The 72,089-nt window shown below is 39.5% G+C and overlaps 3 protein-coding genes, 4 long non-coding RNA genes and 1 pseudogene across 8 annotated transcripts; 5 read left to right on the top strand and 3 right to left on the bottom strand.

The window, feature by feature from the left end:
* Window positions 1–4,229: 4,229 nt before the first annotated feature.
* Window positions 4,230–6,597, top strand: LOC121797987 (putative nuclease HARBI1). 2 transcript variants are annotated; one of them, XM_042196802.1, is made up of 5 exons: window positions 4,230–4,394; window positions 4,481–4,554; window positions 5,077–5,606; window positions 5,696–5,921; window positions 6,002–6,597. In XM_042196802.1, the coding sequence occupies exons 3-5, from the start codon at window positions 5,319–5,321 to the stop codon at window positions 6,460–6,462; spliced, it is 975 nt and encodes a 324-aa protein (XP_042052736.1). In that variant the 5' UTR covers window positions 4,230–4,394; window positions 4,481–4,554; window positions 5,077–5,318; the 3' UTR covers window positions 6,463–6,597. The 2 variants fall into 2 exon arrangements, with proteins under 2 accessions (XP_042052736.1, XP_042052727.1); XM_042196793.1 differs by having other exon boundaries at window positions 4,230–4,554.
* A 15,228-nt stretch (window positions 6,598–21,825) lies between these two features.
* LOC121803224 lies at window positions 21,826–23,366 on the bottom strand. Its single transcript, XR_006050935.1, has 3 exons — window positions 23,144–23,366; window positions 23,016–23,075; window positions 21,826–21,885 (listed from the first exon to the last, which is right to left on the bottom strand). It is a non-coding gene; the product is annotated as an uncharacterized LOC121803224 (long non-coding RNA).
* On the top strand, window positions 22,012–23,613 carry LOC121803230. The gene is made up of 2 exons (XR_006050940.1): window positions 22,012–22,848; window positions 23,396–23,613. It is a non-coding gene; the product is annotated as an uncharacterized LOC121803230 (long non-coding RNA).
* A 3,945-nt stretch (window positions 23,614–27,558) lies between these two features.
* On the bottom strand, window positions 27,559–28,080 carry LOC121767712. The gene has a single exon (XM_042164072.1). The coding sequence runs from the start codon at window positions 28,078–28,080 to the stop codon at window positions 27,559–27,561; it is 522 nt and encodes a 173-aa protein (XP_042020006.1).
* Window positions 28,081–31,106: 3,026 nt separating this feature from the next.
* Window positions 31,107–32,624, bottom strand: LOC121802840. Its single transcript, XR_006050859.1, has 3 exons — window positions 32,402–32,624; window positions 32,274–32,333; window positions 31,107–31,166 (listed from the first exon to the last, which is right to left on the bottom strand). It is a non-coding gene; the product is annotated as an uncharacterized LOC121802840 (long non-coding RNA).
* On the top strand, window positions 31,293–32,865 carry LOC121802832. The gene is made up of 2 exons (XR_006050853.1): window positions 31,293–32,106; window positions 32,654–32,865. It is a non-coding gene; the product is annotated as an uncharacterized LOC121802832 (long non-coding RNA).
* An 11,807-nt stretch (window positions 32,866–44,672) lies between these two features.
* LOC121767617 lies at window positions 44,673–45,653 on the top strand. Its single transcript, XM_042163974.1, has one exon. The coding sequence runs from the start codon at window positions 44,673–44,675 to the stop codon at window positions 45,651–45,653; it is 981 nt and encodes a 326-aa protein (XP_042019908.1).
* A 19,081-nt stretch (window positions 45,654–64,734) lies between these two features.
* LOC121767455 overlaps window positions 64,735–72,089 on the top strand; it is a 12,721-nt pseudogene continuing 5,366 nt past the window's right edge.

Below are 72,089 nucleotides of genomic sequence, written 5' to 3'. Positions count from 1 at the left end.
CCCGTGTCAAGTAGATTAGAGTCTTACCCCACTTAATGAATGCGTGGCAGCAGCCGATCCCTTTTTCGATTGTGTCGTAGAAACAATCTCGAGTAGGTCCCTAGTCTCTGTGGTTCGACCCCGCTCTTGCCGCTTATACTTTGTAATATTTGTTGCATTAGTGGGAAATTATAAATCTTGTTGAAAGGAGGAACACGTGCACACGACACACGTGCAAAAATCCTCTCTTCAATGTTGTAGACCTCTGCTTCGCACATTCGGTTGTTGGGGCACGAATCGAGCAATCCCTTGAAACGTGACCAATACTGGCTTAAGGACTCATCATAATCTTGTATGCACGCTAGAATTTCCTTCTTGGTGGCATTCGTCTTGTTCAAGGGAAAGAAGTAGTCCAAGAAAAACAGTCTGAAGTCTGCCCACGTGCGGATAGAATTGGCCGGTAACCTTAATAACCATGTGTTGGCCTCACCCTTCAGCGCAAATAGGAGTGCGCGCAAAGTTTGCATAACTCATGGAGAAATTCATATGGGCATTCAATCTTTCGCCCGTAGAAATGCGGCATCACGGCCAACACATTTGTTTTGATATCAATCGTCTGCTGGGCTGGGGTAATAACAATGGCTTGGGATGGTTTGCCATTCAGATAGGCGTTGAGTGAGGTTGGGTCATTATCTGGTTCAGCCGCCATGATAACACCTTCTTCTCTTACTAAGTCTGAAGATGACTCTACTTCTTCTTTGATTGGTGAGGTTGGGTCTTCGTCACTTTCCGAACTCAACTGGACTGGATCTCCTGTTGTTAGCCCTGACCTAGTGGAGACAGGGAATACTGCTTCCTTGACCTGCCAACTAGTTTGGTCGTCTCTCCAACCAGATGAGTTGTTCCAGTGTCCAAACCTTGAGCTTATGCTCATAAACTTAAAATAAAAGGAAAAACAAACAAATCAAAACTATATACACCAAAACCTCTAAACACAAACATAAAAAATGCTATCCCTCCCCAGCAACGGCGCCATTTGAAGTTGTATATCGCTGGAAGGAGCGTGTACTGCACTATTGATATATCACAAACCCCAAGGTCCAGAGGATTCGCTAGATCACAGGGTCTAGGAGATCGTGGAACCTTCAGAATTCGGTCATTGGACACACACTTTTCCACTTCAAAACCTCAACCCACTACACTATTGGCTAGTATAGAGAAGCAAAGGATCGATCCCACGAGGACATATAAGTTAGCATGCATTTGGAGGCTTTTGGGAGGGGTTGGTTGCTGCCACGCAACAAGTGGGTCGATAATTTTAAACTACTAGGTCACGAGAATTAAAAGCTCTTCAAGTACTACACCTAAGAACAAAGAAACACAAATGCATTCATGATTCGAAACTTGAAATTAACTGCAGAGGGTTTATCAAACTACTGGGTCAAGTAAAAAAAGTTTCCTAAAACGGTGAGACAACAAAGCAAGAAAAAGCAACAGAATAGATTTCCCGAATTAGCTAGAAAGAGAAAAAGCTGCAAAAAGCAAACAAACAACGGATCTGGGTCTAACTACCAATGATCTTCATCTTCTTCAGCAAATAAACATGAACATGAACAAAACAGAGCATCAAAAGCAGAGTAAACATGGATCAGATTTCAGACATTACGATTAAACAGAAAACTATCAGATCTAAGCAACAGACATAGCCATGCAGATCCAACAAGTACGTATCAGATTCATCTCTCAAAACCACAATCTACTCAAATCAAACCATCTAAACTCAACAACATTCAGATCCATCTCCTTCAACTCCGATTCAAACAATTCCTCAACAAACAAACTCAGATTCAACCAATCTCAACTCCAATTCAACAGTCAAAAGCATCCAAAATCAGTAAAACCCACATCAAACATCAGAAACCAAAGTAAAACAGAAAATAGAAACTGCCATAACAACGGAAATAAAGTTCAAACACAAAAGCAGTCGCCGAGCTTCAGGTAAAGAAGTTCATGGCGAGAAATAAGCGACAGAAAATAAAATAAAAATAGATTGTATCTTCGCCCTCGTGAGGACGGTGTTACACCACGGAAACTAACTATCTCCAAGCTTGCCCAGAATTTTCCATCGGTGCCAAGTGCGTGTGTGGTGAGCTAACTAGAAATGAAACTAAGGTGTATGTGGAGCTGGTCTCAAATCCCCTCTTCTTCAAGATAGTTGCCCCTTTTATAGCTGAGGCTCAGATCCCTAGGGCTTCTTTCTTCATGATTTGTCACTTTTGCCCTCTGAAATAGGATCTTTTAGAACTGCTCATTGCTTCACTTTTGCTCCTTTTTCCCTGCTCCGGGTAGTTTGTATGCATTTCTTAGGTCTGACAGATTTTTTACGCACCTGAACTTAGAAACATACATTAGTGCACCGAAAACACAGAATTTAGATCTAAAACCAATGCATGAAACGAGCCTTATCACATGCCACCAACAAAACGTGTCAATGGCCAAGAATCCAACACGCCCACCCAAAAAGCTGAAAAACTAAAAAAGAACACACAACCAAAAGCACCCTACAAACAACAGCACAGACAAAAAGCACAACAAGCGGAGAGAAGAGACAACAAAAAAACACCCGGAAAGCTAGATACCTGGTCCCAACTTATATCCCCAATCTCTCAAGTTCGGCCATTCTGCATCTTTGTGTCTTTATATCTCTTGCCCACTCTCTAATGCAACTTAACTCATCATGCATTTGCCCCGGAGAGAATGGAAAGTTGGTACACAAACATGTTATCCAAGCACCTAAGCATCAGAAGATAAGTTTCTTGTCGATCTCTAAATGGTGTACACACCTTGGAAAACGGATCTGTTTTTAAGGTCCCAAATCGACCATGCAGTCACATAGAAGAGGGCGATCCATATCCTCTTTTCAAGATTTCAGAACAGGCCACCCATCCAAGAGAGGAGACAAGAAGTTGGATCTTTGGGAAGGCACGTGGAGAGGTTCCATCGGCGATGACAATAGTACCAAAGGCTGCTAGAGAACCTGCAGCAGAAGATGATGTGCTCAACAGATTCAGGTTCCTCTTTACACAAGGCACATCGATCTTCATCGTTCCTCATCGACCAGCCTGTCTTTCGTGTTGAGTCTTTTTTGGAGAATAAACCACACTTGGAGTTGAGCTTTAGGTGGTGCGACATTTCTCCAAGCTAACTGTCCTTGGGTGTTGATAGGAGTTTCTTCATTTTGAGCACGTGTAGCCTGCAAATAAAAATTAGAAACAGAAAAATAGTTTGAGTTGTCGAAAGACCACACTCTCACATCCATCCTGTTCTCTCTCAAAGAGGTACGGTTAGCAGCTTCAGAAAGTTGCTCAACCAAATCCACTTCCTAAGCAAACAAATTCCTTCGCCATTTGAAGCTCCAACTCCAACACCCTTTCTCCCATACTCCCATACCATCAATGTATCGGTTCTTCTGGATAGACACAACATAAAGTCTAGGAAATGTGTCTTTCAAGCTCTGGCCTCCTGTCCGTGATCTAACCAAAACCTTGGTCGAGTTCCATTGCCCACTCTCGTCTGAATTCCTTTGCATGCCATCTCTTGGATTTTTTTGGTGAAAACATTGAAATCAATAATTTGTCCCTAGATGCTTGAAGAGCTTCTCTTATTCAATCCTTGAAAATCTTCGATGTAGTTGATATTATGGTTTGACTTGATGATATCCTTCTAGGGTGATCTGATCGTCAGCAAATCGCCACCACCATTTGAAGAGCAGGGCTGCATTCCGGGTATGTGTGTCCCCGACGCCCAATCCCCCTTTATCAATTGGTCTTTGGATGACGTCCCAAGGGATCAAGTTTCCACCTTTATCCCCGACCTTCTTACCCCAGAAGAAACATCTCTGCACCTGTATGATACGCCTAGCCACCTTCTTCGGCAATCGAAACAGACTGAGCAAACTTTGTTCTTAAAAATAATATACTCCCTACATCTCATGCTACTCGCACTTTTCACTTTGACAGTGTAAAATTTGAACATGAGTAATTAGTTTAATTAAATAAAAATTTTAAGTGTAATAAGGCAGCACTTGATAAAGGAAACACAAACTAACTCTAATATCTTAAGGGCTTGATTGATTGCCTAGAAAAGCTTGGATACAGAAAGTTATCTATGCTTTTATAGCTGTTTGATTGGGATGATTGTCTACCCACATGACCCGGGATACTTTTTTTAGATTTTTATCTTCCTTTGCTAGATAAGCCAACCCCACCTCCACCCCTGTGATTGTGTGTAACCCAAAAATCTAGATTCAATTTTTTAACCTTTCCAGACAAATTGCCCCCAATTCCTCTTCTTCTTCGTGTGTTCTCACCCAAAATTCAATTGAGAGCTGCACAACTTGTGTTTGTCATGTTTCGGTCAGAAAACGAGTCGATGTAGAAGGTTGCACACACATCACTCTCTTTTGTCGTCTATGTAATTTTTTTCCTCATTTGCAGTGCAGCCCATCGGATCCAGTCTTGGTTGAAGGAGGAAGACATTGCGATTGCCATGGCAGACCAAATCACCCAGAATAAGGTATTGCCTCTTTCCCCTCAATTGGATTCAAGCTATTACCATTTTATCTCGAATTCACATCTCGATTTCGAATTGATTACTAAAAATAACAATTTACTTGCATCTAGTTCTGCTGACTTATATTGTCGAATTTTTCTACCCATTACGGGCTCGTTTCATTAAATTATTCACTCATGTCTTTTGCGTTGAAGTACAGTTTTTAGGAGACTCACTTCTGGAATTTGGTTAAGTTGAAATTTCAATATTCCTGCGTATTTGGATTGAGTAATGTAGATAGTAGATAATCTGAAATATGTATATGAGACATCCCTTCTTTCAACCATCTGAATGATATGATTCATATTTTCTCTATTTTAAGGTGGTTGAATTGATCAAACGACAATATTTCTTGAGAATCAGTCTTTCTGATCTAAGCACACTTTCTGATTTCTTTTGATTTGATCAAACGACAATGTTGCTGTTTTTTGTTGTATCATTTTTAGCTATTGAACTCAATAATTGTCTCTTTTGCACCATTCTCAGGCTGCACGCAGATGTAAAGAACTATCGAACTTCATGCTAGTACTTGAAGAGATAATTAGGATCCATCAATTCAATATGTTAGTTGTTCGGATGTTACTCTTCATTTTCATATCCAAGAAGAGCAAAAAACCAAAAGGATTTGGAGGAATAGGTGTTCATTGCTTGAGCGCATTCCGGCCAATGTTTGCCACATCAATAGATTAGTTGGTCTAACTGATCGGTCGTGCATAGATATTCTACGCATGGATAGAAACACATTCGGTCGACTATGCCGTTTATTGAAGGACCGATGCGGTCTTGTGGATAAAAAGTTTGTCACCGTTGAGGAACAAGTAGCGATGTTCTTAGTTGTATTGTCTCACCATCAGAAAACTCGGGTGGTTGGTTTCAGCTTTACTCGGTCATCACAGACCGTTTCTCGCTACATGCACGTTGTTTTATATGTTGTACTAAAGCTCCATGAGGTTTTGCTGGTGAAACCTGAACCCGTTGATGAAAATTGCACCAACGCACGGTGGAAGTGGTTTAAGGTTTGCTCCAAATTAGTTGTTTTAATCTAATATGCTTATCCTCATATGTACTAATTTGCATAAATTGTTGTTTTGTTGTAATTCAAAAGGGTTGTCTTGGAGCATTAGACGGAACATACATCTATGTTCGTGTTCCTACAACAGATCTTCCACGATATCACAATAGGAAAGGACAGATAACCACCAACACACTAGTTGTATGCGACCGCCGTCTGAGATTTGTCTATGTCTTTCCTGGTTGGGAGGGATCTGCAGGGGACTCGAGAATTTTGAGAGACGCACTTAGTAGACCACATGGTCTCAAAGTACCAAAAGGTTTGTAATTTTCTTGGATTCTATGTAACTTCATTCCACTCTACTTTTCTATGTCGAGATTGAATGTTGATCTTCTGCAGGTCAATACTATTTGTGCGACAATGGGTACGCGAATAGTGACGGCTTTATGACGCCTTACAAAGGAGTGAGATACCATTTGAAAGAATGGGGTCCCGCTTGTGAAGCCCCTCAGACACCCGTGGAATTGTTCGACATGCGCCATACCAAAGCGAGGAACATCATTGAGCGAGCCTTTGCTGTGATGAAAATGCGTTGGGGAATTCCACGCAGTGCACGCTTTTATCCGATAGATGTGCAAACAAGCCTTATCATTGCTTGCTTTTTGCTCCACAATTTCATACGTGGGCAAATGGAGGTGGATCCTCTTGAGGTGCAGATTGATAGTCAAGGAGATGATGGGAGTCAATCTGATGCTGATGATGATGGAGTGGCTTTCATACAGAGCATCGAACCTACCACTGCATGGTCTAAGAAGAGAGACGACTTAGCAGCTGAAATGTGGCTTGATTTCAATACGTAGTTTGTTAGTAACACTGTACTTGTTTGGAGCTTGTATTATTTTTTCCCTTCGGATTTCTCGTACTTTTATGATGCTAATTTGAACTCGATATGTATTATGGAGTTATTAATTATATGGTAGATTATGGTTCATTAATTATTTAATGGGATCAGTCTTTTTTTATCTAAATGTGAAACTTAATCTCATTTTCTCACTATATATAAACCATGAATTTAAATTGGTCATTTAATTAGTTATTTGCTTAAAGAAATAGGTATATTATTAAACGGTTATAATAATTTAATGTTGGTTACGGTGTCAAATAATAGAAGTCCATGTGGTGTTTTAACTACACTGCTACAAAGGATCCATTCCCTGATACAATTAATCAAAAAAACTTGAATGATATTGAGGGTCAAATATACTATGGAAAATAATCAAGCATTGGTCATATTAAATTAAACTAAGCATATTTAGTTCGATCCATACAAAATAATCTAGCATAAAGTTGGATACTTGGGACGATATAGAGTCATAATACCTAAAGAAGCTACTAAACAATCCAACAATTGCAGAAAGATGCCACAAAACGGATGCAAAACCGGCAACCAAACATCTCCATCAAATAAAGCCATCACTTTCCAGCATGAACACCACAAATTCTGGGCGGTCCTCCTCTGGCATACTCCGGAAGTAATATTGGAATATTACAAGCAGCCACTACAGAAGTAATATTGCACTGCCTTCCAAATCCGAAATTACAAGTATTCCGGGTTTCCTTTAATTGTATTTGATTTATTTACCGCGCTTAAGATGGAAACATTCATTAATTAATTAATGTCTGCTATAGACTTAATTAATTAACATATTTCGAATTCCAAGAGTGGACTTAGCAAGAAACTCTTGTTTATTATTCATAGAGTAATCAAACTCTAACTAGCTAGGTTCCGAATAATAAAACCTCGTTTCGAGCTCCTCTTGTGGATGTTATCAAACGAGACTCTCCTCGCGCACGTTTCAACATAATAGCAATCCTAGCACCTCTAGATAATGATCAACACTACCCAATATACCTGGATCGTTGGGTTACGAAAAATCCGCACCTTTGGTAAGTCAAAGTAGTGGATACTCAATATCGTATGCTCAATGCTAACGTACATTGATTAAGAAATTAATTCTCAAGACCTCGTCTTTCAGTAGATAGCATAAAGACTCGTCTTGCTGTTAGATCCATTAAGTGCTATACCACACCAACGTCATCTTATTTCAATAAGGTTTAGAAATAATCGGACTGACATTGCAACCTTTCGTGATAGGTAGTCTAGGCCTATCTAGGTTGTGAAATTCTTATTTTTCTTTGTTTAGAACTAACCGTGTTACCTTAAATTGGACGACGCCCACAACCGGTCTACTAAAACAAAGACTTAGACTTTGTTACGTTTGCTCATACATTTAAATATGCAATAAACAACCATTAAATGTAAAACATAACAACATTATGACAAAAATAATCTGTTGCATTTATTGGAAAATAACCATTAGAGTTTTACAGTATCCAATCACTCGAAAGGTGATTTCTAGTATACAAAACCCTAACAATCCAATCACCCCTTTTCTCCACACTTGAAACACTTCCCCGTGGGCTTCTTGTTAGCCCTCTTCTTCTTCTTTCCCTTAGCTATCTTGGCCGGTCCTGAGTTCGGTGCCTGCCTTTTTCCTTTACTAGGCTTTAAGCCAGAGGAATGAGGCGCCGAAGTCATCATGGCCGCCTTAGCCTGGACCATAAGGTCCTCTGCCGACTGAAGTTCAGTCAACAACTCTGCCAATGTGTAATTCATTTTGTTCATCTCTAAGTTGAGCTTGAACTATTGGAAGCTAGGGGGAAGACTTTGAAGGATGATAGTCACCTGGGACTCGGGATCGATCGTCCCTCCCAAGACCTCAATTTGGTTGAGGTGGCCCATCATCTCGAGGACATGGTCCCTCACAGACGAGCCTTCCTTCATTGTCTTCGACATGATACTCCGAAAGGCCAGAGACTTCGCCGTTCGATTCTGAGTACCAAAAAGATTTTTGAGATTCTGCATAATCTCGGCGGCTGTTTCCATGGATGAATGTTGATGCTTGAGTACTGAAGACATAGATGCCAACATGTAGCACTTAGCCATCTCATTCGCCTTATGCCACCGTCTGTGTGCATCTCTGACTCCTGCCGCAGAGGTAGCCACCGGCACTGGAGGTCGTGGGATGGTGAGCACAAAGATGTACTCATCTGCTGTGAGAACGATGTCCAAATTTTGTTTCCATTCTATGTAATTTTGGCCCTCGAGTTTATTTTCTTTGAGAATTGCGGAAAGAGGATTGAATGACATATTGACGATTTGATTTGCACTGCAAAACAGAGTATTTTACTATTGTCATAAACTTATGTAAGAAGTTTGATTAGATTAACCATAAAACTTTTCAAAATCTTACAACTGTAAAATTAAAATTTTGTACCCTCCAGAGGAAGTCAATACGCATTAAAATCTTACAATTTTACTGGTCACAACACCGACGAATAGTCCAGAGACCACAGAGTGGCATGGCCGCCTAATGTTGCCTAAGCAAGACCACCGAATTTAGCATTACAGAGTCTCATTTCTACAACACACTCCCATAACAATGCTTGTGTGCTGCTAACAAGATCAAGCTATCTCATAAATCCTGTGTGAACTTCTGAATCTCGCAGTTTCTTAGGATTATTGTCCCCACAGAGCAGGTGGCGATAATATAGGAAACTACATTCTAGTTCATACTATTTATATTTGAGAAGCCCGCCCTCATGAACTTGCTATTTTCTTAGGATTATTGTCCCCACAGAGCAGGTGGCGATAATATTAGAAAAAGGCTTCATAAATTGCAGACCAATTGATGGAGACCATATACAAACGTTGAGTTCGTAATTATAGCTTAGATATTTTGGGTTATGGTTTTACTTTAATTATCCTTAGCCTTGAGGCAGTTTAAGGCTTAATTAAATTCTGTTGGTATTTAATCTACTGGATAATTAAATCTTTTATTAATTGGTATCTTCCTTTAGGAAATTATTGTTCTAGAATATAATTCTTATTCATTTCTACTATAAGGTATATCTAAATAAACAAATTATTTAATTCTTAATAAGACATGAAAAATTAAATTCAAATTAATTCCATGTTCAAGATTATGAAGAGATATTTCATTATTTAATGTATTCATACATATCTATCCCTTTTAGGATCTTAGATATATAAATATTAGGAAACTATTAAATTATTCTTATCCATATCATCTAGGAATGAAAATATTATTATTTATTTCCATAGATATAGAAAATAATAAAAATATTCCTTAAATCTAGATAAATATTAGGAAACTATTAAATTATTCTCATCTATATCATCTAGGAATAAAATAATATTATTTATTTCCATAGATATAGATAAAAATAAAAATATTCCTAAAATCTAGGTAAATCTTCCAAAAAGATTTTATTTCCATTAAATAATAATATTTTAATGATATCTTTTAATAAAATAATTAAATAATCATTAAAATAATCTTTCATCGTTATCTCATCGTACGAGGTTCGAACGAACGATGAACGACGAAGATCCGACGAATTCGTCGTCGAATCACGACGCACGACTCATGCAGCGTCTCGGACACCGGCGCGCAGGTGGTGTGCCAGCGTCTCGGTCGCCTGGCTCGTCGGGTGTCGCAGCTTCTCGGCCAGGCGCGCACACGGCGGCACGCACCTCTCGGCCAGCTGCTCGACGCCTGTCTCGGCGTCTCGGCTCGTCGGGTGCAGACGCTTCTCGGCCAGGCGCACGCGCGGCGGCGCGCGCCTCTCGGCCAGTGTCCAAGCGCCCTGCTCGACGGGTGCCGACGCTTCTCAGCCAGGCGCGCGCGCCTCTCGGCCAGCGTCTCGGCGCCCGGCTCGACCCTCCGAGCCGTCGGGTGTCGCGAGCTCTCGGCCAGCGGCGCACACGGTGGCGCGCCCGCTCTCGGCCAGCTCGGACCTTCCGCCTAGGGTTCGGCCCGGTGTCTCGCGGTGTCTCGGTGGCTCTTGGACGAGCCACCACTCCGCGCCAGTCACCGCCGTGTCGACCTTGACCCGGGTTCCATCTGGTGCGTGTGGTCTCGGCCGGCGGCGTGCACGAGTCCCCACTCATTTGCACGTCGCCCCGTGATCACGGCTCCCGACTCCCACTGTCTCGACATCCCTATCTCGATCGCACATTGTGCGTTCGAGCAATTCAAGTTCTTTGATTCGATAGTTCTTGAGTTCATCATGCATAATTAATTAAACAAAACACCAGGAACATGCTTCGCAATCAAATAATACATGCATACATGAATTTCACGAAATTTAAATCCAAATAATCAGAGCCAAAGACTGGCTCTGATACCAACTGAAGGGGCTGGCAGCGGAAGCGTGCGGACAAAACGGATCACATGAATTTGATCTATTTAGTAGATTATTTACACAAAATCTATTCGCGTAATTATCACATGTATCATGCTCATAACTTGAATTAAAACATGCTTTAGCACATAAAATTCCTAAAACATGCTTACTACGGAATTAGCCAATTTGCCTCGTTGATTCAATCAAGAATCGATGATGGCTTGCTCCGTCTCCACGTGAAGATCTTCAATACAAGACCTCGGATCTTCTGACTGGTGTCCCGGACTATACGCTGATATTTGTGTGGGCAAATCTCACCAACGTACTAGGACTCGAATAATGGAAGACAAAACTCAGCTCACGGAGGGAGCACAATTTTCGAAAACTCTCTCAAGAGGGGGGAACGAAAATTTTACAAAAAAAATTGTTGTGTTTTCTGTCTCCTTTATTCCCCTATTTATTTAAGTCACATATTGGGCCCAGTCAGGGATCTAAGGAAGAATCTGGAACAAGCCTCACCCAATTAGCTTTTTACTAATTAAATTGAACCCACAATTTAATATAAGCTTATATTGGGATATTACGAGCAGCCACTACAGAAGTAATATTGCACTGCCTTCCAAATCCGAAATTACAAGTATTCCGGGTTTCCTTTAATTGTATTTGATTTATTTCCCGCGCTTAAGATGGAAACATCCATTAATTAATTAATGTCTGCTATAGACTTAATTAATTAACATATTTCGAATTCCAAGAGTGGACTTAGCAAGAAACCCTTATTTATTATTCATAGAGTAATCAAACTCCAACTAGCTAGGTTCCGAATAGTAAAACCTCGTTTCGAGCTCCTCTTGTGGATGTTATCAAACGAGACTCTCCTCGCGCACGTTTCAACATAATAGCAATCCTAGCACCTCTAGATAATGATCACCACTACCCAATATACCTGGATCGTTGGGTTACGAAAAACCCGCACCTTTGGTAAGTCAAAGTAGTGGATACTCAATATCGTATGCTCAATGCTAACGTACATTGATTAAGAAATTAATTCTCAAGACCTCGTCTTTCAGTAGATAGCATAAAGACTCGTCTTGCTGTTAGATCCATTCAGTGCTATACCACACCAACGTCATCTTATTTCAATAAGGTTTAGAAATAATCGGACTGACATTGCAACCTTTCGCGATAGGTAGTCTAGGCTTATCTAGTTTGTGAAATTCTTATTTTTCTTTGTTTAGAACTGACCGTGTTACCTTAAATTGGACGACGCCCACAACCGGTCTACTAAAACAAAGACTTAGACTTTGTTACGTTTGCTCATACATTTAAATATGCAATAAACAACCATTAAATGTAAAACATAACAACATTATGACAAAAATAATCTGTTGCATTTATTGGAAAATAACCATTAGAGTTTTACAGTATCCAATCACTCGAAAGGTGATTTCTTGTATACAAAACCCTAACACTAGGAAGGTCACTCCAAGTTCTGCATTGAACTATGCTATTGTTATAAAATAAAGCATGAATCAATGTCGTTAGTACCTGCACAATCTGAGCCCATTGCTCATCGTCACACTCTATTTTGTAGTCATCGTGTAGATTGAAGCCTACCCCGCTACGGTCGAGCATGGTACAAAGTGAGGAATAGTTCTTCTTTCAAGTGGTGAACTTCGAGTAAACATGGGGATGAGCCTTTATGTCGGTTTTTGGAAATTCCTTTTTCATTGATTCCTCCAGTAATTGTAAATACCCTGCTCTAAAACCATTATCAGATTTCCACCCAATTGCAACCAATTCCTTAAGTGCAGCTAAAAACGTAGCCTCCTCTCGGTCTGACCAAGAACGCCTAGACCTATCTCCTTTTACTGCTTTACTGTGACCAAACTCACTGCTACCTGCACAATAAGCAGTAGATTCCTTCACAATCCTTCCTTCATAAGATGCACCAATAAAAATAGCTGAAATAACTAATTTCTAGTGCACTTACCCTGACCACTTGGATCCCATTCGTAAGCATTGCTGCGTAACTGCGAGTCTGCCATATGACCAAACTCTGCAGCCCCTAACCTGCGTTTTTCATGCTATGACAGTTATAAGTTATAACCAAAACCATATGAAGTTTCTTCATGAGGGAACAACAAACGTAGCAAATTTAAACAATGCTCGTATATATAATACACTACAATACATTGTAAGAAATTCCCGATTGATAAAAAGTCCACCTAAATCATTCATCCATGTTCTACAAAAACAAAACAGAAAAAAGAAATATTTACAAAGAATAGCCAATTAACAAACACATGGTGAGCAAAAAATAGATTGTTGCGCAGATTTTATAAACACAAAACATGTGATAATAGGAAAAAAGAGTCCTTGTATATGACTAAGGTTTGGGATGTTAGAGAGTGTCATTCCAAGTAAGAAAGTGTAATGAAACCATGCCTGATTTTGCTCGAAATTTCTTCGATCGTCTCCTGATTTGTTGCCCAAGAAGAAAGCCAGCGAAAGCCCTCTCTCAATTGATGGATGTTTTCAGATTAAAAAGACATTGCTGAAATGGGAGGGAGAAAATTTTGGAAAAATTTGGATTCCCGCTATATGCTATTTTGAGGGTACTTTTTGGGAAAATGTATTGGTAAACCAAGTCAGCTACCATGCCAATCAAACACCAGTTTGTCAAACGTAGGATTCCAATTAAGGTAATCAAACACTAGATCGGGATTACTAACTCTATCCAAATAATCTAGAAAAACTTATTACTGTCATGTCTTATATTTTCCTTTCCATACAATCAATCAAGCCCTAATTAAATACCATAATTTTTATCTAAAATAGAAATAGAAATAGTACAAATAGTTTGGGACAGTCTGCAAATTAAATGTGCAAGTAGCGTGGGACAGAGAGAGTATAAAATTTAAAAAAATTAAAAATTGAAATATTTTTAAAAAATTAAATTATTTGTTTAAAATTGAACTGCGTTAAAATGTGTTTTAATCTTAGTAGAAAGAGTATTATTTTTATAAATATATAGGAATAGTATATTTTTTTTTCACTTTCTAGCTTCGAAAAAGGTATGCTAATTCACCCTTCTTGTTAGAAAGGAGTACTATTTTATAGTAAATAAATAGTAGTAATAGCTTTCTTTTCTCACTTTTTGGAACCGAAAAAGGTTTGCTAAATCACGCTTGCTCTCGCAAATGCCTTAACAGAATAAAAATATATATCCATCTGTCTCATAAAAATAGGAGAGATGGCCTGGGTTTTAATGTGAAATAATAGGCTTATAAAAAAGAAAACATTTACCAAAAATAGAAAAAAAATATTTTTATATGATGAATTAAAATTTTAAAAAAAAATATATTTTATCGGAGTCACATACGAGTACAACTTAAATTCCTAAGGACTTACATTCGTATTTAAATTTGATTGTTTAAAGATAAACACCGTAATTATTACGATAGTGGGCCAAAAATATGATACAATTATGAAACCGGACCCCTATCTATGTGACTATCTATATTACTCTAGTTACATAGCAAATGGAGTGGTAATATATGTAGGGTCGAATTTAATAATAAAATTGAGATAAGGACTTGACACAAAATTACCTTTTTTACTCTTGTGTAGATTATTTTGTACATAAATTGTGTTTCGAATTGAACGTGAAATATAATAATATAAAGAGTGAACTAATAAATGGTACCTGATCTTTAACTTTCCCATATAAATGATACTCGATCTTTATTTTATATTGTTTTTGGTACCCCATGATAAAAATAACCCTAGGTGCCAAATATGTGATTATTTTGTTATGGCGGATATTTTTGGAAATTTCAATTAAATAGAACCAAATATGTGAATTTTTTTTCTTTCTTATTTCTTTTTTACTTCTTTACTTTATTTCTTCTTTCTTTTTTTCTTTATTTTCTTCTTTCTTTTTAGTATTTTATCTTCCTTTCTTCTTTCTTTTTTTCTCCTTAGTTTATGTTTCTCTCTTTTCTCTTCTTTTTCTTCTTTCTTTTTAGTGTTTTATACATATATCTAATTGCATTCATAATATAAATCAATAAAAAAACACCTAATTAAATTAATTATTTAGAGTAATTAAATAAATTGAATATTTTTAATTAAATTATTTATACTATTTTAGGGTTGAAACACCTAACTAAAAATATTCAACTCTTTATCATTCTGAATATAATTCACAATTTTAAATTTTGATTAGGACTATATTGATTAGTTATTAATTTATAAAATAATATTTATTATTTATTAATTAGTACTAGTTTTTACTATTATAACAATAATATTATTATAATAATTAAATATAATTATAACTATAATTATGATTAAGTATATTTAAATGATATTAAAAATAAATTAATTACTAATTTATAACATCAAAATAATAATATTAATATTGATTAATAATAATACTAGTATAAAGATTGAGGAGAATGAGAGAAGATATTATAATATCACTTTTGGTACTAGTTTTGTCAATGCCTAAAATATCCTTTATGACACAAATGAAAAAATGAATTTATTTAGAGAGTATTTTAGAGTGAAAATTACATCAGGTACCAAAAATGTTATTTTCAGGTACCAAAAACGATATATAATAAAAATCATGTACTATTTATGTGTGAAAGTGAGAGATCAGATATTATTTATATAGTTCACCCTAATACAAAATAGACATTTTCAAGTTTATCACCTGTGTTTACTGATCTAAAATTTCTTTACCCAAAAATGAAAATTAACTAGATTTTCTACTGTGAACATTTAGCGTCAAAGATGCAAAAGGTCAATTAGCTAACATGAGTCATCCTATCTATAAAGGCTTATTTATTGTACTAGACTGCTAGTCTATTTAGTACTCCCTCGATTCGATGCTACGGCGAAACACTTCTTTTTAGACGCGGCGATAGCCGCGTGTGGGGGCGGTGGGCGGGCGGGTTATAGTGGGAAAGTTGTCCGCCCCGGGGTGGACGCGGATTGGGGGGCGAGGGACGGCTGACGACGGATAGGCGGGCTTGGGGCGAGGAAGTGGCGGGGAGGAATTAGCCGCGCCAATAAGCGCGGCGACCATAGTGGCGGACATCCGCCACGGCGCTGCTGATTTTCGAAATTTTTTTTTCCTCAATAAATACCACTCTCCACCACCTATTTTTCACCATTTTCACAAAATTCATTCACTCACTATCTACACAACCACTCTGTAAAAATGCACCGAGGAGACGACGAATCATCTGACTCTCAGGAATCGGGCTATGGCATCAATCCATCACATCCGTCGGGCTATCCTTCTCAGCCATCAGGATTTGGCTCCTATGCTTCTCAGCCGTCGGGCTTTGGCGTGACTCCGTCCCAGCATTGGAGTTGGAATCAATCTCCCCCACCGTGGGCATCGAGTCCACCCCTTCCTCCATCTCAGTCGTGGAGGTCTTCTCCAACGCCTCCACCTTTACAGCGGAATCAGAGTCGCTTCGCATTTGGAGATTATAGACCCAACCTAGACGCGCTTCACCAGCCGCGTCCGCATCCGGGACAACAGGCCTCTATCCGCAGCGCCAGAGGGGGTAGAAGTGCCTCCCGCCTATCGGCGGTCGCGTCTGGATCGCCCATCCTCCCGCCCGCCCCAATCCCACATCACGCTGTGCAACCCCACGAGGTTTTGTTCAATACCATAGACGTGCAGTTGATGCAACAACTGCAAAACGTATGCAGCAAATACTCAGGGGAAACTGACCCGTACGTCAAGAACATCTACTAGAGGCTCATCACTCGGATTGAGAGTCTACTGGGGTTGGTTGATAATGCTCCTGGGGAAACCGAGGCCGGCAGCAGCCAGAGAGGATGAGAAGAAGAAGAAGAAGAAGAAGAAGAAGAAGAAGAAGAAGAAGAAGAAGAAGAAGAAGAAGAAGAAGAAGAAGAAGAAGAAGAAGAAGAAGAAGAAGAAGAGGAAGCCGACTCCGACACCGAGTAGACGGTGGCGGAGTTTTTAGTTGTATTTTATTTTAGTTATTCGTTGTATAATTTTACCCGTTTGCAATACAACGAATATTCGGCCCTAATTACCTTGTTTTCTATTTATTTATACTGCGATTATTTTAATTATACCTGATTGAAACTAAAAATATTTTAAAATGAAAATTGATCATAAAATATGGGGGCTATTGCAAGTGTCCACCATAGTGGCGGACATAGAATTTTGGGGTTGTGGACAACAAAACTGGGGCTACGGACAAAAACTGGGGCGGGGCTATTGGGGGTGTCCGCCTTATTGTGGACACCCTTAGTACTCCTCTTTTTAGGCCTTCCACGATAGGAATAGCCCAGCAATAGCCCAGTCATAGCCTAGCCACAAACTCCTTCTGTCACATTATCAGTACTAAAAATCCTCCTGCCACATCATCAAAACAAGCAAATAGCCCAGCCATAGACCAGCCATAGCCTAGCCACATCACTAATAAAAATTACTCCCTCCGTCCCCTAATAGGAGTCGTTGTTTGACCGGGCACGAGTTTTAAGAAATGTAAAGAAAAGCTGGTTGAAAAGTTAGTGGAATGTGGGACCCACTTTTTTATATTGGTTTTATAATAAAATGTGAGTGGAGTGGGTTAGTGGAATGTGTGACCTACTACCATTTAGGGTAAAAATGAAGATCGACTCTTAATGGGGGACGACCTAAAAAGGAAATTAGCGACTCTTATTCGGGGACAGAGGGAGTATATAAAAATGAAATAATTAACAATCACGCAATATATGGAATTTAATTTACGAGACATATACGGGAAACATTAATAATACTATTAAAATTTTAAAAAGTACAATAATTTTAAAAAAGTACAATAATTTAAAAAAATTACAATAATTAAAAAAAAGTACAATAATTCACTCCTCGTCTCCGTCGTCGTCTCCTCCGTCGCCACCCTCGCCTCCTCCTCCGTCTCCACCATCGCCGCCGCCTCCGTCGCCACCGTGGCCGCCACCTCTACTCTAGCCGGTCTCCCTCCGTGCCGCCTCCAACTCGTCCTGCATGCTCATGAGCAATGTTTGAAGCAAACTCTTCTCCACGGGGTCCACCGCCGCCCGCCATTCGGTCATCATCTTGACCATCTGAGCGCGCGTTTGTTGGCGCGCGAAGAATTTGAGATCCGATGTGGATTGGCCAAGGGGGGATGTCGACTGGACCTCCTGGGAACCCCCGGCGACTCCCCTCGCCTCCCGTTGAGCCCGCTTGTGCCCAACCGGGCAAGTTCGGCGAGCGAACGAACGAGGGGTCGGGACCTCCTGGGCCATCTCGGGGAGGTCGTGGGAACCACCGCTGTTTCCGCTGTAATCACCGGTATAGTTCAGTCGTTGCTTCTTCGGCCAGCCAGCGTCGACACCTACTCGGAACTTCTAGGAGTCGTTCAGCACAAGATAGCAGTTCCAGTAGGTGAACTCCTTATACAACCCGGGCTGGGGGAAGGCTTTCTCCGCTGCAGTCTTCCTCCGTTTGGCCACTGCTCTGCATGCGGAGGTTGTTGGCGTACAAACCCAAAAATCGGGAGACGGCAGCCCTGATTCGGTCCCACCCTTTCCGGCAATCCTCCCCGTTGCGAGGCCTCCCCTCCGGGTAAAATGTCTGGTAGACTGCTGCTATCTTGCCCCACAAGTTGACGATCCTCTGATTATTCGAAGCGAGAGGATCATCGCAAACACTGACCCACGCCTTGCACAGCGCGACGTTCTCAGCGTCCGTCCACCTCCTCCGGACTTGGCTATCCTCACCCGGCTGCGACGACTCGCCCTTCTTCTTCCCCTTGCCCTTCTTCTTCGGGGCGCCCCGCACTGCTCCCCCTGAGGGAACGGGAGTTTCCGAAACACCAAGCATATCAATCCCAACTCCTCCAAGGAGAAAGTCTCAAATTGCGTGAACTGCGTCTCCGTTGGGGTTGAAGTGTGCGAAGAAGCAGTCGAAAAATCAAAACTGGGGTGATAGACGTTTTCATCCCCCCGGCGTCCCCGGTATCCCCCTGTAGAGGGTTGCACCGCCGGTACCCACCCTGTCGTCCCCTGCGTCGGGGGCTGCATCGTCGTCTCCCCCCCCCAGGCATCATCTGCATCCCGGGTGCCCACCCCGGCATCATATGCACACCGGGCTGCATTCCCGGTACCCCCTGCCACACCGGCATACTCCCCCCAGCTGCCATTCCGGGTATCATCCCCTGCCAAGGGTACATGAAGTACCCTGGCATCGGACCCCATCCACCTCCCACGGGTACCGGGGGAGTTTGAGACCCGGTCGTCACTGGAGTACCTTCGTTGGTGTTCTCCATTTTATCGGTGTTGATCTTGTACAGAAATTAAGATAGAGAGAGCACTCGTTAAAACAAGTGGTGCGAAAGAAAATGACGTGCAAACCGCGTATATATAGTGTTTCGAAAAAAAGAAAAAAAATCGTCTAGGCGATGCGCTAGGCGATCCGGACGCTGCAATAGCGCCGAGCGGATCGCCCAGCGCATCGCCTAGCGCCACGAAATCGTCGAGCGCTAGGCGGTTTTTAATTCCGAAAATGGCTGGGCGGTTGTAATGGACCGTCTAGAGCCGGCGCTCGGCTAGGCGGTGCGCTAGGCGCCATTGCGGATGGCCTTAAGCACTTGTTTTTTAAAAATGACAATAAATAGTTAAATTAGAGAGAAATTAAAGTAATAGAGAATAATATTGAAGAAATTTTCTTCTATATTCCTCCGTCCTACAAGAATATGCACTTATGGTTTGACACAAGTTTTAATACATAATTGGTAAAGTAAGAGAGAAGTAGAAAGAAAAGTAATTAATGTAATGTTAGTGGAAAATGGGTCCCACCTCATTAGAGATAAAAGAGTTCCCAAATTTAGAAAATGTATATACCTGGGGAATAGACTAAAAAGGTAAGAGTGCATATTCTTGTGGGACTGAGTGAGTATTATTTTATCTTTTATTTTACTTTATCCCCACTTTAACTATTTATTAGTATAATCTTCTCAAAACACGTGCCAAATGAAAGCCTTCATCTTATCTGAGACATAGGAAGTAGTTATTTTTAAAAAGTAATAATAGTTAGAATAAAGAAAAGTAAAGTAAGAGATAATAATATAGAGAATAATATATAGTGAGACATAGGAAGTAGTTATTTTTAAAAGAGGGAACATCATTTTTGGTCCACGAACTTTGCTAAAGTATCATTTTAGGTCCGTGAACTTTGAAAATATCATTTTAGGTCCGTGAACTTTGAGTTAGTATCATTTGAGATACTTTTTACTATTTCCAAGTTTTTTTGGACGAAAATACCCTCAACACCTTAAAGTGTATATATTTTTAATAAATTTATCATATACTCATATTTTTTTATAAATATCTTTACAATATATTTTTGACAAATTTTCTAAATATAATTTGACCTTAAATATTATCACTTAATTTGTGACATGCAAGTAAAATTGCTTCTTCAATTTTTATATTAATTTTTTTTAAATTGAATAAAGAACTTTTCTTTAATAATAAAAAATTGAATAAAGATCTTTTTATAAATATCTTTAAAATATATTTTTGATAAATTTTCTAAATATAATTTGACCTTCAATATTACTCCTATCATTTAATTTTGTGACATTCAAGAAAAGATCTTTATTCAATTTTTTATTATTAAAGAAAAGTTCTTTATTCAATTTAAAAAAATTAATATAAAAAACTGAAGAAGCAATTTTTTAAGTGATAATATTTAAGGTTAAATTATATTTAGAAAAATTGTCAAAAATATATTGTAAAGATATTTATAAAAAAAATATGAGTATTTGATAAATTTATTAAAAATATATAAACTTTAAGGTATTGAGGGTATTTTCGTCCAAAAAAACTTAGAAATAGTAAAAGGTACCTCAAATGATACTAACTCAAAGTTCACGGACCTAAAATGATATTTTCAAAGTTCACGGACCTAAAATGATACTTTGGCAAAGTTCGTGGACCAAAAATGATGTTCCCTTTCTTTAAAAAGTAATAATAATTAGAATAAAGAAAAGTTAAGTAAGAGATAATAATATAGAGAATAATATATAAGCTTATTTATTATGCTAGTCTATACGTGTCACGACCGCCCTTTAGGGTTATTAAATACGGGCGATCGTGATGAAAAGAATTTAATGAAACGGGCGAAAAGAATTAGGGTTTCAATCACAAGTTGGACCAACAATTAATATCCCAATAAATAACCAAGAGTTTGATATTATCCAACAAGAAATTCAAATTATCCATTATCCTAATAATTAAAGTTGTCGGCCCAAATATAACATAATTAAACGAAACGACACAGCGGAAACGACCAAGAGAAAGAGTGACGCCATGTGTGAAGACACAACGGCACTCAAGGTTCAAAGACAATAATAATCTCTTGAATTCACTTGCTCAACACCACCACATCCTCGTCGCCGCTCAACCTGCACATAGGGAAAACACATGCAGGGCTGGGTACTGTGAAATATACTCAGTGGGCTCATGCCGAAAACATTTTCAATAAAAGTTGTCAATTTATCATGCCATACTTAAGTAACCGCCGGGGTTTAGCTTTAGAAAGGCCCGAGGCACTAAAATCATTTTCCCATAGTAAAAGTCGACTGATCAGTCATTTTCCCATAGACGTTAGCCATATCTGCCAATACATGACTTGGAATGTGGCCACAAACCAAGCCACTAGACCGGCCAGCCCGTACGCTAGCACACGATCTACCATAGGTGTACACTAGTCCAAGTAGGGTTTGCGGCCCTACGAGGACCCGAATTCGATTTATATAACAATGGCGCATAGCCACATCAGATAGGCACGTAAAAATCAAATCACGACATGATAAATACAGTTTCATTTCCATCGATAAAAATATTTAGGACGTTGTCCTTATTTAAAAGAAAGCCCACCTCGAGTGCTTAATTTGAAATTACATTCTTTCCCTTGCGATCACGATTCCCTTGCCATGATTCACCTTTAACAATTTATATAATAGATAAATCAACACACTGTTTCAAATAAATAAATGGAAATGCATGCATCCTAGGCAAAGTCTTTTATCTCGATTTAACTCGGTTTTCGATTATTCGGCGGCCGCTTGCACCCATAAATCCTCCGTTGGCTCCTCGTATTTTCCACCACGATGTCAAATAAATTCCCAAAAATTATTTAAGCGCATGATTAAATTATCATAACTATTTCCCTTTTCAGTTATATTTATTTCAAGACTTTGGATAAATTATTTGTACATCGAATTATGTCGAGAATTAACTAAATAATTCGTCACTATTAATTTAATTTTTAACTCCAAAAATTTATTTAGTTATTGGCCCAAAGATTTAATTAAAATCTCAAGACTTAATTATTTCCCCACCTTATATCTCCAACTACAAATTAAAGCCCAACCATTAAATGGAGCCCATCCTTAATAAATCATCCAATTTTAATTTAATAGGCCCACTTTCTTTAAACAAAACAAGGGCCCAATCTGTTAAAAATATAACAGCCCAATTTTACTCCCACCCCCCTACGTCTCTGTCTTCCTCTCTCTCTCCTCTTCTCTTATCTTCTCGCCCAAATCGGGAGTTCCGGAAATCTCCATCGTCGTCGTCCGATTCGCCTGCCGTCGCTGCCAGACGCCGGGAAGACGAAATGTCGTGGCTGCTGTACCGGTCAGTCGAACAGCAACGCGCCGACGCTCCGTCGCCGCCTCTCAGCGGCAGGCTGCTGCTGCCGCTCGTCGGGAAGATGCTGCTGTCGCCGCCGGGACGCGCTGCGGTCGCTGCCGTCGGCAATGGTTCGTTACAGCTGTCTTCAGCCGAGGCCCAGGGTCGTCGCTGCTGCTGTCGGCTTCTCCGCCGGTTCCGTCGCCCCGATTTACTCCGAACAGCCCCGCAACCAACCCGATTTCAACCGAACTGATCGGTTCTCATTCAAAGTATGCTTCTTTTCGTTTTTAGTTATCAATTTCACTGTGATGGGTGTTCGATTATTGGAGTTTGATTGGTGATGCTTGTTGATTGCATTATGTGGGAAGGGTGCATGATGATATGTCGTGAATAGAATGCTAAAAATTCATGCTTTAAATTTGGGTAGAAATTATACCTTGATCAGATTTCGAAAGACAATAGGTAGCTCTCTCTCACACGAATTTGGTTCCAATTTCTGTAGGAAGAAGATTAAATGAGATGGTTTGAATTATGAAAAAAATAGAGAAAACTCTATAGACTTACCTTGAATTGAAGTTGTGAAGAAGAAGTCTTGGTTTCTTGATTGCAGAGAATGAATAGAATAGGAAGAATGAATTATTTTGATGACTAAATTAGAGGGATGGGTGGTTTGGATGTGAGAGAGATTTAAGGGAGTGGGGAGAGAGGGGAGAACGGTTTAGACAAATGTTGAGGGGAGGAAGAGTTCGAATTCTTCTCTTTTTTTTTCTTCCTTATTTTTGATTTAATTGAATTTATTTGGTATTTTATTTGTAGATTACGGAGGATGAATATCTCATTACGGAGGAGGAAGATCTTTGCGGAATCTTTAATTAAAAATAATTAAAGCCGATTGGTGACCAAATCAACCGGGAAAATAAATTAGCTTGGTTTAATTCACGGTCCTTTGTATTTTATTTTAAATTGTACAGTCCACAATTCGTTTATCACGGACTGGACTTTTATATTAATTATTTAATTTATCGGATCCAACACGGAATTGAGTCCAATAAATATATTCCTCACGGAAAGGAATTATCTATACGCATAATCATTTATTTCACAAATATCTCGTCCAACAACAATTTATTCACCATCAATTAAGTCACGGACTTTGCAAAAAAAATAATAGCATTAATTACAAGTACTTTAGGGTTCACAAATTAGGTTTAGAAAAACGGGGCGTTACATCCTACCAACCTTAGCAGAAATTTCGTCCCGAAATTTGTTACCCTCAAGTAAAGAGTTCTGGATACAATTCCATCATTTTATCCTCATTCTCCCACGTGGCTTCTTCATGCCCATGATTTTCCCATAGAACTTTCACACAAGCAACATTTTTATTTCTCACAATTTGGATCTTTCGGTCCAAAATAGATTGGGGTCTCTCTTCGTAACTCAAGTCTGGATTCAACACGACTTCCTCAAAACGGATCACATGTTTCGGGTCGAACATATATTTTCGTAACTGCGACACATGAAAAACGTTGTGCACATTTCCAAGGTTTGGTGGTAGCGCCAATCGATACGCAACGGGGCCCACTCCTTCGAGAATTTCGTAAGGTCCGATAAATCACGGCTTCAATTTGCCCTTGACGCCAAATCGTGTTATCCCTTTTGACGGGGATACCTTCAAGAAAACTTTATCGCCAGCTTGAAATTGTAGGTCGGTTCGTCGGACATCCGCGTATGATTTCTGTCTGTCTTGAGCTTCTTTTATCCTCTCACGAATTTGTCGAACGATTCCCACCATCTATTCAACTGTATCAGGTCCGAGTATTCTTCTCTCGCCAACTTCATCCCAGTAGAGCGGCGATCTACACTTTCTTCCGTATAAGGCCTCGTACGGTGCCATGTTTATCGTTGCCTGAAAACTGTTGTTGTAGGCAAACTCGATCAGTGGTAAAGCTGCCTCCCAATTTCCCCCTCGGTCGAGTACCACGGTTCTCAACATATCCTCGAGAGTTTGGATCGTTCTTTCGGATTGTCCATCGGTTTGCGGGTGAAACGCTGTACTGAAATTCAATTTGGTTCCAAGCTCTTTCTGTAGATTCATCCAAAATCTTGAGGTGAATTTTGGGTCATGGTCGGACGTGATAGTCACTGGGACTCCATGCAATCGAACTATCTCCCTTATGTATATTTAAGCTAGTTTGTTGGACACACAGCTTATGAGAATCGGTATGAAATGCGCACTCTTGGTAAGTCGATCTATAATTACCCAAATAGCGGTGTTCCCACTCAGAGTCCTTGGCAATCCCGTCACAAAATCCATGGCGATGTGCTCCCATTTCCACTCGGGAATCTCTAGTGGTTGTAACTTCCCATACGGTCGTTGATGTAGAATCTTCACTTGCTGACAGACTAAACATCTCTCGACGAATGAAGCTATGTCCCTCTTCATACCATTCCACCAAAAGGACTTCTTCAGATCTTGATACATTTCGTACTTCCTGGGTGAGCGGTGTAAGGTGTCTCATGAGCTTCACTCATCACCTCGCTTTTGAGCCCCTCGTTATCCGGCATGCATAATCTTCTTTCGAAAGTAAGGGCATTGTCACCTTCTTCACTTAAGTTCCCAGATTCGCCAGTTCGCAGGTGCCCTCACCACTTCCAAACGCATCTTGTTAAACTCGCGAATCAAGATTTCTTCTTTGGTGATAAAAGTAGCCAGCTGTGAATGATCTTTCCGGCTCAAAGCATCCGCCACAACATTTGCTTTGCCGGGGGTGGTAATTGATGCCACAATCGTAGTCCTTCACCAATTCGAGCCATCTTCGTTGCCGTATATTCAAATCTTTCTGCTCGAGGAAGTACTTCAAGCTTTTGTGATCCGTGAAGATCTCATATCGGACTCCGTAGAGATGATGTCTCCAAATCTTTAAGGCGTGTACTACCGCTGCTAACTCCAAGTCGTGGGTTGGATAGTTCAACTCGTGTGGCCTCAATTGTCGTGATGCATAAGCAATCACTTTGTTGTTCTGTATCAACACACACAAGTCCCACCTTCGAAGCGTATGTGTATACCACGTAGTTCACTCCATGTTCTGGCACCGCTAGAATCGGTGCACTAGTTAGCTTTTCCTTCAACAGTTGGAAACTTGCCTCACACTCTGGGGTCCAATTGACTTTTACCCCCTTCTTGAGTTGTTGGGTCATGGGTCTCGCTATCTTCGAGAATCCCTCTATAAACCTTCGGTAGTATCCTGCCAGGCCTAGAAAACTCCGAATCTCGTTTGGTGTCGAGGGTGCTTTCCATTGCTGTACCGCCTCAACCTTGGCGGGGTCCACTCGGATTCCCTCTGCTGACACAATGTGACCAAGGAAGTTCACTTCCTTAAGCCAAAACTCGCACTTGTTGAATTTGGCATACAGTTTCTCACTCCTTAATGTCTCCAAAGTGATACGCAGGTGCTCCTCGTGTTCCTTCTCATTCCTCGAATAGACGAGTACATCATCTATGAATACTGAAATACTAGGTTCATCAAATCCATGAATACTACAGGTGCATTCGTCAATCCAAACGGCATTACCAAAACTCATAGTGACCATATCTCGTGCGAAAGGCAGTCTTCGGTATGTCTTCTCGTCGGACTCTCAACTTATGGTATCCGAACCTTAAGTCTATCTTTGAGAACACACCAGCTCCTTGAAGTTGATCGAATAGGTCATCTATTCTCGGCAGTGGATACTTGTTCTTGAGAGTCATCTTTTTCAATTCTCTGTAATCGATAAACATTCTCATCGATCCATCCTTCTTCTTGACAAAAAGTACAGGCGCGCCCCACGGTGAAACACTGGGTCTAATAAAACCCAAGTCCATGAGCTCTTGTAGTTGTATCTTGAGTTCTTCCAACTCCTTTGGCGTCATTCGATATGGGGCCTTGGACACCGGTGCCGACCCTGGCTCTAGGTCGATTGTGAACTCCAATTGTCGATCTGGCGGTGGACCAGGTAACGCTTTAGGGAAGACGTCTGGAAATTCTCGTACCACAGCGACATCCTCCACTTTCTTTTCCTCATTCTCGTCTCCTTGTAGATATACCAGATAGGCAGGACGCCCTTTTCTCAACATCGTAGTGGCTTGGAGCGCGGAGATGATAGACGTTTTTCTGTTCATCGTGATCCCGTGATACACGATTGGTTCCTTTCCAGGGGCTTGTAATGATATTTGTCTCTCCTTTCATCGAATCGTAGCAAAATTGCAGTCAACCATTCCATTCCCAAGATTACATCGACATCCTTCATGGCCATAACTTGCAAGTCATGCGCGACTAGCCTAAGTTCTCCCATAACAATTTCTATGTTCGAGCATGTTCGAGAAATCTCTACTACATCTCCCACTGGTGAGGTCACCATCATCTTATGTTCAGATTTATTTGTTGGCAACTTAATGTGTCCACACATAGTTCTGATATGAAAGAATGCGATGCGCCCGTATCGAGGAGTTTGCCCATACCTTCCAAATTCCCGTCCTTGTTCAGTCTTGGGTTGTCTAAAACTCAGCTCATATGCTCTAGCCTGGGAGGGAAGTCTTGGGCGGTGAGGTTGTTATTGTCGCGGAGGTTGATCACAATTCATCCTTGGTTCAGCCGGTGGTGCCCTCGACTGCTGACAAAATCCTTGATTGTTCTGCCTTGACCCCATCTCCGCATTCTTGCTCGGACACTCTCTAGAGAAGTGGCCATTTCCCTCACAGTTAAAGCACTTGGTAGTGTTTTGCATTCTACACTCTCCAAAATAGTACTTGGAGCACACATTGCATTGTGGTGGTCTGGGTCGAAAGTCACCCCTCTGGTTAGAGAAATTTTTATCTACCCCCATACTGTGGTCGATTTTGGGTGGGCTGGTAACTCTTGTTTTCATAGTGGGTCCTATTTTTCATCCCACTTTCTCTTCTCTCGAGAATAATGTGGTGGAGGCAGTGCCAGTGTAGTGTTTCACATCGCCCTCTCCTTGGGCATAGTTGCCTCAACATCTAGTGCGAGGGCCAACTCTTCCGCGTATGTAAGTCTCCCATGACTAGCTAGTGCCATCTTTATCTCATGCCTTAGACCCTCACGGAACTTATCGGCTAGCTTCTCGTCGGTGTCAACTTGTTCAGGTGCATACCGAGTCATATCGCAGAGTGTTCGATCATATTCAGTCACCGACATGCGCCCTTGGGTTAAGTAGTAAAACTCAGCCGCCTTTGCTTTTCGGTAGCTCGTTGGTACGTACTTGATATATATCTTCTCCTTAAAGTTCTCCCAAGTCATTCTACCCACTTGATCTCGTGGCGTAGTCTTCATCTTGGTATCCCACCAGATATCGGCTGACCCATAGGTCACACAAGTCATTCGTTCCTCAGCGTTGCACATTAGAACTGTGATAATACGCTCCAAAGCGCATATCCAAGTCTCGGCCTTTGCTGGCTCTCCTATCCCATCGAAGATAGGAGGATTTTGCTTTAGCAAAACCATTCAATATGCCATTCTGGCTTAGGTGGAGGAGGTGATGGTGATGGTGTTTGCACGCATTTCTCCTTTCGATTATTTCCCATTTTAGTTGATTCAATTTCGCCACTTGCTGGACGATTTTCTCTCGTCGACGACCTTCGTTTGTATATCTTAATCTATCAGGGTGCCCGTATTTTCATTCCAATACTATCGTACAGTGATGATCTTATGCGACGATCTTAAATACTCCGACTCACAACTTTCTGTTGTTATCCGTGTATCCCTTGATCAAACCACTTACATAAATTCTGAGCCGCAAAACGTGATCATTTGGTGTACACGGCTTCTCTCAGCTTTCTATTTCTCAAGACCTAATATCTAGGTATGGCATAACGTCCGATTCTTTGGCTGCTTGCTACAACTAAGCATAGATGCGTAAATATTCGACTCTGCGTGTTGCTGGTGTATCATTTTGTAGGTGTCTCTTAAAACTTATTCCTCATATGTGTTTGCAGAGATCGAGCCATTGTCTTCCTTGAGAGTCTTGTATCAAGAATTTGGAAATCTACTTAACAGTCTTACTTGGATCAAAACGGGTTTCAACATGAGGAGCACTATTGACATTGCCCTTGATTAGAATGGCTCCGAAAATGACTCAAGAGGAACAAGAATGAGTCACTACTTTCATTAAAAAGAAACAGTGATGCATCACTTGCAAATTGCAGGTCAATCAAAGGTTTTAAATGCACGAAAAGAATATCATTGTCAAGGAGCTTCATAGAAAGAAATTTATGAGAATCCAAGTAAGTACTGTCAATTAAATTCGTCCATTCTAGCTACAAAGGTAGCACTCCGTCATTTCCCGAAGATAATAGATGCGTTCTCGAAAACTCTAGATTCGAAGTCAAGATTCTTTGTGTCGTTACAGCAATTAACTGTCCTTGAAGGTCACAAATTCATATTATTTTTGGCACATCATAGCGGACATTCTCATTAAAATGTGGTAATAACCCTCCTGGTCTTAACGTGTCATAAGTGTTGTCATATTTGTAACCATCGTAGCATTAACATGCTATGCACGATTGCATTCACTTTATCTGATGGCAGGCACAATTTCTCGTCGTTGTAAGGATACATCACCTAACATTTCTTCTTGTCCTGATCTCATTAGAAATTTCCTTTCGTTTTGCCCTTATCATCCATGGAAAACAATAGGCAGCTATAATAATACGTCTAGTTCGAAGTATATGTTTTCGTTTGTCCCATCACTCAGGAAAGTGATATTGTAATTATCAGTTTACAACTATGTTCGAGCACGTTCAGCCTAGCATACTTCTTAGGCACTCTATGTTTTGCAGACATAGTTCATAGTCTCATACTTCAACATATATTCGGTCATTGCTTAATTCAAGCTCCATATGGATTCTACGTTTGCAACGAAGTTCAAAATTCCACATTTCACTTTCACAATGATTCTATACAATACCTCGTACTTCATCAATCATGAATTTTCACATAAAACGTCATTTATATATTGCGCAATCAAACATGTTTACCCATATAAACCATTTGGCATTCCATAGTATTTCATCTAGCATATATTAGTATTTAAAATAGTAACTCAATCAATCCTTAGTCCCTAGAATCACATTTCATAAATCATACAATTCGTGTCCATCTATATCACAATCACATAATTGCAACTACACAAGCGTCATACTTTGCGTTTCCGAGTTCCAAAGTCATACAATTTCAACAAATTATGCATTAGAATTTTCGTCGTTCAAGTAATCAACATATATGTTCTTCAAATATTGTTCGCATTTCAAAAATGTAATAACAAATCTCCGCCTCAAGCATGCGATTCATATTCACACTTCAATATTTACCACATTCAACACCTTCAATCACATACTCCCATAGTGTCTCACGTGACCACATCATTTTCCAAAAGCCATAGCATTTACTTTAAATTTTTAATAGGCCCAAACTTGCCATTTTCACAAGGAACCATTTTTCCATCGAATTTCAAAAATTTCAGTAATTCATTTCAAAAGTCGTCAAAATATTCTCACCTCTTCTTTCGTGGTTGGGCGTGACGAGTTGTGGTGTTGAGCCTTCGACGTTTAACACTTTAGTCTATCGATACAAGGGTAGACTACAACTCAAAAAGACTCTTGGGTCCAGAGCGGAAAGAAACTGAGGCTGTGATACCAAACTGTCACGACCGCCCTTTAGGGTTAATAAATACGGGCGATCGTGATGAAAAGAATTTAATGAAACGGGCGAAAAGAATTAGGGTTTCAATCACAAGTTGGACCAACAATTAATATCCCAATAAATAACCAAGAGTTTGATATTATCCAACAAGAAATTCAAAATATCCATTATCCTAATAATTAAAGTTGTCGGCCCAAATATAACATAATTAAACGAAACGACACAGCGGAAACGACCAAGAGAAAGAGTGACGCCATGTGTAAAGACACAACGGCACTCAAGGTTCAAAGACAATAATAATCTCTTGAATTCACTTGCTCAACACCACCACATCCTCGTCGCCGCTCAACCTGCACATAGGGAAAACACTTGTAGGGTTGAGTACTATGAAATATACTCAGTGGGCTCATGCCGAAAACATTTTCAATAAAAGTTGTCAATTTATCATGCCATACTTAAGTAACCGCCGGGGTTTAGCTTTAGAAAGGCACGAGGCACTAAAATCATTTTCCCATAGTAAAAGTCGACTGATCAGTCATTTTCCCAAAGACGTTAGCCATATCTGCCAATACATGACTTGGAATGTGGCCACAAACCAAGCCACTAGACCGGCCAGCCCGTACGCTAGCACACGATCTACCATAGGTGTACACTAGTCCAAGTAGGGTTTGCGGCCCTACGAGGACCCGAATTCGATTTATATAACAATGGCGCATAGCCACATCAGATAGGCACGTAAAAATCAAATCACGGCATGATAAATACAATTTCATTTCCATTGATAAAAATATTTAGGACGTTGTCCTTATTTAAAAGAAAGTCCACCTCGAGTGCTTAATTTGAAATTACATTCTTTCCCTTGCGATCACGATTCCCTTGCCATGATTCACCTTTAACAATTTATATAATAGATAAATCAACACACTGTTTCAAATAAATAAATGGAAATGCAAGCATCCTAGGCAAAGTCTTTTATCTCGATTTAACTCGGTTTTCGATTATTCGGCGGCCGCTTGCACCCATAAATCCTCCGTTGGCTCCTCGTATTTTCCACCACGATGTCAAATAAATTCCCAAAAATTATTTAAGCGCATGATTAAATTATCATAACTATTTCCCTTTTCAGTTATATTTATTTCAAGACTTTGGATAAATTATTTGTACATCGAATTATGTCGAGAATTAACTAAATAATTCGTCACTATTAATTTAATTTTTAACTCCAAAAAATTTATTTAGTTATTGGCCCAAAGATTTAATTAAAATCTCAAGACTTAATTATTTCCCCACCTTATATCTCCAACTACAAATTAAAGCCCAACCATTAAATGGAGCCCATCCTTAATAAATCATCCAATTTTAATTTAATAGGCCAACTTTCTTTAAACAAAACAAGGGCCCAATCTGTTAAAAATATAACAGCCCAATTTTACTCCCACCCCCCCTACGTCTCTGTCTTCCTCTCTCTCTCATCTTCTCTTATCTTCTCGCGCAAATCGGGAGTTCCGGAAATCTCCATCGCCGTCGTCCGATTCGCCTGCCGTCGCTGCCAGACGCCGGGAAGACGAAACGCCGTGGCTGCTGTACCGGTCAGTCGAACAGCAACGCGCCGCCGCTCCGTCGCCGCCGCTCAGCGGCAGGCTGCTGCTGCCGCTCGTCGGGAAGATGCTGCTGTCGCCGTCGGCAATGGTTCGTTACAGCCGTCTTCAGCCGAGGCCCAGGGTCGTCGCTGCTGCTGTCGGCTTCTCCGCCGGTTCCGTCGCCCCGATTTACTCCGAACAGCCCCGCAACCAACCCGATTTCAACCGAACAGATCGGTTCTCATTCAAAGTATGCTTCTTTTCGTTTTTAGTTATCAATTTCACTGTGATGGGTGTTCGATTATTGGAGTTTGATTGGTGATGCTTGTTGATTGCATTATGTGGGAAGGGTGCATGATGATATGTCGTGAATAGAATGCTAAAAATTCATGCTTTAAATTTGGGTAGAAATTATACCTTGATCAGATTTCGAAAGACAATAGGTAGCTCTCTCTCACACGAATTTGGTTCCAATTTCTGTAGGAAGAAGATTAAATGAGATGGTTTGAATTATGAAAAAAATAGAGAAAACTCTATAGACTTACCTTGAATTGAAGTTGTGAAGAAGAAGTCTTGGTTTCTTGATTGCAGAGAATGAATAGAATAGGAAGAATGAATTATTTTGATGACTAAATTAGAGGGATGGGTGGTTTGGATGTGAGAGAGATTTAAGGGAGTGGGGAGAGAGGGGAGAACGGTTTAGACAAATGTTGAGGGGAGGAAGAGTTCGAATTCTTCTCTTTTTTTTTCTTCCTTATTTTTGATTTAATTGAATTTATTTGGTATTTTATTTGTAGATTACGGAGGATGAATATCTCATTACGGAGGAGGAAGATCTTTGCAGAATCTTTAATTAAAAATAATTAAAGCCGATTGGTGACCAAATCAACCGGGAAAATAAATTAGCTTGGTTTAATTCACGGTCCTTTGTATTTTATTTTAAATTGTACAGTCCACAATTCGTTTATCACGGACTGGACTTTTATATTAATTATTTAATTTATTGGATCCAACACGGAATTGAGTCCAATAAATATATTCCTCACGGAAAGGAATTATCTATACGCATAATCATTTATTTCACAAATATCTCGTCCAACAACAATTTATTCACCATCAATTAAGTCACGGACTTTGCAAAAAAAATAATAGCATTAATTACAAGTACTTTAGGGTTCACAAATTAGGTTTAGAAAAACGGGGCGTTACAATACGAGTCTATATTTGTTTTTGTGGTGTGTGTAATTTTGTCACCGTTATCTTTCCAGATAATATTTTTATAAGATTTTGAACGTGTGTAACTAAAATCATATTCTAAAAAAATCCATTTTAAAGTGAAGAATCATTCCCAATCGCCCTCTAATACAAATGCAAATATGTAATTGTACTGTTCAATGAAAAAGTAATCCTAAATGCATTTGTGCAGAAGGTGAAACAAGGAGGAAGAAGAAGTTGTAGTTTTACTACCTGTAGTACTATTTGTTTATTTATTTGGCCTAATAAATTGACATCTATATATATATATATATATATATAATATAGTATTGTGATCAAGATAGAACCATTCTTAAACGTAGAACCATTCTTAAACGTAGAACAAATGTCAAACGGAGGTCGTTAGATCTTTTAATCCAATGGTGTTGATTTGCACAGCAACTTCCCATTACAACCAAAACTATTATTAATGGGTGAATGCAGAGAAGTGAAAAAATAAAGCATGCATGGACTCTTCTTCGTTTCATTCATTCTTCCATCAACATGTGAGTTTTTTCACATGTTGAGTCCGGAATGTCGTGAAAACATAGTCTAATATGTATGATTTTTAATCTTGACCGTCATTTTTTCCTCATCCAATGAATAAAATATGTAGAGTTCTAGGTTCTACACTTAAGAATGGTTCTATCTTTAACACAACCCATATATAAAGGTAAGTTTTAGAGATATTTATAATAATGTTATTTTAGTTAATAATTTATAAGTTAATTAAAAAATGCTTTTGTTAATGAATTTCTAGATTTACGGCAGTTATATATATGGATGAAATGAAAGGGCTGGCAGTTACATATATGAATGATATTAAAGGATTGTGTGTCAATACCTTTTGTTTTTAGACTGAACTATAAAAACAGTCTTTGGACTATGCATTTATCTCGTTATTAGTTCCTGAACTTTTAAAATATCTCCAAATAACCCTGGACTACGCATTTATCTCGAAAATTATCATTTTTCACTGTTTCGGGATGAAAATACCCTTTTGGGGGGCTTGGGCAATTTGATCTTTTTACCCTTTTAACATTTTAAATCTGATATTATTTCAGTGATGTACTAAATCTGATATTATTTCAAAATTATAATTCTTCTTCCCTTTTGTCATCCTTCACTTTGTTTCTTTATTTCAATATTAGATTTAATTTTATAAAATTAAATTTTAAATTTCAATTTTTAAATATCAATAAAAAATTTTAATTAAAACTATTAATTCATCGACACTATAAATATTGATTAAAACTATTAATTTTTGTTATTTAATATAATATTCAGCTGAATTGAAGAAGTACAGATTAATCATGATGGAAAAATAAAAGCTATTCTATTTAGCCTTCGTTCGGTTGTTATAATTGCTTGTGATTAGATATTATGAAGTTGACTAAAAATTTGATATAGGAGAATTTTTGTTGAAATTTTCTAGTTAATTTTGATTGTTTTCAAATTAATAAATGAAAATTATATTAGTCTTATATTAAATGCATATTTATTTCAGAATAAATTGTGTTATATGATTTATTTATGATTAAAACTATTAAATATCGATTAAAACTAAGGTTGCATCGTACCTTATTTATTAAATATTACACACTATCAAATATTGATTAAAACTATTAATTTTTTATTTAATAGTAATTTTAATAATTAATAAAAATTTATTGATATTTAAAAATCAAAATTTAAAATTTAATTTTATAAAATTAAATCTAATATTGAAATAAAGAAACAAAGTGAAGGATAGTAAAAGGGAAGAAGAATGATAATTTGGAAATAATATCAGATTTAGTACATCACTGAAATAATATCAGATTTAAAATGTTAAAAGTGTAAAAAGACCAAATTGCCCAAACACCCCCCAACCCCCCCCCCCCCCCCCCCCAAAAAAAAAAAGTGTATTTTCATCTTGAAACAGTTTAAAAGGACCATTTTCGAGATAAACGCTTAATACATGGTTGTCTGGGGATATTTTGAATGTCCAGAGACTAATTTCGAGATAAACGCATAGTCCAGAGACTGTTTTTGCAGTACACTCTTGTTTTTATTATTGAAGATTAGCAGAATTGAAACGTTGGACTTCTCTTCCGTTTAATAATTGAATAAATTCTAATTAACTTTCAAACTCCCACCATTTTTTGTTACCCCATGACAACAACAAAAAATGATGAAAGGTCTTGGCATTTGAATTTGAACAGACTTTTAATTAAATACATACATATCACTCAACCATTATATATATTCACATGCCATTGCTCAAGCTAAATGCCAAAGCTAAGAGGGAATGGGGAGAACCAAATGACATTGCAGTAGCATGGAAGAAGGCATGGAAGAAGGGATCCAAGCTAGGGCTGGCAAAATATACCGTAATACCGAAATACCGCACTTATCGTACCGAAAAATACCGAAAATATCGAATTTGCGGTATACCGCAAGTTGCGGTACGGTATGATACCGTACCGATATCTATTGGTACGGTAAAGGTATAGATTTTCATATACCGCGGTATACCGCAATATACCGCATTTACGATATTTGTTAAAATTTTGATATATATGTTGTATTTAAAATTTATATAAAATCCACTGTATAGATTTGATTATGGTGTAGTTTTAATCTTTTGGAAATTATTTAAATAAGTGAAATTTTATTTTAAATATTTGGCTATAATAGAATTTTTTTGGTATGAAACACCAGTATTACGGTATGTCATACCTTATTTTGGTATACCGTACTCGATATGTCATACCTTATTTCGGTATAATGTAAAAGTACGGTATACCGCACAGACGGTATGGTAACGGTATCGAAAATAATCATACCGAATTTTGCGGTATACCGCGATGAGGTACCGAAAAATTCGATAAGGTATAGGTATGATATTTTCTCATACCGCAATTTGCGGTACGGTATGCGGTATGACATTTTGAGTACGGTATACCGTACCGTGCCACCCCTAATCCAAGCTGCATTGAAATGGGCTGTAGAAAATCTCTTGGACAAAAGCAAAAATGTCACTTTCGTCACACACTTCCGCCACCATCAAAGACCATGAAAGACCTCTTCCTTCCTTTCAGTTGCACACTTCCGCCACCAAGGACCAAACTGAAAATAAAATAAAAGACCGCTACAATTTAGAACCCGTAAACTAAACAACAATTTTTTTTAAAATAAATTTCTTAAAAATAAGTAATGTTTATACACTAATAAAATTTACTACTACCTCTCCCATTTAAAATGAAATATTTGGTTTTCAACATGGAATTTTATGTAGGGTTGTTTTGTGTGTTAATGAAGATAGAGGAAAGTAAGAGAGATGTAGTGTTATTTTGTGAGTTAATGAAAAGGGAGTAAAGTAAGAGAGAGAAAAAAGTATTAAGAGTGTTATTTTCTGTTTTTGGAAACGTTTCATTTTTAATTGGACAACACAAAAAGAAAAACATTTCATTTTTAATGGGACAAAGGGAGTACTTTAATCAAATGTATTATTGTAGATGTATATTATACTTATAATTTTAGATCCATATAATGATATGGTTTCTTATATCAAATAAATATTTCATATTTTGAGAAAAATAAAATAGGTCATGCATAGCAGGGGTGATACTAGTTAGATAATAGCATATGAGTTTTAATTATTTAATATTCTAGAGTTGGGCTATCAATTAACAAATGATTTAGTTATAATATAGATGGTTTGGAACTGGGCTATCAATTAAAGTATGATAATTGGGTTTAATTGGAAATATTGCTCGATGGTTTGGTTAGGTTATTAGGTTTAACTAGTAGTATCAATGTCGTGTGTTGCACTACCATTTAAATTTTTTTCACACAAAATAAAAAAAGTCAATTAAATCAATGAAATGATGAAAGAAGAAATTATGCAGAGTGTATCAATTTACTAAATAAATGTACATATCTTCTCTGCTAAACGTACAAACAAACTTTACCAACACACAATGTGTCCAATTATAACTACTTATTTACTTATATATTAAGCATGCAAGTCAATTTACACACATCTAATTATAAAATTAAAAATAATCTATCACCAAAAAAATGATTTAACAATTAGCACTTAATCGACATTGTATAGTACTCCCTTCGTCCCGCTTTAGCAGTCTCAGTTACTTTTGAGCACTCGTTTTGTAAAAACGATAATAAATAGTTAATGTGAAGAAATTGTAAAGTAATCTTATCTACATTATTCTCTCTCTTACTTTACAATTTTTCTACTTTTAACTATTTATTACTCCCTCCATCCCAGATAGTTTGTCTCACTTTGACTGTGCACGTTTTAAGAAATGTAATGAAAAGTGAATTGAAAAAGTTAGTAGAATGTGGGTCCTACTTTTATATAGTAGTAGTCTATACTAATCTAAAGTGTCAGTTTGATTAAATGACTGTCATGCCCTTTTGGGCGGGAAAATGAGAGATGGGTGTGTAATTATTTTTTTTTCTTTTACAAATGTGGTAAATCCTGCTTTAAAAAAAAGGGTAAGTCTATGTGGCCACATTATGATCAGCCATAAAACTGGTTTAATAGGAAAAAACCGGTTTAATAATAACTTCCGGTTCAATTCTTGTACAATAAATTGTCATTTTAATCCCGCCAACCTCGGCAGAAAAAAAAGACGCTTTTTTTCACTTTCCTTCCCTTTCCCTGTCATGAAAATTGGCACCTCAAAGAAATCTCTTGCTGGTGCAACAATGGCGAGGAAGGTTGTAGTTGTGACATGACATTTTTTTACTTTGATTTTTTGGGTTTTCTATGAAAAATATAAATAGATTTTGAAAAAATTTTATGTACAACTATCGATTGGTACTTTTTTCTTTAGTTTCTGTAAAAAAAATTGATAGATTTATGTAGGATATGAAGAAGAGATATGTATTGGTGTGTGCATAGTATGTGTTTGAATAAATGTTCAGATGAGTTCATTCTTTGTTTTTCTCTTTCTGCTAGTGCCTGGTGCTCAACTTCTTCTTCGTTCATCTCCTGTGGATTCAAAGTTGCATCAAAGCATATGTATGTATACATGTGTGAGTGCGTGTAAATACTATGAGTAGTATAAAAGAAATTCTTTTTTGACATATAAGAAATGAAGAAAAAAATGCTCCACAATCCGCAAGCTTATAAGTTAACGGAAACAAATCTAGAAAGAGTGGATGCTCCTAATTATAATGAATTTTGTTCAGCACATTTAATAGTATGAGATAAAATGGATCAAATGTCAAACTATCCCCAATTGGTTAATTGGATATAAGAGTTTGTTAAATAATTCGATTAAAATCCCAAATTTGATCTAGGATCAAAGATCAGTTAAAGTCATTAGTTATATCATACCGTATTAATCAAATATCGATTGAGTTATTGAATTGAGTACAAGATAAATTTAAAAGTTAATTACTCAGTTAAATCTAAATTTTTGTTACATTAATCTTATCATTCAATTAATTGCTTTAATTGAATAAAATATCAAACTAGATATGCAATTGTATCAATTGGATATCAGATAAATTGAATAAAATTATCAAATTATCCCCAATTAATCAATTGGTGTAAGATTTAGTTTAGTCATTAAATTAAAATCCCAAATTCAATCTAGGATCAAAGTTAAATCAAATTATTAATTGTGTCAAATTAATTTCTTATTCGATTGAGTTATTGAATAGTGTATAATATAAATTGCAAAGTCAAGTACTCATTCTAAAATTTGATTTGATTGGTTTAATTGAATAGAATATCAAACTAGATATCCAATGGATACATATCCAATTGAATCAAGTAGTATAAATCATTCTCAATCAGTAATTGAATAGAATATTTAATAAAATCATTCTATTCAAATTTTAAATCCCAATTTTAAACTAGGATCAAAGATCAATTAAACTCATTAATTGTATCACAATAATCTAATATTTATTGAGTTATAGAATTGACTATAATAAGTTAAATCGAAAAGTTAAGTGCTTAGTTAAATTTGAATTTTGTGGCATTAATCTTAACATTCAAATGATTAGTTTAATTTAATCAAAGATCAAACTAGATATCATATTGTATGATTGTATCATTGATATAAGATAAAATAAATCAAAAATAAAACTATCCCAATTAGTCAATTAGATATACTATTATTTATCTAATTCATCCAATTAAAATTCAAAAATTAAATTAAATAAAAATCAATTAAAATAATTGGTTGTATCAAATTAATCTAATATTCTATTCAGCTATTCAATTGAATACTAGTATTAGATAAATTACGAGGTCAAGTGCTTTGTTACTTAAATCTAAAATTTTGTTGCATTAGTCTCAGCATTCATTGACCTGGTTTAATTGAATCATAGATCAAACTAGATATCTAATTGCATCAGTTGTACATAAGATAAATTGAATTAAATATCAAATTATCCTCAATTGTTCAATTGAATATTAGAGTTAGTCATTCGATTAAAATCCAAAATTTAATTCAAAACTCATTTGAATTGTTCAATTTAATTTATTTAAAATCCCAAAATATCCAGTTTTATTTCATAACAATCAAAGTTCTAAATTAATTCTTAATATCTTAATCGAATCAAATATCAATTCTAATATCAAACTTTTAATTCAAGACAAAGTTCATCAATTCAATCTTCCGAGGTTGATTACACGTCCAATTTTAGTCCCGGTGAATTTAAGACTAATTCCTTCTTTTGGTAGGTGTGGATTTATAGTAATGAATCATTAAGTATCTAAAGTTGTGAAAATATAGCTATAAAAATTACTAATTACAATTAGGAATCCAATATTATTATTCTAAGACTATTTAATTGTAAACTTAGAATATTAATGTAACGACCCGCTAAGCCGATATTATTAGAAACAATATTATTAGCTTGATTACTTATATAAGTAACTTTTATGCGATTAAATCCGAGCCACGATAAATTGTCATTGTTGTTTTAATGTTAGACAAGTGAATAGAAAATATAGATATATTACACCTATAAGAATGTAATAATTTTAAATAAATAAATAAGATCCCAAAAATCAAATTTTAATAATATCGGATACATCCGATAAAAGTCCAACAAACTTAAATTTTATATATCCTACGAAAAATCGGGTACTTCAACGCGGACAGCCACGAACTTGAGCCGATTGTACCTACACCAAATTAAATGATTAAGTAAGCAAATACCAATAAAAAAATAATTAATATATATATATATATATATATATATTTTTTTTTAGCTTATCCGAGAAGGACTTTGTCATGACAATGCATTTAATGCTACTTGATGAGTAGTAGAAATAATAAATGCAGCATTTATCAAGGCATTAATGAAGTATGGAAAAAAAATCCTCATCCTCTGACACATATGGTGAACATTCTCTCCAAGAATAATTGCAGGTTACGTTTGCCATCTTTTATAGATCAGTATATTTACTCACTTTCCTTCACCATAAAACATCACCATCATATATCCTAATCACCCCTTCACAAACCCCACATAATTCCTTCACACACCCCACATACTATTTCCTCTGCCCACTCAAATTCCATATCGGACAGAGTCTAAGGAGGAAGATTTGCACACACTTGTAGAATCAAGTCCCCAATCCAACACCACCTCGCCCCCACATAAAAAGGTAACCCCAAATCTTCTTTCATTTTTATGCATATACATCAAATTATAGTATGAATGAAAATGGAAACATGCTAGGTAACCACTATTTCCACATATTACATCAGGGACTCCAAAATTCACCCAACACTTACAAGTAGCATGCCAAAACCAAATTCTTTCCCCAAACTTTTGAATGATAGAAATAACATAGGGTAGCTAGAAATACTTATCTTAGGAGACGAATCAGCCGGATTTAGGCAGCAAGCTCGGCAGCCCGGAGACGACGAGGGCAGCCCCACACCCTTATGACTTTCTATAAGTTCAAAATCTTGCCACATCTACAAAGCTAAAACACAAAACATAAATAAAAGACAAAATCTTTATAGAAAATAAAATAAAATAAAAATAAAAGAGAAGAAATTTAACATTACCTTCCGGGAGTTTCTCGGTAACGACGGCGGTGCGGTGAACCGAGAGAGAGACCGACCGAGGGAGAGAGAGACCGCTGCTGCTACGGCCGGACTCCGGGAAGAGGACGGGGAAGCCGTCGCTTGTGCATGCACAGTGGCGGCGGTGGCGAGTCTGGAGAAAAAGAGGGGGGCGGGGGCGTGAGGAAGAGGGAGAGAGGGCCGCCGCCGGAGCGACGGCGCTGGCGGGGCAGCGGATCGGCGGCGTCGAGAGGGAGGAGAGAAAGAGGCGGTGCATTTTTGTGAAATGATGGAGAAGATGATGACTTAGTGTTATGTAGGGTTAGTTTTTTTTCCTTTGGGCTAGAGTTTTTAGGGATTGGGCTGCATGTATTGGGCTAAGAAGATGAGAGAATTAGAAAATAATAATTTGAGCTCATTTCCTTCTAAATATTTTGAAGCTACAATGCATAATAAATGTGAGGCCCATTCCGAATTTAATTATTTTGGACCTAAGAATAAAATGGTTAAGGAAGCTAAAATAAATAGTTGTGGCCCAAATTGTTTTATTTATTTAGGAATAGTTAGTAAAGTATAGAATACCAATTTTGGATGGAACCTAACTAGCAAACGAAGTGGTAGTAAATAATGCAAGATTTGGAAATTTTCTAATAATAATAACAACTTTAATAATAAAGTTAAACCTTGAGATTTTATTTCTCATTTAATTAGATTAGTTTAAAACTAAATTAGTATTTTTTTTCTTTCCTATTGTGATATTTTCAAAAGGTTACCTCCGCAAGTAAAGTCGGAGCGAAAGATTCAAATTAAGGAAACTAAACGATCAAGGTGAGCTTTCTTATACTAAAAATACAAATCGTATTATATGAAAACACGAACACATGTTCGTGATTTTTAAAGATGTTGTCTTGCCATAAATGTTTTGTGTATGATGCCTATCTGTTTGGCTAAGGCCAAAGGATTTATGAATGATGATATAAGTCGAATTCGGGTCCCAGTGAGGGTGGTGTCCCCGCTCGGACTAGTGTACACAAGCTACCTCTGTCATGTTGGGCAGAGCAGGTGACCGAGGAAGGTGGCCACCTTCCCGGCACAAGGATACCTCTGACATGATGGGCAGAGTAGGTGACCGTGCGAGAAGACCATCTCGACGGCACAATGTGATCAGATATGGCTAAGTACAGGAAAAAGGGCCCAATGTGAATATTTTTTTTAGTAAGCTCGGGTCTTTTCAATAAAACCCCGAGTATTACTGTGATGATGGCTTGACAATATTTTCAAATGTAAATGTGTAATTTTCGGCAATGTGTTCACTGAGTACTTTTGTACTCAACCCTGCATATATTTCTAAATGTGCAGGTTGAGTCGTGGAAAGGGGGAGGGACGAGTGCTGTGGAGAGCAAGCTAGTAGCTAACTATGAATAAAACTCTCAGAGGTTCATGTCTCCACACATGGACCGCGTTCTTTTGTTTCCGCTATGTCGGTTAAAAGGAAATGTCTATTTTACTTTTGACTCTGATAAACAGGAGTTGTATGAACAGTCACTCGATTCTGTATAATCGAGTGTATTTTGTTATACGTATTTTCCCTGCTTGACTTCATCTTTGTGTGTCTCGTTCTACTTTGGCTTTAATTTCCCCTAAATTCTATCCCCGCTTCTTATAATCCATCCTTAGTCACGGTTTTCCGGGTTATGCTGTCCTTAGCTAAGTGCGGTCGTGACAGAGTGGTATCAGAGCCGTCTTTCATGCTCTGAACCCGAGAGTCTTTTTCAATAATTTTCGGTCTAGCATTGTTCCACTAGGCTTTTTCGTCTAACAAAAGAGACTCATAGCACCTACCCCCAATACGCTCAACCAAAACAACGGTAAGTAATTATATTTTGAAAGTAAGTGCGTATTTTCTATTTACTGAACTATGTATTGAAAATTTTTATACATAGCCTTGACAGAACATCAATCGTGAATTTGCCAACGCTTTGCTAAGCTAGGCAACAATACCAAAAACGGTATAACAAGTAGTTCCAAGCGATAGTGAAATGTATGATGTGACGTAGAAGTGACTTTTTGGGACTGTTCCTAGTACCCCAATATAACATAGTTGGTTACGACTCATAGGAATGATCGAGCATTCGCATCACATCATGTTTACTTCTTAATGTTTTATACGCATATTTATGTACCATGATACGGGGGAGAGAGGTTGACCAATGCAGGTTCTTTTGCAGATGGTTTATCCTACAGTCGAGGATATTCTCCTTGAGTACCTCACATTTGTGATACTCATAGGAGAGGATCTTGGGATATGTCTAGCACAGTTTAGGTGGCTCTGGGAGAGAGCGCACCCCTTTGGAGTGACTCACTATGACGGGATCCAGCGACTTATCAGGCTTCTACCCTCGGATTGGGTAGGCTTTGCCATCGACCGATCCCGTGATTATATATTTTCTGTAGCCCCTTTCTTCGACTCTCTTGGTGATTTTCCCGAGTTCATCGGGGAGATTCACTCGTGTTTTATCCTACATGGCCAGGCACCGAGGAGGCCATATATGCGGCCGGGTGATCTAGCCCCGGTAGGTGACCTAGGAGTCCCGCAACCAGCAGACCTTCAGCCTGAGCCGATCATCCCGCAGCCAGCAGATCCGCAGCCCGATCTGATTCTCCCACCTCTGCCATCTCTATCGAGGCGTCGGGCTCGCGGAGAGTTTGAGGCTGGACCATCTCATCCCCCTTTGGGAGATGAGGAGGATCTCTACCTAGTCAGCTTTGACCCCACACCGAGCCTAGAGGGAGTAGGGTCGGCAAACACCAAGGCGAGAGAGTTACGAGCTGCAGCAGCCGAGAGGCGTATGAGGGGCAAGGCCCCCGCCACTCTTTCAGACGAGGATGAGTCAGTTGGGCAGAAGATCATAGTAGGCACCAGTCGCCTACAGCCACTGCCCATTCCCTCTGAGGCATCTCCCGACGCACTGCCAGGAGCGACGAGTCGTACTATTCCGAGTCGCCACGAGCCTATATCACTAGAGCGTGGACTCGTTGCATGGGCTATACGCCATTGGGGAGCTGTGACCCGTGGACCACATTCTTCGGGTAGCACTATTGAGTCAGCTATTCTCCTTGATGAGAGTTCGGACGAGGAGGAGCCAGAGGAAGGTGAGGAGGACCCGGGGACCGGTGCGAGTGCCACTGAGACACCAGCCTGATCGTTGACTATATAGGAATGTCAGCTTTGTATATTTTGACTAACATCTATTTTGACTAACATATTTTGACATATTTTGAGTAACAGATGTGATATTTTTGCGACACCAAGAATGGTTGTACGAAAGTCCTCGGTGGAGGCATATTTTTTTCCCTGTACATAAACTTTTATATGAATACATATATGTTTTACTTTCTGTCTTTTGCTGAATCTGATAATGATTGTTTAAATAAATTGAAGTTTTCTACTCTCCTAATCTTTAAAATCTTTCCAACAATAGTAACTTATAACAAAATGTTTTATCAATAGAAAATGGCGCCAAGGATAGCCGGACGACCCCGAGGAAGGGGAAGAGGACGTGGTAGAGGGCCGAACCCCGAACCCGAGGGACAACGCGTAAACCCTCCGCCACCATCTCCACCTCAATCACCTTCACCCCCACCTGCCCCGACAGTGGATAGAACTGTCGTTAACACCTTTCTGAAAAAGAAGCCGCCAACATTTGACGGAAAGGGCGACCCCGCTGAAGCGGAATCGTGGATACGTGCGCTAGAGCGCCTGTTTGACTTACTGCAATGCACAGACGATGAGCGCTTGATTTGTGCCTCACTCCAACTGACAGGGTCAGCAGATTATTGGTGGGAGGCCCACAAAAAGATAATGACCCCGCAGCTGCTAGAGGACCTAACTTGGGATCAGTTCAAGACAGGAATCTACGACAAATACATCCCCAAGAGCTATAAAAAGCAGAAAGAAATAGAGTTCTACAACTTGAAACAGGGACGAATGTCAGTGACAGAATATGATCGCACTTTCTTAGACCTCTCCAGGTACGGAGCTGATCAAGTGGATACGGATGAAAAGATGTCCGAGAAATTTTGTACTGGCTTGAGGCACGAAATAAGAGTAGCATTGGCTAGCCGTGGCGGACTACCATATTCCGAAGCTCTAAAACTGGCCTTAGACATTGAAGCTGCATTGCCTAAAGAAAGACCTGCACCCAACCCTACAAATATGTCACTGCAGACCTCGTCCCAAACCCCAAGGGACAAAAAGAAGTGGGAAGGAAACCAGAACCAGTGGGGACAAAAGAAGCCATGGCATGGACCACCCCGCCCACAAAACTTTGCAAGGCAGCCTACCTTTAAACCGACAGGAATCACTCAACCAAGGCCCAATCTTTGTCCCAAATGTAACAAGCCCCACAGCGGAATCTGCAGGGCCGGAGAAATGACTTGTTATACTTGTGGAAAGTATGGCCATATCGCCAGAAACTGTCAAAATGGACCCTAGAGAAGGAGTGCACCAACTAACCAGCCAGCACAACGTCAACAACTGCGAGCTCTACAGGCAGACACCCAGGACCACCAGGCCCCGCATCCACAATGACCGAGCCTCTCAACACAAGCTAGGGCATATGCATTGGGACGAAACCAGCAGAACAACAACCATGGGAATCTGGCAGGTATGGGCACCCTACTGAACGTACCTATTGTCCTATTGTTTGATACTGGTGCTTCGCACTCCTTCATATCAACCTCGTGTGTAAGCACTTTAGAACTCACACCAGAACCAGCCGAACCTAGAGTAACGGTGTCCTCGCCGGTAGGAGGAGTTATAGAAATCACACAAAAGTGCTCGAACCTAGAAATCACGCTCGGAGAACGTAAGGTTATTGCTAATAACTTGGGGGTCATGAAAATGGAAAATGTTGATATTATACTAGGGATGGAATGGTTGGCCAAGAACCACGCCACCATCAGGTGCAGTGAAAGACAAATTTCTTTTCAAACTCCAGAAAAAGGGCAAGTTGAATTCCATGGAATCACTATGAACAAGCGCAAATCCATAATTTCGGCCCTACAAGCAACTACACTTGTGAGAAAAGGATGTCCCGCCTACCTCGTCTACTTAAGTGAAGAACAGAAGGAAGAAAGGAAGATTGAGGATGTGGAGATTGTAAGTGAATTTCCAGACGTGTTTCCTGACACACTACCCGGACTACCCTCAGACAGACAACTGGAATTCACCATTGATTTAGAACCAGGAGCCGCGCCAATCTCAAAAGCGCCATACCGAATGGCCCCAAAGGAACTGGGAGAACTCAAGTTACAACTACAAGAACTTTTAGACCTGGGTTTTATCAGACCCAGTGTGTCTCCATGGGGAGCTCCTGTACTTTTCGTCAAGAAGAAGGATGGGACGTTGAGGATGTGCATAGACTACCGAGAATTGAACAATGTGACACTCAAGAATAAATACCCTTTGCCAAGGATAGATGATTTATTTGACCAACTTAAGGGGGCCAGTATATTTTCTAAGATTGACTTAAGGTCCGGGTACCATCAATTGAAGATCCGGTCTGAAGATGTACCCAAGACAGCTTTTCGCACCAGGTACGGTCACTATGAGTTCGTAGTAATGCCTTTTGGATTGACCAATGCCCCTGCGGTGTTCATGGATTTGATGAATCACATTTTCCACCCATATCTCGACAAATTCGTCCTGGTCTTCATACACGACGTCCTCATCTACTCGAAGAATAGATCGGAACACGCTGAGCATCTAAGAACTACCCTCGAAACATTAAGGACCGAGAGACTCTATGCTAAATTCAGCAAGTGCGAATTCTGGCTCAATGAGGTTAATTTTCTTGGACACATAGTAACAGCAGAAGGAATTCGGGTAGATCCAGTGAAGGTAGAGGCCGTGCAAAACTGGAAATCACCAACCAGCCCGAACAAAATTCGGAGTTTTCTAGGACTGGCTGGCTACTACAGAAGATTCATCGAAGGGTTCTCAAAGATTGCCAGGCCAATGACCCAACAACTCAAAAAGGGCATCAAGTTCGTGTGGACCCCTGAATGCGAAGCTAGCTTCCAACTGCTAAAAGAGAAACTAACCACCGCCCCCGTGTTAGCCGTGCCGGAACCAGGATCAAATTACGTGGTCTACACAGATGCTTCGAAAAATGGACTCGGGTGTGTCCTAATGCAGAACGGGAAGGTGATAGCTTACGCGTCGAGACAACTCCGACCCCACGAACTGAACTACCCCACCCACGATCTGGAATTAGCAGCCGTAGTGCATGCACTGAAAATTTGGAGACACCACCTATATGGGGTTAAGTGTGAGATTTTCACTGACCACAAAAGTCTAAAGTACTTCTTCGAACAAAAGGATCTAAACATGCGGCAGAGGAGATGGCTCGAGCTGGTGAAGGATTACGATTGCAGCATAAACTACCATCCGGGCAAAGCAAGTGTGGTAGCTGACGCACTGAGTCGAAAGTCTCAACAACTAGCTTGTCTAGCCACCCGGGAGGGAATACTGGTACAAGAATTCGCCAAGATGAGTGTAGAAATAATACAAGCACCGGAAACGGTGGAAGCTAAAATCGCAACTTTGGTACTGCAGCCCGACCTGAGAAAACGAATAGTCGATGCCCAAAGACACGACGAAGCTCTGGAGAAAATACGAATGAAAGTGCGAACCGGTGAGCAAAGCAATTATAGGGAAGAGGCAGACAATGCCCTCACTTTTGAAGGAAGACTGTGTGTACCAGCCAACCCGGACCTTAGGAACGAAATATTGATCGAGGCACACGACACTCCGTATACCGCCCATCCGAGAAGTACAAAAATGTACCAGGATCTAAAAAGAAAATTTTGGTGGGACGGCATGAAAAGAAGCATCGCAATGTTTGTCGAGAGATGTTTAACTTGCCAGCGAGTCAAGGCATTGCACCAACGACCTTACGAGAAATTACAACCCTTGGAAATTCCCGAGTGGAAATGGGAACACATCGCCATGGATTTCGTGACAGGCCTGCCCAGATCCAAGCGTGGAAATACTGCCATTTGGGTAATTGTTGATCGACTCACGAAAAGTGCTCATTTTGTCCCTATTCCAATCACGTATGGATCTGAGAAACTAGCACAGTTATATGTACGGGAAATCGTGCGTCTGCATGGAGTACCTGTGACAATCACGTCAGACCGAGACTCGAAGTTTACATCCAGATTCTGGCAAAGCATGCAAAGAGAATTGGGTACGAGATTAAACTTCAGCACCGCATTCCACCCCCAGACTGACGGGCAATCCGAAAGGACAATTCAAACCCTGGAAGATATGTTAAGGGCCGTTGTACTCGATAGAGGAAAAAGCTGGGAATCTGTAACGACCGCCCATACAAGGGGTACCACAACGCGGCGATCGTGACCGACATGCATGGATAACAATTTAAAAAAGAACAACTTGATTAACTTAAAAGAAGAAAAACAACTTAGTTTAAAGAGTTTAAGGTTATAATTTTTTTTTTGAAAAGACATAAGGTAAAATACTTTTAAAAAGGACAACGGGAAAAATTAGACTTAAGAAATACAACAACCAATAATAAAAGTAGAACAAACACTTAACTTAAATCTCGAAGAATAAAGTTCTCAAAAGACAACGTAAACACTTGTTTAAAACTCATCACCACCATACATGTTCAAATATAAAACATAAAGGAAAGATTAAGTCTTGAGTCATAGTTCAAATTATAGCAGCGGAAAGAAAAGGTTTAAAGAGAGTCAAGGATAACGCCTATGTATGAAGACACAACGCATCCTAAGTACTTAAGCCAGTTCAACATCCACCGCAACATCCCGCTCAACCTGCACATAAGAAAATAATATGCAGGGCTGAGTACTTGTTGTACTCAAGGGGCTCATGCCGAAAACATTTAATAAGTTATGTCATCCATACCAGTGATCTCGAGTTTTATGTAGTAAGAAAATATCACGAGAAACACAAAATATTCAAGTCTGGCCAGACAATTTATCTCCCCACTTTTCACATCAATCCAACAATCACAACCACAGTGCGACGAAAGTGTGGCCACACTATTCGCCCACGAGACCGGCCGACTTGCAAGGACGGCTCACGATCCCACCAGTGTACACAGCCTGATAGGGTTTACGGCCCTACTCGGACCTGAATTCGTTTCACAACACAGCCATATAGCCTAACGGAGTAAACTCATACGAACTAGGCATCAGGCACACAATCTCATACAAAAACAACATGGTATGACATAACAGTTAAACCACCCTTATATCTCCACATAATATTTTTCGGAAAAGTAAAGAGGTTTGAAAAGAAAGCCCACCTCGTTCTCTTAGCAATTCACAACCCACTTAGCAACTCTCGATCCTCAAGTTCACGACTACACAACACCCTCGTCAAAGACAACACAATTAGTTTCCCCCAACAACATATTACTATGCATGTCCTATCGATTCTCTCGTCGTTTTTCTCAAATCCCCGACCCAACATACGCACAAAGATGGGAGAACACATCGTAACGCATTTCGATTTATCACACGTGATCACATCATTTAGACATGTTCCTTGGACATACATGCATCATACAATACTTTTAGACTTGAAAATAAGAGATATTTTAACAAGGCAGAAAACTGGCAGAACTGCGCGACCGTTTTGTAAAAATCACTATAAATTCACCCGACCTCAAAAGAAGCTAAATTTTGGTCACAATACAGAATACACATTCAAGTTCATACATGAAAATTTTCACACCGAAATCACGTCATTTAGTCAGTCATGTCACATATTGAACTCTCTGGTCGTAGCATACAATTTCCGACAGTATTGCGCAGTTCATTTGAAAAATTCACCATAAATTCATCCGATGCCCAAAACGGCTGATAATTTAACACAACTCAGAAGACACTTCACATTTTCATATAGTTCAAGAATCACATCAATCGGAGGTCATTTGGTCAGTCAAACAGAAAACAAAACATTCATGGCGAGAACTCACGTTTCTGGCAGATTTGCGCAGTCAACTTCAAATATTTATTAAAAATTCATTTTTCGATAAAACAGACTGAAATTTACACGAGACACAGAAAACACCTTGAAGTTTACTCAGTAAAAATTTCATAGCAAAATACGTTCGTTTGATGGGTCGAATACAGATCATAGGTCACTGGTCGTGCATCACAGATTTCTGGTTCAAATTCGGGATTAGGGTTTTTAAACTTCCACAACACAACCACCGATTTTTCATGCTCGAAAACACATAATCATGCTTACACATTCTTCATACACATATTTGCATACAACCTCATATTATTCACAAATATTTCGATCCAATACACATGATTCCAATCAACAACGTAAAAATCAAACAAGTTCTTACGAACACACAATTTCCCTCCCGTTAAAACTTGCGATCTATCAAACCTACACTCTCTACATGCATGTAGGACTCAAAACATGGTTCAAAAGAGAAGGAGAAGAAAAAGTGTGCAATTATACCTTCCTTTACAAAAACCAAACGGTAGAAGAGAAGAACGAAGCGATCCGTCGGAAACTCTCGAAGGTACTTTCAATGGATGCAAGAATAAGCTTGAATGGAAGATTTTTGGAGATGGGAGAGTGGAGAGGAGAGGGAAAACGTGTGAGGAGAGAATGAGGGAGAGGGAGGCGTGTGAAAATAGTGGCTAGGGTTATGATTTATTCTATTTTATGTACTAGGTTTAATTCACACCCAAGTAATAATTAAATTAAGGGAGGAATAAATTAAAAAAATCCCACAATTAGATCACAAGGTAGGCGTGTATTTTGAGGGGATTAATTCCAAAATTTGCTGATTTAATTACAAGGAAATATAGCAATATTTACTTGGAGAGAATATATTCATAATTTAGGAAATAAAAATAATGAATACAAGGGAACAATTAAATTAAATCTCCAAGTAGGAAATAATATGAGGGGGCCGAAAATTTAAGGAGAAATTGTACAAGGAAATTATTTAAATCCCCAATTAAACCAAAATAGGATTTAAATTAAGTAATTTCTTTATAGGAAAAAGGCTCCCATAAAATAGGCAACAATTAATTAAATTCCCACAAGGAAAAATAATGCAAAGGGGCGTGTGATATGGAGGAAAAATAGAAGAAAAATATTCACATCCCCAATTAATTAGACATGGGAATTTATTTGAATAAAAGGGGGTTCCACAAAATAGGAACAAATAAAATATCCTCCATATTTTATTGGAGGAGCCGAAAATTATTAGGCTAAAATAGCCAAGGAAATGTTCCAACTCTCTATTTATTTTGGGTGAAGAAATAATATGTGGCGTGATTTAATTGGATTTAATTTAAAAGAAGAGAGTCAATAAAGCACCAATTAAATCAAATGAAAAATAATCCAGTCTCCTATTGGAGATTTTCGAAACTCCCAAGGATAAAAGGATGGAGTTCGAATTTCATGTAGTGTAATTTAAGGTCCATTGGTTTGGATTTAATTTGGAATAATGTCCCAAAACAATTAATTAAATCCACAATAAGAAGTACTATTTCAATAATTTGGGAGGGCCGAATTTTTCAATGAATTGACTTGAGAAAGAATAAATGCATGATCCTATTAATTATTTCCCCACATTGGAATAACATAAATCCCAAGCTCGTCATTCCACAATAACCACGTCAATTTTTTTCACACAAAGCACTTAATCACACAGAATCAAACGTTTCAGAATTCCCCAAAATTCCAATTACATGAAAAGAAGTCACAAAAGTTTGGGATGTTACAGAATCCATCTTGCACCTGGTAGAGTTTGCCTATAATAATAGCTATCAAGCCACCATCGACATGGCACCTTACGAGGCGCTATATGGAAGAAAATGTCGGTCTCCACTCTATTGGGATGAAGTGGGGGAGAGGAAAGTATTAGGACCAGAATCCGTGGCGGAGATGATCGAAATCGTGAGGCAGATCTGGAGTCGAATCAAGGAAGCCCAAGACCGGCAAAAATCCTACGCCGATGAGCGTCGAACGGAATTGAAATTTAACATCGGAGAGAAAGTCTTTTTGAAAGTATCTCCTTCCAAAGGAATAACCAGATTTGGACTCAGAGGAAAGCTGAAACCACGATTTATTGGACCCTATGAAATTCTGGAAGAAGTGGGCCCGGTAGCATATCGTTTGGCATTACCACCCAATTTTTGTAATGTGCACAACGTATTCCACGTCTCCCAACTTCGGAGGTACGTGTTCGACCCGAAACATGTGATTCGTCATGAGGAAATCGCTTTAGAACCTGACCTGAGGTACGAAGAAAAGCCGATAGAAATACTAGACCGGAAGATGCAACAACTTCGGAACAAGTCGATTACTACAGTGAAGGTTTTGTGGAAAAACCACGGACAGGAAGAAGCAACATGGGAGCTAGAAGAGAAAATGAAGGAGAAATGTCCCGAGCTTTTTCTTTAAACACATCCTAAATTTCGGGACGAAATTTCTTTTAAGAGGGGTAGTATGTAACGACCCGCTAAGCCGATATTATTAGAAACAATATTATTAGCTTGATTACTTATATAAGTAACTTTTATGCGATTAAATCCAAGCCACGATAAATTGTCGTTGTTGTTTTAATGTTAGACAAGTGAATAGAAAATATAGATATATTACACCTATAAGAATGTAATAATTTTAAATAAATAAATAAGATCCCAAAAATCAAATTTTAATAATATCGGATACATCCGATAAAAGTCCAACAAACTTTAATTTTATACATCCTACAAAAAATCGGGTACTTCAACGCGGACAGCCACGAACTTGAGCCGATTGTACCTACACCAAATTAAATGATTAAGTAAGCAAATACCAATAAAAAAAATTTAATTAATTAATATATATATATATTTTTTTTAGCTTATCCGAGAAGGACTTTGTCATGACAATGCATTTAATGCTACTTGATGAGTAGTAGAAATAATAAATGCAGCATTTATGAAGGCATTAATGAAGTATGGAAAAAAAATCCTCATCCTCTGACACATATGGTGAACATTCTCTCCAAGAATAATTGCAGGTTACGTTTGCCATCTTTTATAGATCATTATATTTACTCACTTTCCTTCACCATAAAACATCACCATCATATATCCTAATCACCCCTTCACAAACCCCACATAATTCCTTCACACACCCCACATACTATTTCCTCTGCCCACTCAAATTCCATATCGGACAGAGTCTAAGGAGGAAGATTTGCACACACTTGTAGAATCAAGTCCCCAATCCAACACCACCTCGCCCCCACATAAAAAGGTAACCCCAAATCTTCTTTCATTTTTATGCATATACATCAGATTATAGTAGGAATGAAAATGGAAACATGCTAGGTAACCACTATTTCCACATATTACATTAGGGACTCCAAAATTCACCCAACACTTACAAGTAGCATGCCAAAACCAAATTCTTTCCCCAAACTTTTGAATGATAGAAATAACATAGGGTAGCTAGAAATACTTATCTTAGGAGACGAATCAGCCGGATTCAGGCAGCAAGCTCGGCAGCCCGGAGACGACGAGGGCAGCCCCACACCCTTATGACTTTCTATAAGTTCAAAATCTTGCCACATCTACAAAGCTAAAACACAAAACATAAATAAAAGACAAAATCTTTATAGAAAATAAAATAAAATAAAAATAAAAGAGAAGAAATTTAACATTACCTTCCGGGAGTTTCTCGGTGACGACGGCGGTGCGGTGAACTGAGATAGAGACCGACCGAGGGAGAGAGAGACCGCTGCTGCTACGGCCGGACTCCGGGAAGAGGACGAGTAAGCCGTCGCCTGTGCATGCACAGTGGCGGCGGTGGTGAATCTGGAGAGAAAGAGGGGGGCGGCGGCGGCGTGAGGAAGAGGGAAGAGGGAGAGATGGAGAGAAGAGAGGGAGAGAGGGCCGCCGCCGGAGCGACGGCGGCGGATCGGCGGCGTCGAGAGGGAGGAGAGAAAGAGGCGGTGCATTTTTGTGAAATGATGGAGAAGATGATGACTTAGTGTTATGTAGGGTTAGTTTTTTTTCCTTTGGGCTAGAGTTTTTAGGGATTGGGCTGCATGTATTGGGCTAAGAAGATGAGAGAATTAGAAAATAATAATTTGAGCCCATTTCCTTCTAAATATTTTGAAGCTACAATGCATAATAAATGTGAGGCCCATTCCGAATTTAATTATTTTGGACCTAAGAATAAAATGGTTAAGGAAGCTAAAATAAATAGTTGTGGCCCAAATTGTTTTATTTATTTAGGAATAGTTAGTAAAGTATAGAATACCAATTTTGGTTGGAACCTAACTAGCAAACGAAGTGGTAGTAAATAATGCAAGATTTGGAAATTTTCTAATAATAATAATAATAATAATAATAATAATAATAATAATAACTTTAATAATAAAGTTAAACCTTGAGATTTTATTTCTCATTTAATTAGATTAGTTTAAAACTAAATTAGTATTTTTTTTTCTTTCCTATTGTGATATTTTCAAAAGGTTACCTCCGCAAGTAAAGTCGGAGCGAAAGATTCAAATTAAGGAAACTAAACGATCAAGGTGAGCTTTCTTATACTAAAAATACAAATCGTATTATATGAAAACACGAACACATGTTCGTGATTTTTAAAGATGTTGTCTTGCCATAAATGTTTTGTGTATGATGCCTATCTGTTTGGCTAAGGCCAAAGGATTTATGAATGATGATATAAGTCGAATTCGGGTCCCAGTGAGGGTGGTGTCCCCGCTCGGACTAGTGTACACAAGCTACCTCTGTCATGTTGGGCAGAGCAGGTGACCGAGGAAGGTGGCCACTTTCCCGGCACAAGGATACCTCTGACATGATGGGCAGAGTAGGTGACCGTGCGAGAACACCATCTCGACGGCACAATGTGATCAGATATGGCTAAGTACAGGAAAAAGGGCCCAATGTGAATATTTTTTTTAGTAAGCTCGGGTCTTTTCAATAAAACCCCGAGTATTACTGTGATGATGGCTTAACAATATTTTCAAATGTATATGTGTAATTTTCGGCAATGTGTTCACTGAGTACTTTTGTACTCAACCATGCATATATTTCTAAATGTGCAGGTTGAGTCGTGGAAAGGGGGAGGGACGAGTGCTGTGGAGAGCAAGCTAGTAGCTAACTATGAATAAAACTCTCGGAGGTTCATGTCTCCACACATGGACCGCGTTCTTTTGTTTCCGCTATGCCGGTTAAAAGGAAATGCCTATTTTACTTTTGACTCTGATAAACAGGAGTTGTATGAACAGTCACTCGATTCTGTATAATCGAGTGTATTTTGTTATAAGTATTTTCCCTGCTTGACTTCATCTTTGTGTGTCTCGTTCTACTTTGGCTTTAATTTCCCCTAACTTCTATCCCCGCTTCTTATAATCCATCCTTAGTCACGGTTTCCCGGGTTATGCTATCCTTAGCTAACTGCGGTCGTGACAATTAATTTAAAAAATAAAAACTTAGAATATTAATTTTATTTTCTATTGTGTTAGTTTATCATTTTCATTATGAACGATTTTCTTTTGTTGGGGTTTGTTATTTGTTAATATACTTTTGTACCATAATTATATATATATTGAATTAATACAAAATTTTGTAATTCTATAATTTAATTTCATTAGTATTTATGGATAGTATTACAAAAATTTATTAAGAGGAGAAAATACTGTCAAAATTAAAATGATAGTATTGTGCTTAGTGATGCTTTTGTACACGAAAGCTTACTTTCATGGAATAAATTTCACTAAATATATTATAATAAACTTTCAGACTATATGGGCTTTTAAAAAGAACTCAATTAATCATTGCCTGCTTTGATTCAAATTCCAATTAGAGGCTACTATTAAATACGAGTAGTTATTAGTGTAACTTTATTTCAAATTTTGAAATATACAAATTCCCTCTCGTCTGAAAACTTGAGTTGAGAATTAATAACCAAAATAAGGCAAAGGATATATAAGTAATTTTAAGTTATCCACTAACTATAACTAATATTTTAATTATTAATATACACTTAAATTTACTAAATTATCCCTGTATGGATGGTCATAATATGGCCATTTAGCATCACTCTAAAAATAAATAGAATCGATATAGTCCCTCAATGGAGTGTTCCCGTGTGACACTGAATACACAATACACAAAAATCTTCCATGGTTCCAAAGCTGCATTTATTGAGTTTCATCATTTTTAAATCCTTTTGTATCATGTGTGACCGTGAATACACAACAAACAAGAAGCCTATCCTGTTTCCAAAGCTGACATTTATTAAGTTTCTTTTTTTTCATCACTTTATACCTGAAAATAAATATCACATTGTTAATATCTAATAAAATTACATATGGTTGTGTGTCTTACAACGTGTATACATTTATAGGAGTAATTATTAAACACATAAATAAATACATATATTCAAATGTGTGGTTGTATTGCCTAATCCACATTATTTTTGTAAATAATTATTCAATTATTAGCATGGAAAGTGATTAAATCTGAAATAAAAGTTTAGCAACATTCACACAGCAACAACCACTCATCAATATATCCCAAGTGATAGTTATCAACTCAATTTTTAGGTAGTTCTGTTCTTTCCATGCTTCTTCTCTCCATTCAGAAATCAGATTCAGACGCTTTTCTCTATATTTGAATCCTTATTGTTTTTTCAGTCATTAATATCTTTTATAACAATGCAGGCTCTATATTCTCAATTTGAATTATTTATTTATGTTTTACTGTTATACAGTTCTTTATTTCTATTTATTTCATATTTAGCTTTCTTCCTTGCAACCCATATCTTAGTTTTAATCAGTTCTATTTTAGTCAGCAAGCAATGCATAGTTTTTGTATCATTCTATGTTCATCCATATCTTGATGTTGAGTATAAAACGTACCTTTGCCTATGTCTTTATGATGCAATGTTTAAGACCAAGCTCTCTTCTTTATTCCTTTTGTAAACACTTTATAACCTGCACAAAAGGAGATTAATCTAAATGTTGATTGATGAAACCATAATTGTTTCTTATAATATGGTACCTAACTAAAAACTAATTTGAGAGTTGGGATGACCTGGGACAGCAGCACGATTTCTTACTTCCTTGGATAATGAATCCACTTGCTCTTTTGTTGGCACCTAGACCAGGTAGGGAAAGAAAACAATTACTCTTCCCGCATGTGTTCTTAAAACGAAAAAGATCTGATAAATAAAATATGGCTCCTTTAAATTCGTGCAAGTTTGGTCAGTAGAATGCAAGAAGTTAATAAGCCATCCTTGAGTAACGAGTCCTGCAGTTTAAATACCACTGTAAATTAAAATGTAAAATATTGGCTTATCAAAGAAGTTTTAGACTCAAAACATTTTTTGGTTATAAATATCAGTTCTAAGTATCCGAAAGTCATCTTCCATTTTGAATTTTCTTTTACTTACAGTTATATTTATTTTCTTATTTCAGTTATCTTATTATGGTGTTTTATAGTATCTTCGTCTTCTTATAATAGATTCATCTTCATCCTCCTTTCAAAGCTTCCTCTTCCAAATGAACTTCACAATTGTGTCTTGCATTTGTGAAGTGTAATACATCGATTAGATGAGATGGAGTACAACAGTAGTTTTATTATAAAAGTTCTAAAGAATGGAGCTTGCTGGAGAGCTGGCTATTCTTAAGATGTTGAATGTGGCACAGTTTTTTTAGCATATCCTGGACAGTAAATCATCAAAAAGAAGAAACTATAATAAATGAAGAAGTCTCACATAGTTATTTAGTTTCATGCGTATAAGGGTTTCAGAAGGTGTTGAAACACCTCATTGTATTCTAAATTCGAATAATATTTGAAGTATGTGACTTTGTGCATTTACAATGTCGACTAAGTTTTTTTTCAACATTCAACACTTCATTTCCAATATTCCACCGCACAAATTCAAATTTATTGCTCAATTCCATCATCTGCATTTAATTTATGGTCATGCATATCTAGAGGGAAGGCTGGAACACTGAATGATGAAAATTGGGTAATTTAAGCATACCTGGAAGGCTGGAACACTAGATGATGAAAATTGGAGATGGATTGTAAAGAGGGATAGATTTTATCAGCTACAATGTTGGGTTGCATCTGCCGCTCGCAGCAACCGAAATATATGCTCAATTGCTGACTTCCTCCTTCCATCGCGGCGGCAAACTAAATCGGAGAATCGACGTCAAATCAGATAGGAAGATGGATTTTGGATGTTTATAAAATTCAGTTTGATATGTTGTAGTAGGAAACACCAATATCTGGTGTCCGGTGACGGTTTTCATAATTTAGGGATTTTGGAATTTCTGTTCGATTTGGTGGCGGTTGGTGCCTAGCTCGCCGGAATGCAGGTGGTAAGGCTGAGATTCGAGTGGGCTTAACTTTGGGAGTGGGCTGAATTTAGAGATGGGCCCAAATTCAATACTCCTATTTAAATAAGTTTCTTAATAATCATTAAAGCTAACGGATCCTAAATTTATAAATGTATCAAAATTAATTTGTATTAGTAGTTTTTTTAATATTAATTTGTTATGTTACGCAACTTACGTTTATATGTGTAACTATTTTTTGGTTCATGGTGATGGTTTTATAAATGTATAGGTGTAATTGTGTTTAGAATGAAATGTTTTTAAACATTGAGAGGATTTATTAAACAATATATTAATAGTACTCCACCTCATCTATGTCATTATATAAATTAGTCTGGATCCTATGTCATGAATAAATAATACTCAATTTTTTATTTGTTGTATTCACGTAAAAATAATACATAATTTTAAGAAAAAAAAGTTTCCGAATTTAGAAAGTTCACATTTTTTCAGAGACGGACTAAAAAGTATGAATTATTTTGTTAGCATTACCGCGTATATGCTTAAATTCTTGATACATTTTCTATATATATGTAATAAAGTGTAATATTACTATAAACTCTCTTTATCCCACTATAAGCACACATTTATCTTTTTAATATGTTTATTCTAATTAAAACATTTTCTGAGATGAAAATATCATTATTTCCATTTTGTCATCTTATTTTATTTATTCTCCACTTAATTAATAAAATAAAAATATAGTATAAAATTATGTGCCGAATAGGAAATGCTTCACTTAGAGTAGGATAAGAGAAATGCATTTTTTTTGCAAAAGTGTACGTAACGATATTAGTTATTATTTCTGTTGAATTATTTAAAATTTGTATTCATTAATTAAAATCACCTGACCGTGCATAGCACGGGTGTTAATACTAGTTTTATACTCCCTCCGTCCCATGCTACTCGCACTTTTCATTTTAGGCCGTAAATTTGGGATTGATTTTTTTGTGTAATTAAAAAAGAATTTTAGGTGTAACGAGACATCACTTAATAAAAGAGCTCTTAACTTAAACTAACATATTAATTAAATGCATTAATTCTAACTTAAATTATAAATAGTGTAAGGACTTTGTGACGAGCCGAAAAGCAAACGTGCGAGTAGCACGGGACGGAGGGAGTAATAAAATGTGAGTAGGAATGAGTTAGTGGAATATGGGGTCCACTACCAAAAATGGTAAAAAGTGAAATGGAACAAACTATGTGGGACGGACCGAAATGAAAAAAATGAGACAAATTATCTGGGATGGAAGGAGTATTATTTTTACAAAATGAGTGCTCAAAAGTAATTGGGACTGCTAAAGCGGGACGAAGGGAGTAGTAGATTATATTATGTGCAACTTTTAAAGAAAATTGAAGTGAATGTTTTTTTCAATCATTTTACATGTATCCTCACTTAACGTGTTAGATATAGAGCCCACATGGTGTGCTTCCTGTCTTCAGATCTAATTTCCAGGTCGTCTTTAGCTTTTGTCTCTCATCCGGCCTTACAAAAGATATGTGAGAATCAAGCTTACTTAGATTAAAATAACTTTGGCCCAAAATGATACTCCATGTAACTATGCTAATGCATAATTATGGGTTTCACTTGACAGATTTCTGACTTTGTACTATTCAATCATAAGAATTAATTACTTGAGTTTAACTAAATTTGGAGTTATAATTACTTTATGGCTAATTGAATAGGTATATTTAATTACTTAGAACTTAAATAAATTATATTGAGAGATTTAATCACCTTGAGATTAATTCAATTTAGAGATTTAATTACTTGAAACTAATTAAATTAGGACGATTTAAATAATTACTTTAGATTTAATTAAAAATTGAACGATTTAATTAATTACTTGAGATTTAATTAAAAATTGAACGATTTAATTAATTGAATGTTAGTTAAATGGAGAGATTTAATTACTTGGAATTATTTGAATCCAAACTATTGATTAAAAGAGTCCAACAATTTAATTGAAACTAAGCCCAACAAAAAATTAATACTAGTTCGAACAATAAATTCTCAACCCAACTAGTTAAGTAATTTAGGCCGAATGTCACTTAGCAAGAACTCGACCCACCTCGGTGCAATAATCTGACCCCAGTCCAGCCCATCAGTACTCCCTTTTAACATTTGAGAAAATTGCCAAATAAATCGCAAAGTTTGATATTTTTGCAAGACTAAATGCTCATTTTGGTCATTAACATATTGCGATTTATTGATTTCGGTCCAAAACATTATCTTTTAAATTATTCGGTCCCTCACAAATAAAAACAGGTCACATTTGGTTCGAATTTAACGGAACCGTTAAAAGTTAACGGTCAATGCAAATAAGTGAACCCAAATTACTATAATAACTCCAATTAATATAATAACCCCAAATGAATTAGAATTTCAATATTTCTTAAAAAATTAATCAAAAGAACGTGTCTTCTTCCACATTTCACCAAAAACATTCTACAATCTAAATTACTCTTTCTTCTTCTTTTCGGTTTGAACCACTACTTCGGCGGCTTCCTCTCCAACAGCTATGGTGGCGCCACACCCTTCCCTGCAACTCCCCATTCTGCTCCACCGCATACTCTTCCTTCCCCTTTTCCCATCTTTGCGCTATCACTAGTTTCCCTCTCAAAACCATCAAAATGAGCACTTGCCACGAGTTTCCTGCCCCTCATACTACGCCTACGGCGACGGCAGCTTCGTCGCTAAGCTATACCATGACAGCCTCCCCTCCTCCCCATCCTTAAACCTCTCCAATTTCAAAATTGGCTGAGCGCATTCCGTCCTTAGGGAACCCATTCTCCGAGGAATTGATCGGGCTCTGCTGCTGGTCTTTCAAATTAGGGCTTTCCGAACCCTCCCCCTCGAACTCTCGAAACTCGTCATTGTTGTTATCGTTCTCTTCGGGAAGGAAGCTCGTGCTCTCAATTCTGATTCTGCCGCCATTGTGGGCGGCAGAGGGGTCGAATTTGTTCCAATTGGTGCGTGCTCCTTTCGTGGGCTTCTTCACTTTGGGCTTGCAGTGACCGAAATCGGCAAAATTCTCGGTGATTTGGAGCGAATCGTGGAAATTGTCATCGGCGGCAGCGGCAACACCGTTGACGAGGTTGGTTAAAGGTCGGGTCTTGGAGGTTTTGGCGGCGAGGGATGGGTCTTTGTGGAAGCGCCAGGTGGAGGTTTTGGTGGGGCGGGGAGGGGGGCGTCGTAGGGTGGGTCGCCGCCGATCTCGCCGAGGCGGGCGCTGGGGCGGCGCTGGCATTTGGGGGGTTGGATGCGGCGGCGGCGGCAGCGGTGGTGGGGTTGCCGAGTGGAGGGGGTCTAATTAAAACAAATAATATCAAATCATTTAAGAATTAATCTATGTTCATGTTTTTTAATTTTCTATTTTATTTTATTTATTAATCTATTTTCTAAATTATTATATTCCCAATGATTTTAAAATTCTAATAATAAATTGCTAATCCAGTTTTCCAAAACCCTAATTTCCCATCTCCAAAATCCAGTCAGAAAACTCACTTATTTGTTAACTTTTAACGGTTCCGTCAAATTCAGACAAAATGTGACCTGTTTTTATTTATGAGGGACCGAATAATTCAAACGATAATGTTTTAGATCAAAATCAATAAATTGGAATATGTTAAGAACCAAAATGAGCCTTTAGTCTTTTTGCAATTATTTCATCCTTCTCCTTTTGCATGTTGATGTGACCAGTTTAATATACGTGGACAAAACGTAATTTATAACTTAATTGCATGTGGTCATTTTGCCCAAGGTTTTGAACTGACTCCACAACAACATATAATTCGTTAGGAAATTAGTGATAGGATAATTTCCCGTGTTGCCAACTGAAACCCCAAATATATTCCATTTTAACATTCTTAAGGAATAGTATCACTTAGACAGAACAACACATTCAATACTAAGGCCATCCGCAATGGCTCCTAGCGCACCGCCTAGCCGAGCGCCGGCGCTAGGCAGTCCATTGCAACCGCCCAGCGGATTTCGGAATTAAAAACCGCCGAGCGCTCGGCGGTTTCGCGGCGCTAGGCGGTGCGCTTGGCGATCCGCTTGGCGCTATTGCAGCGCCCGTATCGCCTAGCGCACCGCCGAGTGGAATTTTTTATTTTTTTTTATTCGCACCACTTGTTTTAACGAGTACTCTCTCTATCTTAATTTCTGTACAAGATCAGCACCGAGAAATGGAGAACACCAACGAAGGTACTCCAGTGACGAGCGGGTCTCAAACTCCCCCGGTACCCGTGGGAGGTGGATGGGGTCCGATGCCAGGGTACTACAACATGTACCCGTGGCAGGGGATGATGCCCGGGATGGCAGCCGGGGGGAATATGCCCAGGATGGCAGCTGGGGAGAGTATGCCGGCATGGCAGGGGGTACCAGGGATGCAACCCGGTATGCAGATGATGCCGGGGTGGGCACCCGGGATGCAGATGATGCCGGGGGGTGGGTGCCCAAGATGCAGATGATGCCGCGGGGGGGGGGGGGGGGGGGGGGGACGGCGATGCAGCCCCCGACAGGGGGGTACCGGCGACGCAGGGGACACCGGGGGAGGGGGACGTCTATCGCCCCAGTTTTGATTTTTCGACTGCTTCTTCGCACACATCGACCCCAACGGATGCGCCGTTCACGTAATTTGATGCTTTTTCCTTAGAGGAGTTGGGGTTTGATATTCTCGGAGTTCCGGATACTCCCGTTCAAACGGGGGGAGCAGTGCAGGGTCGTGGCGCCCCAAAGAAGAAGGGCAAGGGGAAGAAGGTCGGGGAGTCGTCGCAGCCGGGTGAGGACGACGACTCGGTACGGAGAAGGTGGACGGATCCGGAGAACGCCGCGTTGTCCATGGCGTGGGTGAGTGTTTGCGACGATCCTCTCGTTTCTAACAACCAGAGGATCGTCAACTTGTGGGGCAAGATAGCAGCAGCCTACCAGAGATTTTGCCCGGAGGGGAGGCGACGCAACGGGGAGGATTTCCGGAAGGGGTGGGACCGAATCAGGGCTGCCGTCTCCCGATTTTCTGGTTTGTACGCCAACGCCCTCCGCATGCAGAGCAGTGGCCAAACGGGGGAAGACTGCAGGAGGATAGCGGAGAAAGCCTCCCCCCAGCCCGGGTTGTATAAGGACTTCACCTACTGGAACTACTATCTTGTGCTGAACGACTCCGAGAAGTTTCGAGTAGGTGTCGACGCTGGCTGGCCGAAGAAGCAACGACTGAACTATACCGGTGATTTCAACGGCAGCAGCGGTGGTTCCCACGACCTCCCCGAGACGGCCCCGACCCCTCGTTCGTTCGCTCGCCGAACTCGCCCTGTTGGGCACAAGCGGGCTCAACGGGAGGCGAGAGGGGCAGCCGGGGGTTCACAGGAGGTCCAGTCGGCATCCTCCCTTGGCCAATCCACAGCGGATCTCAAATTCTTCGCGCGTCAACAAACGCGCAATCAGATGGTCAAGACAATGGCCGAATGGCGGGCGGTGGTGGACCCCGTGGAGAAGAGTTTGTTTCAAACATTGCTCCTGACCATGCAGGAGGATTTGGAGGCGGCACGGAAGGAGACCGGAGGGAGTAGAGGAGGCGGCGACGGTGGCGACGGAGGCGGAGGCGATGGTGGCGACGGAGGCGAAGGCGATGGTGGCGACAGCGACGGAGGAGACGACGACGGAGACGAGTAGTGAATTATTGTACTTTTTTTAATTATTGTAATTTTTTAAAATTATTGTACTTTTTTAAATTATTGTACTTTTTAAAATTTTAATAGTATTATTAATGTTTCTCGTATATGTCTCGTAAATTAAATTCCGTATATTGTGTGATTGTTAATTATTTCATTTTTATATAATTGTTATCAGTGATGTGGCTAGTGATGTGGCTAGGCTATGGCTGTGCTATTTGCTTGTTTTGATGATGTGGTATATGGATTCTTAGTGTTGATGATGTGACAGAAAAAGTTTTTGACTAAGTTATGACTGAGCTATTGCGTGTCTATTCCTATTGTGGATGGCCTAAGAGCATCCTCATTGCTCGTCGCGGTTAATACACTATTAGTAGGAGTACAATTCATGAAATTGTGCACGAATTTAAAATTGCGAAAAAATAACGTCTCTCATCAACTCCGCCTCGACCGATGGAGCAACGCCTCCTCGCCGCCGGCAGGAACCATAATCAATTTCCTAAATCGTTAAACGCCATCGTCTCTCTCGTCAGCAATCCCTGCACATCCGATTCGACTCTTACCACCATTGCTGAAACCCTAATTTCCCATCTCCAAAACCCTAATTCTAACCACCAACAAATTCTCTCACTCCTCTCCGCTCTATCCGACCACCACCCCCGCCTACGCCGCGAAGTCGCCGCTGCCGTCAACGCCTTCATCCTTCTCCCCTCAATTCCAATTCCCGCCCTCTCCCACGCTCTCTCGCTTCTCGATTCCGCCGATTCCGCCGCACTCGGCCTCTTCTCCGACGAGTCGTTGTTTCTTGGTGCATGAAACGTAGTGAAGGGTGAAGAATAAACGCTGAGGTGGATATTAGATAAACACGTAGGCATGGATGCATGCATACGTGGGGGGGAAAGCATGGATCAAATCATCACGCGTCTTAGTCCTTAGTTTGTTAGATCTGAGAATCGAGTCTGTTATGTTGTAATTCACAGCTATAAAAGCTGATATCTTTCAGTTGTAAAATTATTATTCAGAATTAATGCAAAATTCCCCTGCCTCTTCCTTCATACTATCTCCGCGTAGTTCGATTCGCGTGGGTGCAATTCCGGTTGCCGTTCATACCTCCGGTGACCCCAATTCTGCACCAAGTGGTATCAGATTCACTGATCCGGAATCTGTGATGGTGGAGACACGCTCCGGCGACCTGCGCCGTCTGGAGGAGCTCTTCACGACTGCTATGGCGGAATTCTCTGCAAAGTTCGCCGATGCTGATCGCCGGCGCGAGGAGAGCGATAAGTTGCGCGATACCTCCGATGGAGCTCGCGATCTGACCTTGAAAGAGCTGCGTGAGGAACTTCTCTCCATCCAGATGCAGCAGAACGAGATGATGTCTCGCTTTACTCCACCAGCTCCCGGTGCGTCGTTCGGACCGATCGGACTTAATGGTGCTCCACTTCGCCCTCAATACTTTGCCACTCGTCAATCGAAGGTCGGCTTCCCGATTTTCAATGGTGAGGATCTGGCGGGTTGGATTTTGCGGTGCGATCACTTCTTCACGGTGGATCTAACACCGGAGGAAGCGAAGGTGCGACTGGCGGTGATCAATTTTGAAGGCCGCGCCCTTCAATGGTTCCAAAACTGGTCTAAGTATCATGATCGACCAATGTTTACTCCATGGCCGCTGTTTCTTCAAGCGTTGGAGGGCAGGTTCGGCGATCATCTGTTGGGGGATCCGATGACTGAACTTTTAGCCCTCAAACAAACAGGTTCGTTTGCCGATTATCACGATCGTTTTGAATTACTGCTTGGTCGTGTTTCACTCTCGGAATCCTATGCTATTAGCCATTTCATAAACGGTTTGAAACCATTTGTTCAAAAAGCGGTGCGCATGTTTATGCCGCAAACTCTTATACATGCGTATGCCTTGGCTCGTTTACAAGATCTATCCAATCCTCCGCGTGAGGGATATTCTCAGGGTTCTAAACGGTTTGGACCAGCTGATTCTAAGCCTCCACACGTTTCTAACCCGCTGCTTCCCACACCTACTATGCCGATGGTGAAAAACAGGAGATTACTGACCGAAGAGGAAATGGCGGATAAGAGAGCTCGGGGGTTATGTTATGGCTGCGATGAGAAGTTTGAGAGGGGGCATCGTTGTGCTAGGAAGCAACTGTACTTACTGGAAATTGACGATGGGGTGGGGATTCTGGAATCTGATGAGGAGGCTAGGGCAGAGGACCCTGTGGAGGATGAGAATCCTCTGATTTCCATTCATGCTATCAGTGGTTCTTCCTCTAGGGGGTTTAGAACGATGCGAGTTACTGGTAGTGTGGGGCAAAAGGCTGTGCATATACTCATTGATTCAGGTAGCACACATAATTTTCTAGATGTTAATTTGGCTAAAAAGGTGGGTCTCTATCTCACTCATGTTAGCCCTGTGATGGTGGATGTAGCGGATGGTAATAGGTTGGAATGTAACTCGATGTGTAAAGGTCTGAAATGGTCTCTGCAAGGCACAACTTTCATCACTGATGTGCTCTTACTGCCCTTGGGGAATTGTGACATGGTGCTCGGTGTTCAATGGTTGGAGACTCTGGGCATTATACAATGGGATTTCAAAAATCTTACAATGGACTTTCATTTGGATGGCCGTAGACATATCTTGAGGGGAAGCCAAAGTGAGCACAAGGTGCACACTGTTTCTGAGAAACAGATGAATAAATTGCTGACTTACTGTGAGGGTGCTCAGTTGTGTTGCATCAAGGTAAATAATGAAGGGAAGGCTGACTTATTGGCTGTGGAGAACACAGAAGAACAGAACACTGAGCTACCTGCTCCTATTAGCTCATTTTTGAACTCTCAGAAATCAGTTTTTGCCGAGCCCAGCTCTCTGCCTCCAATGCGTTCCCACAACCATAAAATAGTTCTGGTGCCTGGGGCTACTCCCGTAAGCTCTAGGCCTTATAGGCATTCAGCTCTACAAAAGGATGTAATAGAGAAACAAGTCTCTGACTTACTGCTGCAAGGTTTCATTCAACCGAGTTCTAGCCCATTTTCCTCTCCCGTTGTCTTGGTGAAGAAGAAGGATGGTACGTGGAGGATGTGTGTGGATTATAGGCGGTTGAATAAAATGACAGTGAAGGATAAATACCCCATTCCCTTGATTGAGGAACTTCTTGAGGAATTGAAGGGAGCAACTGTTTTTTCGAAGATTGATCTTCGGGCTGGCTACCATCAGATTCGAATGGAGCCTAAGGATATTCCTAAAACAGCATTTCGCACCCACGATGGTCACTATGAATTTGCGGTGATGCCCTTCGGGCTTACCAATGCACCCGCGACATTTCAAGGTTTAATGAATGATATTTTTCGGCCGTTCTTGAGGAAGTTCGTGTTGGTCTTCTTTGATGACATATTAGTCTATAGTGAGGACGTAGGTACTCACTTGAGCCATTTGGAGCTGGTATTTGCTAAACTTACGGAGCATTCTCTCTTTGCTAAGGAGAGTAAGTGTGACTTTGCTAAGAATAGAATCGAATATCTCGGCCATGTTATCTCTGCCCAAGGGGTTGCTACTGATCCAAAGAAATTAAAGGCTATGCAAGATTGGCCGGCTCCTACTGAAATCTCCAAATTGAGAGGATTTCTCGGTCTAACCGGCTATTACAGGAGATTTATACGACACTATGGCATCATATGTAGACCTCTGACAGATCTCCTCAAGAAGGATGCATTTAGATGGAATGAGGCAGCTGATAAAGCTTTTAATGAGCTTAAACTTGCGATGATTTCCCCTCCGGTTCTGGCCTTGCCGGACTTCTCGGTGCCTTTTTTAGTGGAGACTGATGCCTCAAGCTTTGGGATAGGTGCTGTGTTGATGCAAAACAGCCATCCCATAGCCTTTATCAGTAAAACGTTATCTGCTAAACACAGGAGCCTCTCGGTTTATGATAAGGAGTTGTTGGCTATTGTTTTCGCGGTCACCCACTGGAGTCACTACTTGAGCCACCAACCTTTTGAGGTGCGTACAGACCATAAAACTTTGAGTCATTTGTTGAATCAGAAGCTCACCACACCAGGTCAGCTTAGTTGGCTATCCAAGTTGATGGCATTCGACTTTGAAATCACTTACAAAAAGGGAGTGGATAATGTGGTTGCGGACGCTCTCTCTCGCGTTCACTCTTCCGATATCTTTTGTATGGCGATCACATCGGTTTCCACTGACATTTACCCTTTGATCGAGGCTACATGGACCTCTGATCCCATGCTGAAATCCACCATCTCTGCTCTGCAGCAGAACCCCTCGGCAGCATCCAAATTCTCATGGATGGGCAACCAATTGAGGAGAAAGGGTCGCTTGGTGGTTGGTAATGATCAAAACTTGCGGCTTCGGATCATACACTTGTTCCAAAATTCAAGTTCAGGGGGACATTCAGGCATTTTGGCTACTTACAAGCGGCTATCTTCTCTATTCTATTGGCCGAACATGGAAAAGCAAATCCGAAATTACATACGCGAATGTGATATTTGCCAACGATTCAAGTACGATCCTAGTGCGTACCCGGGCCTTCTACAACCACTCCCTATTCCAGAGGAGGCGTGGTCACAAGTGAGTATGGACTTCATTGAGGGACTTCCCCCGTCCCACGGGAAATCGACTATATTGGTTGTTGTCGACCGGCTCACGAAATATGGCCACTTCATAAGTCTTACGCACCCTTACTCCGCTCTTACAGTGGCCCAGGCCTTCCTAGACTATGTCTTTAAGCTCCATGGCTTGCCTACGGTCCTCATTAGCGATCGGGATAAGGTATTTCTTAGTCACTTTTGGTCGGATTTTTTTAAGCTTCAAGGGGTCGAACTTCACATGTCGACGGCTTACCACCCTCAATCCGATGGCCAAACGGAGGTGGTCAATCGTTGTTTAGAGACGTACTTGCGGTGTATGTGTGGTGATCAACCAACCGACTGGAGCAAATGGTTAAGCCTTGCTGAATTCTGGTACAACACATCATTTCACTCGGCTATTGAGACCACTCCATTCGAGGCTTTGTATGGTTATCCGCCTCCACTCCACCTTCCTTATTTTCGGGGCGATTCGGCGGTCCATGATGTTAATGAAAGCTTGTTGGCTCGTGAGGCAATGATAGAGGTCCTCAAGCATCATTTGGGCCGGGCACAACGCCGCATGAAGCAGCAGCATGATAAGCACCGCTCCGATCGGAAGTTCGCGGTGGGCGATTGGGTCTACTTGAAGTTGCAGCCCTACCGTCAGAACACTTTAAGGGACCGTCAGTTCCAGAAGCTCAGTCCTAGGTTCTTTGGGCCGTTCAAGGTGGTGGATAAGTTTGGGGAGGTTGCATATAAACTACTTCTTCCCTCAGATTGCAAGATTCATCCGGTCTTTCACGTCTCTCAACTCAAGAAGAAGATGGGGCCTCTCTCGCAGCTCCACGGTACGCTGCCTACTATGGGTAACTCCACTTTCCTCGAGCCTGCTCAAATCCTCGAACGTCGGTTGGTGAAGAGGGGTAATCGGCCGGCAACTCAAGTCCTTGTTCACTGGGCTAATTCTTTCCCGGAGGATGCTACGTGGGAGTTCCTTCATGACATTCAGGAGAAATTTCCACACTTCCAACCTTGAGGTCAAGGTTTCTTTTGAGGGGGGGAGATTTGGTGCATGAAACGTAGTGAAGGGTGAAGAATAAACGCTGAGGTGGATATTAAATAAACACGTAGGCATGGATGCATGCATACGTGGGGGGGAAAGCATGGATCAAATCATCACGCGTCTTAGTCCTTAGTTTGTTAGATCTGAGAATCGAGTCTGTTATGTTGTAATTCACAGCTATAAAAGCTGATATCTTTCAGTTGTAAAATTATTATTCAGAATTAATGCAAAATTCCCCTGCCTCTTCCTTCATACTATCTCCGCGTAGTTCGATTCGCGTGGGTGCAATTCCGGTTGCCGTTCATACCTCCGGTGACCCCAATTCTGCACCATTTCTCACCCTCTGTTTCTATGAGTGCGGGAAAATTAGGAAATGGCTGCTGAGAAATGTGAGTATATTTCGCGTGAGGCGATTCTCCTATGGTTTACTATGGATCCGTATCCGTATATAAGGGAAGCTGCTTTGGATGGGCTGGTGATGGTTTTGAATGATGGTGTTGTGGTGGAGGATCGGAGTTTGGTTGGAGGTTGCTACTTTCGCCCCGCAGAGCTTCTGTTTGATGCAGACATCTCAGTGCGACGGGCGGCTGTGAGCGCGGTATTGTGTTTAATTCTGCTTAGATTTAGTTGAAATCGTTCAATGGCAGACCGTTCTTTTTTCAATTCAAATATGCTGGTCTTTCATTTTGAATTTCTGTCTTTACTATTGGAATTGTTTGTTTTCTTTGCATTTGTTTATTGTTGATCATACTTTTGTTTAGATGATCTTTACTTACGTTTAATATATCGTGCACCCTTGGGTTCCAGGTCAGTGAATGGGGGCAGTTGAATGTTGCATGAAATCCAGATGAATATAAAAGAGATTGGTCTGATGCCTTATTTTTACAGGTTTGATATGTTCCTCTCTTCTCTAATTCGCAGATTTTTCATGCTATGTAATGGTTCCGCATGTACACACTATGGTCAGTAGAGTTAAAACCGTCCTAGCCATACATAATAGCACATGACGAACCATTCCACTGCTTGGATTGTGCTTATAGAGGCATTCCTTTATAACTGGTTTTAGATATCTTAGGAAATACTAATACGTTAACTAGTTTGTACTTTGTATTAACTCCAACTATTACAATCTCTTTATTTTTCAATGTTCATAATCTAATTGGAGCCGCACCAATTCATGAACATCTGATGTCTGTAATGTCAAGATTTTGAAGGACTTTCATGCTAGAAAGAGCTTATTTTCTACAGGTTTTGGTTAAGTTATGTTGTTTACATAGTCACTGTTATATTACTTTTCTTAGTCTGGTATTTCTTGTTGCTTATGCACTTCCAGCTTTGCTTGATGGTAAGGGGCATGGATGTTGAGATAAGGGTTGCTGCTTTTGATGCACTTGGAAAGGTTCCAACTGTTTCAGAGAATATCTTGCTTCAAACCTCATCAAAGAAACCGTTGCTGTCAACCAAAGAAAAAATTTACCCAGGCCAGTGCACTGAGAAATTATCTAATATTCCAGCAACTGCTGCTGCATTTGCTTTTCTTCATGGATTGGGGGATGATTTTTTTCAGGTACTGTATTGTTGCTTTCACCATTGGTTGTAGATGCCACCCATTCTGATTGCCTTTTTGAAGTTCCATTATCTTTGATGTATAACTTTTTGAAGGATAGTTCATGGTTGTTTCTCTATTTCATCTTCTATTGTTACTTAAGGTCAGAAGATCTGCTTGCCGTGCTCTGCAAACTCTGATGGTCCCATCTGCTGAATTTGCTTGTGGGACTGTAGACATATTGGTGTGTATACTGAGTGATGCCTCAGTGGTGGTACGCTTACAAGCTTTGGAGACTCTGCATCACATGGCTAGCCACGGCCATCTAAAAGTAGCAGAGTATCACCTGGACATGGTAAATTCTTGACCTGACTTACAATACACAGTGTTGTCAAATGGAAACTCAACCAATATGTTCGATATGAAGTTTGTATATCAATTAACTTCAGGAGACTGGAATCTTGCATGGAAACTCAACCAATATGTTCAATATGAAGTTTGTATATGGGTTGCAACCCTAATGCTGTTTACAACCATTACATAGGCCTACTTATACTGTGAATATTTCAAAAACTCATTGCGGTTTCCCTTATCCTTTACCAT

This window comes from Salvia splendens, chromosome 1 (genome assembly GCF_004379255.2).
Source record: "Salvia splendens isolate huo1 chromosome 1, SspV2, whole genome shotgun sequence".
Classification (NCBI taxonomy): Eukaryota; Viridiplantae; Streptophyta; class Magnoliopsida; order Lamiales; family Lamiaceae; genus Salvia; species Salvia splendens.
This window is presented reverse-complemented; position numbering and strand designations above follow the sequence as displayed.

Bases quoted from the DNA above. Each gene is read 5' to 3' on its own strand.
- LOC121767617 (XM_042163974.1), top strand. From the start codon at position 44,673: ATGGCGCCAAGGATAGCCGGACGACCCCGAGGAAGGGGAAGAGGACGT.
- LOC121797987 (XM_042196802.1), top strand. From the start codon at position 5,319: ATGGATAGAAACACATTCGGTCGACTATGCCGTTTATTGAAGGACCGA. The intron at 5,607-5,695 runs GTTTGCTCCAAA...GTAATTCAAAAG, and splicing joins CACGGTGGAAGTGGTTTAAG to GGTTGTCTTGGAGCATTAGA. The intron at 5,922-6,001 runs GTTTGTAATTTT...GATCTTCTGCAG, and splicing joins TGGTCTCAAAGTACCAAAAG to GTCAATACTATTTGTGCGAC.
- LOC121767712 (XM_042164072.1), bottom strand. From the start codon at position 28,080: ATGGTTTTGCTAAAGCAAAATCCTCCTATCTTCGATGGGATAGGAGAG.